A 69,420-nucleotide genomic window follows, 5' to 3' on the forward strand; every position below is an offset into this window, starting at 1 on the left:
ACCCCAGCAAGCTACCCAGGGGTCCACCTCTCTCCCTGGACTTGCAGTAGAGGCCCCAGGGTGCCCCCTGGCCCTCCACCCAGGGGCCTTTAACTCCAGAAAGCTACCCAGGGGTCCACCTCTCTCCCTGGACTTGCAGTATAGGCCCCAGGGTCCCCCCTGGCCCTCCACCTAGGGGCCTCAGACCCCAGCAAGCTACCCAGGGGTCCACCTCTCTCCCTGGACTTGCACTAGACGCCCCAGGCTTCCCCCTCGCCCTCCACTTAGGGGCCTCTGACCCCAGCAAGCTACCCAGGGGTCCACCTCTCTGCTTGGACTTGCAAGCTAGGCCCCAGCATGCCCTCTGGCCCTCCACCTAGTGGCCTCTGACCCCAGCAAGCTACCCAGGGGTCCACCTCTTTCCCTGGACTTGCAGGATAGGCCCCAGGGTGCCCCCTGGCCCTCCACCTATGGGCTTCTGACCCGAGCAAGCTACCCTGGGGTCCACCTCTCTCCCTGGAGTTTCAGTAGAGGCCCCAGGGTGCCCCCTGGCCCTCCACCTAGGGGCCTCAGACCCCAGCAATCTACCCAGGGGTCCACCTCTTTCCCTGGACTTGCACTAGACCCCCAGGCTGCCCCCTCGCACTCCACTTAGGGGCCTCTGACCCCAGCAAGCTACTCAGGGGTACACCTCTCTGCCTGGACTTGCAGCAGATGCCCCAAGGTGCCCCCCGACCCTCCACCTAGGGGCCTCTGACCCCAGCAAGCTACCCAGGGGTCCACCTCTCTTCCTGGACTTGCAGGATACGCCCCAGGGTGTCCCCTGGCCCTCCACCTATGAGACTCTGACCACAGCAAGCTACCCAGGGGTCTACGTCTCTCGCTGGACTTGCAGTAAAGGCCCCAGGGTGCCACTTAGCCCTCCACCTAGGGGCCTCTGACCCAGCAAGCTACCCATGGGTCCACCTCTCTCCCTGGACTTGCAGTAGAGGCCCCAGGGTGTCCCCTGGCCCTCCACCTATGGGCCTCTGACCCCAGCAAGCTACCCAGGGGTCCACCTTTTTCCCTATACTGGCAGTATAGGCCCCAGGGTGCCCCCTGGCCCTCCACCTAGGGGCTTCTGACCCCAGCAAGCTACCCAGGGGTCCACCTCTCTCCCTGGACTTGCAGTAGAGGCCCCAGGGTGCCCCCTGGCCCTCCACCCAGGGGTCTCTGACTCCAGAAAGCTACCCAGGGGTCCACCTCTCTCCCTGGACTTGCAGTATAGGCCCCAGGGTCCCCCCCTTGCCCTCCACCTAGGGGCCTCTGACTCCAGAAAGCTACCCAGGGGTCCACCTCTCTCCCTGGACTTGCAGTATAGGCCCCAGGGTCCCCCCTGGCCCTCCACCTAGGGGCCTCTGACCCCAGCAAGCTACCCAGGGGTCCACCTCTTTCACTGGACTTGCAGGATAGGCCCCAGGGTGCCCCTTGGCCCTCCACCTAGGGGCCTCATACCCCATCAAGCTACCCAGGGGTCCACCTCTCTCCCTGGACTTGCAAGATAGGCCCCAGGGGGCCCCCTGGCCCTCCACCTATGGGCCTCTGACCCCAGCAAGCTACCCTGGGGTCCACCTCTCTCCCTGGAGTTTCAGTGGAGGCCCAAGCACGCCCCCTGGCACTCCACCTAGGGGCATATGACCCCAGCAAGCTACCCAGCGGTCAAGCTCTCTCTCTCTGGACTTACAGTAGAGGCCCCAGGGTGCCCCATGGCCCTCCACCTAGGGGCCTCTGACCCCAGCAAGCTACCCAGGGGTCCAGCTCTCTCCCTGGACTTGCAAGATAGGCCCCAGGGTGCCCTTTGGCCCTCCACCTAGAGGCCTCTGACCCCAGCAAGCTACCCAGGGGTCCACCTCTCTCCTTGTACTTGCAGTATAGGCCCCAGGGTGCCCCCTGGCCCTCCACCTAGGGGCCTCTGACCCCAGCAAGCTACCAAGGGGTCCACCTCTCTCCCTGGAGTTTTAGTATTGGCCCCAGGGTGCCCCTGGCCCTCCACCTAGGGGCCTCAGACCCCAGCAAGCTACCCAGGGGTCCACCGCTCTCCCTGGACTTGCATTAGAGGCCCCAGGATGCCCCCTCGCCCTCCACTTAGGGGCCTCTGACCCCAGCAAGCTACCCAGGGGTCCACCTCTATGCCTGGACTTGCAGGATAGGCCCAAGCATGCCCACTGGCCCTCCACCTAGGGGCCTCTGACCCCAGCAAGCTACCCAGGGGTCCACCTCTCTCCCTGGTCTTGCAGTATAGGCCCCAGCATGCCCCCGTGGCCCTCCACCTAGGGGCGTCTGACCCCAGCAAGCTACCCAGGGGTCCACTTCTCTCCCTGGACTTGCAGTATAGGCCCCAGGGTGCCCCCTGGCCCTCCACCTAGGGGCCTCTGACCCTAGTAAGCTACCCAGGGGTCCACTTCTCTCCCTGGAGTTTCAGTAGAGGTCCCAGGGTGCCCCCTGACCCTCCACCTAGGAGCCTCAGACCCAAGCAAGCTACCCAGGGGTCCACCTCTCTCCCTGGACTTGCCGTATAGACACAAAGGTGCCCATTGACCCTCCACCTAGGGGCTTCTGACCCCAGAAAGCTACCGAGGGGTCCACTTCTCTCCCTTGACTTGCAGTATAGGCCCCAGGGGACCCCTTGGCCCTCCACCTATGGGCCTCTGACCCCAGCAAGCTACCCTGGGGTCCACCTCTCTCCCTGGAGTTTCAGTAGAGGCCCCAGCACGCCCCCTGGCCCTCCACCTAGGGGCATATGACCCCAGCAAGCTACCCAGGGGTCCAGCTCTCTCTCTCTGGACCTACAGTACAGGCCCCAGGGTGCCCCATGGCCCTCCACCTAGGGGCCTCTGACCCCAGCAAGCTACCCAGGGGTCCACCTCTCTCCCTAAACTGGAGATATAGGCTCCAGGGTGCCCCCTATCCCTTCACCTAGGGGCCTCTGACCCCAGCAAGCTACCCAGGGGTCCACGTCTCTCCCTGGACTTGCAGTATAGGCCCCAGGGTGCCCCCTTGCCATTCACCTAGGATCCTCTGACCCCAACAAGCTACCCAGGGGTCCACCTCTCTCCCTGGACTTGCCGTATAGGCCCCAAGGTGCCCCTTGACCCTCCACCTAGGGGCCTCTGACCCCAGCAAGCTACCGAGGGGTCCACTACTCTCCCTGGACTTGCAGTATAGGCCCCAGGGTGCCCCCTGGCCCTCCACCTAGGGGCCTCTGACCCCAGCAAGCTACCCAGGTGTCCACCTCTCTCCCTGGAGTTTCAGTATTGGCCCCAGGGTGCCCCCTGGCCCTCCACCTAGGGGCCTCAGACCCCAGCAAGCTACCGAGGGGTATACTTCTCTCCCAGGACTTGCATTAGAGGCCCCAGGCTGCCCCCTCGCCCTCCACTTAGGGGCCTCTGACCCCAGCAAGCTACCCAGGGGTCCACCTCTTTGCCTGGACTTTCAGGATAGGCCCCAGCATGCCCCCTGGCCCTCCACCTAGGGGCCTCTGACCCCAGCAAGCTACCCAGGGGTCCACCTCTCTTCCTGGTCTTGCAGTATAGGCCCCAGCATGCACCCTGGCCCTCCACGTAGGGGCCTCTGACCCCAGCAAGCTACCGAGGGGTATACTTCTCTCCCTGGACTTGCAGTATAGGCCCCAGGGGGCCCCCTGGCCCTCTGTCCCCAGAAAGCTACCCAGGGGTCCAGCTCTCTCTCTCTGGACTTGCAGTAGAGGCACCAGGGTGCCCCATGGCCCACCACCTATGGGCCTATGACCCCAGCAAGCTACCCAGGGGTCCACCTCTCTGCCTGGACTTGCAAGCTAGGCCCCAGCATGCCCTCTGGCCCTCCACCTAGTGGCCTCTGACCCCAGCAAGCAACCCAGGGGTCCACCTCTTTCCCTGGACTTGCAGGATAGGCCCCAGGGTGCCCCCTGGCCCTCCACCTATGGGCCTCTGGCCCCAGCAAGCTACCCTGGGGTACACCTCTCTCCCTGGAGTTTCAGTAGAGGCCCCAGGGTGCCCCCTGGCCCTCCACCCAGGGGCCTCTGACCCCAGCAAGCTACCCAGGGGCCCACCTCTCTCCCTGGACTTGCAGGATAGGCCCCAGGGTGCCCCCTGGCCCCCCACCTAGGGGCTTCTGATCCCAGCAAGCTACCCAGGGGTCCAGCTCTCTCCCTGGACTTGCACTAGACGCCCCAGGCTGCCCCCTCGCACTCCACTTAGGGGCCTCTGACCCCAGCAAGCTACCTAGGGGTACACCTCTCTGCCTGGACTTGCAGCAGAGGCCCCAAGGTGCCCCCCGACCCTCCACCTAGCGGCCTCTGACCCCAGCAAGCTACCCAGGGGTCCACTTCTCTTCCTGGACTTGCAGGATAGGCCCCAGGGTGTCCCCTGGCCCTCCACCTAGGAGACTCTGACCCCAGAAAGCTACCCAGGGGTCCACGTCTCTCCCTGGACTTGCAGTATAGGCCCCAGGGTGCCCCCTTGCCATTCACCTAGGATCCTCTGACCCCAACAAGCTACCCAGGGGTCCACCTCTCTCCCTGGACTTGCCGTATAGGCCCCAAGGTGCCCCTTGACCCTCCACCTAGGGGCCTCTGACCCCAGCAAGCTACCGAGGGGTCCACTACTCTCCCTGGACTTGCAGTATAGGCCCCAGGGTGCCCCCTGGCCCTCCACCTAGGGGCCTCTGACCCCAGCAAGCTACCCAGGTGTCCACCTCTCTCCCTGGAGTTTCAGTATTTGCCCCAGGGTGCCCCCTGGCCCTCCACCTAGGGGCCTCAGACCCCAGCAAGCTACCGAGGGGTATACTTCTCTCCCAGGACTTGCATTAGAGGCCCCAGGCTGCCCCCTCGCCCTCCACTTAGGGGCCTCTGACCCCAGCAAGCTACCCAGGGGTCCACCTCTTTGCCTGGACTTTCAGGATAGGCCCCAGCATGCCCCCTGGCCCTCCACCTAGGGGCCTCTGACCCCAGCAAGCTACCCATGGGTCCACCTCTCTCCCTGGACTTGCAGTAGAGGCCCCAGGGTGTCCCCTGGCCCTCCACCTATGGGCCTCTGACCCCAGCAAGCTACCCAGGGGTCTACCTTTTTCCCTATACTGGCAGTATAGGCCCCAGGGTGCCCCCTGGCCCTCCACCTAGGGGCTTCTGACCCCAGCAAGCTACCCAGGGGTCCACCTCTCTCCCTGGACTTGCAGTAGAGGCCCCAGGGTGCCCCCTGGCCCTCCACCCAGGGGCCTCTGACTCCAGAAAGCTACCCAGGGGTCCACCTCTCTCCCTGGACTTGCAGTATAGGCCCCAGGGTCCCCCCCTTGCCCTCCACCTGGGGCCTCTGAAGCCAGCAAGCTACCCAGGGGTCCACCTCTCTTCCTGGACTTGCCGTATAGGCCCCAAGGTGCCCCTTGACCCTCCACCTAGGGGCCTCTGACCCCAGCAAGCTACCGAGGGGTCCACTACTCTCCCTGGACTTGCAGTATAGGCCCCAGGGTGCCCCCTCGCCCTCCACCTAGGGGCCTCTGACCCCAGCAAGCTACCCAGGTGTCCACCTCTCTCCCTGGAGTTTCAGTATTGGCCCCAGGGTGCCCCCTGGCCCTCCACCTAGGGGCCTCAGACCCCAGCAAGCTACCGAAGGGTATACTTCTCTCCCTGGACTTGCATTAGAGGCCCCAGGCTGCCCCCTCGCCCTCCACTTAGGGGCCTCTGACCCCAGCAAGCTACCCAGGGGTCCACCTCTTTGCCTGGACTTTCAGGATAGGCCCCAGCATGCCCCCTGGCCCTCCACCTAGGGGCCTCTGACCCCAGCAAGCTACCCAGGGGTCCACCTCTCTTCCTGGTCTTGCAGTATAGGCCCCAGCATGCCCCCTGGCCCTCCACGTAGGGGCCTCTGACCCCAGCAAGCTACCGAGGGGTATACTTCTCTCCCTGGACTTGCAGTATAGGCCCCAGGGGGCCCCCTGGCCCTCTGTCCCCAGAAAGCTACCCAGGGGTCCAGCTCTCTCTCTCTGGACTTGCACTAGACGCCCCAGGCTGCCCCCTCGCACTCCACTTAGGGGCCTCTGACCCCAGCAAGCTACCCAGGGGTACACCTCTCTGCCTGGACTTGCAGCAGAGGCCCCAAGGTGCCCCCCGACCCTCCACCTAGGGGCCTCTGACCCCAGCAAGCTACCCAGGGGACCACTTCTCTTCCTGGACTTGCAGGATAGGCCCCAGGGTGTCCCCTGGCCCTCCACCTAGGAGACTCTGACCCCAGAAAGCTACCCAGGGGTCTATGTCTCTCCCTGGACTTGCAGTAAAGGCCCCAGGGTGCCACTTGGCCCTCCACCTAGGGGCCTCTGACCCAGCAAACTACCCAGGGGTCCACCTTTTTCCCTATACTGGCAGTAGAGGCCTCAGGGTGCCCCCTGGCCCTCCACCTAGGGGCTTCTGACCCCAGCAAGCTACCCAGGGGTCCACCTCTCTCCCTGGACTTGCAGTAGAGGCCCCAGGGTCCCCCCTGGCCCTCCACCCAGGGGCCTCTGACCCCAGCAAGCTACCCAGGGGTCCACCTCTCTTCCTGGACTTGCAGGATAGGCCCCAGGGTGCCCCCTGGCCCTCCACCTAGGGGCCTCAGACCCCAGCAAGCTACCCAGGGGTCCACCTCTCTCCCTGGACTTGCATTAGACGGCCCAGGCTGCAACCTCGCGCTCCACTTAGGGGCCTCTGACCCCAGCAAGCTACCCAGGGGTCCACTTCTCTTCTTGGACTTGCAAGCTAGGCCCCAGCATGCCCTCTGGCCCTCCACCTAGTGGCCTCTGACCCCAGCAAGCTACCCAGGGGTCCACCTCTCTCCCTGGACTTGCAGGATAGGCCCCAGGGTGCCCCCTGGCCCTCCACCTATGGGCTTCTGACCCGAGCAAGCTACCCTGGGGTCCACCTCTCTCCCTGGAGTATCAGTAGAGGCCCCAGGGTGCCCCCTGGCCCTCCACCTAGGGGCCTCAGACACCAGCAAGCTACCCAGGGGTCCACCTCTTTCCCTGGACTTGCACTAGACGCCCCAGGCTGCCCCCTCGCACTCCACTTAGGGGCCTCTGACCCCAGCAAGCTACCCAGGGGTACACCTCTCTGCCTGGACTTGCAGCAGATGCCCCAAGGTGCCCCCCGACCCTCCACCTAGGGGCCTCTGACCCCAGCAAGCTACCCAGGGGTCCACCTCTCTTCCTGGACTTGCAGGATAGGCCCCAGGGTGTCCCCTGGCCCTCCACCTAGGAGACTCTGACCCCAGCAAGCTACCCAGGGGTCTACGTCTCTCGCTGGACTTGCAGTAAAGGCCCCAGGGTGCCACTTGGCCCTCCACCTAAGGGCCTCTGACCCAGCAAGCTACCCATGGGTCCACCTCTCTCCCTGGACTTGCAGTAGAGGCCCCAGGGTGTCCCCTGGCCCTCCACCTATGGGCCTCTGACCCCAGCAAGCTACCCAGGGGTCCACCTTTTTCCCTATACTGGCAGTATAGGCCCCAGGGTGCCCCCTGGCCCTCCACCTAGGGGCTTCTGACCCCAGCAAGCTACCCAGGGGTCCACCTCTCTCCCTGGACTTGCAGTAGAGGCCCCAGGGTGCCCCCTGGCCCTCCACCCAGGGGCCTCTGACTCCAGAAAGCTACCCAGGGGTCCACCTCTCTCCCTGGACTTGCAGTATAGGCCCCAGGGTCCCCCCCTTGCCCTCCACCTAGGGGCCTCTGAAGCCAGCAAGCTACCCAGGGGTCCACCTCTCTTCCTGGACTTGCCGTATAGGCCCCAAGGTGCCCCTTGACCCTCCACCTAGGGGCCTCTGACCCCAGCAAGCTAGCGAGGGGTCCACTACTCTCCCTGGACTTGCAGTATAGGCCCCAGGGTGCCCCCTGGCCCTCCACCTAGGGGCCTCTGACCCCAGCAAGCTACCCAGGTGTCCACCTCTCTCCCTGGAGTTTCAGTATTGGCCCCAGGGTGCCCCCTGGCCCTCCACCTAGGGGCCTCAGACCCCAGCAAGCTACCGAGGGGTATACTTCTCTCCCTGGACTTGCATTAGAGGCCCCAGGTTGCCCCCTCGCCCTCCACTTAGGGGCCTCTTACCCCAGCAAGCTACCCAGGGGTCCACCTCTTTGCCTGGACTTTCAGGATAGGCCCCAGCATGCCCCCTGGCCCTCCACCTAGGGGCCTCTGACCCCAGCAAGCTACCCAGGGGTCCACCTCTCTTCCTGGTCTTGCAGTATAGGCCCCAGCATGCCCCCTGGCCCTCCACGTAAGGGCCTCTGACCCCAGCAAGCTACCGAGGGGTATACTTCTCTCCCTGGACTTGCAGTATAGAACCCAGGGGGCCCCCTGGCCCTCTGTCCCCAGAAAGCTAACCAGGGGTCCAGCTCTCTCTCTCTGGACTTGCAGTAGAGGCACCAGGGTGCCCCATGGCCCACCACCTATGGGCTTCTGACCCGAGCAAGCTACCCTGGGGTCCACCTCTCTCCCTGGAGTTTCAGTAGAGGCCCTAGGGTGCCCCCTGGCCCTCCACCTAGGGGCCTCAGACCCCAGCAATCTACCCAGGGGTCCACCTCTTTCCCTGGACTTGCACTAGACCCCCAGGCTGCCCCCTCGCACTCCACTTAGGGGCCTCTGACCCCAGCAAGCTACTCAGGGGTACACCTCTCTGCCTGGACTTGCAGCAGATGCCCCAAGGTGCCCCCCGACCCTCCACCTAGGGGCCTCTGACCCCAGCAAGCTACCCAGGGGTCCACCTCTCTTCCTGGACTTGCAGGATACGCCCCAGGGTGTCCCCTGGCCCTCCACCTATGAGACTCTGACCCCAGCAAGCTACCCAGGGGTCTACGTCTCTCGCTGGACTTGCAGTAAAGGCCCCAGGGTGCCACTTAGCCCTCCACCTAGGGGCCTCTGACCCAGCAAGCTACCCATGGGTCCACCTCTCTCCCTGGACTTGCAGTAGAGGCCCCAGGGTGTCCCCTGGCCCTCCACCTATGGGCCTCTGACCCCAGCAAGCTACCCAGGGGTCCACCTTTTTCCCTATACTGGCAGTATAGGCCCCAGGTTGCCCCCTGGCCCTCCACCTAGGGGCTTCTGACCCCAGCAAGCTACCCAGGGGTCCACCTCTCTCCCTGGACTTGCAGTAGAGGCCCCAGGGTGCCCCCTGGCCCTCCACCCAGGGGTCTCTGACTCCAGAAAGCTACCCAGGGGTCCACCTCTCTCCCTGGACTTGCAGTATAGGCCCCAGGGTCCCCCCCTTGCCCTCCACCTAGGGGCCTCTGACTCCAGAAAGCTACCCAGGGGTCCACCTCTCTCCCTGAACTTGCAGTTTAGGCCCCAGGGTCCCCCCTGGCCCTCCACCTAGGGGCCTCTGACCCCAGCAAGCTACCCAGGGGTCCACCTCTTTCACTGGACTTGCAGGATAGGCCCCAGGGTGCCCCTTGGCCCTCCACCTAGGGGCTTCATACCCCATCAAGCTACCCAGGGGTCCACCTCTCTCCCTGGACTTGCAAGATAGGCCCCAGGGGGCCCCCTGGCCTTCCACCTATGGGCCTCTGACCCCAGCAAGCTACCCTGGGGTCCACCTCTCTCCCTGGAGTTTCAGTAGAGGCCCCAGCACGCCCCCTGGCACTCCACCTAGGGGCATATGACCCCAGCAAGCTACCCAGCGGTCAAGCTCTCTCTCTCTGGACTTAAAGTAGAGGCCCCAGGGTGCCCCATGGCCCTCCACCTAGGGGCCTCTGACCCCAGCAAGCTACCCAGGGGTCCACCTCTCTCCCTGGACTTGCAAGATAGGCCCCAGGGTGCCCTTTGGCCCTCCACCTAGAGGCCTCTGACCCCAGCAAGCTACCCAGGGGTCCACCTCTCTCCTTGTACTTGCAGTATAGGCCCCAGGGTGCCCCCTGGCCCTCCACCTAGGGGCCTCTGACCCCAGCAAGCTACCAAGGGGTCCACCTCTCTCCCTGGAGTTTTAGTATTGGCCCCAGGGTGCCCCTGGCCCTCCACCTAGGGGCCTCAGACCCCAGCAAGCTACCCAGGGGTCCACCGCTCTCCCTGGACTTGCATTAGAGGCCCCAGGATGCCCCCTCGCCCTCCACTTAGGGGCCTCTGACCCCAGCAAGCTACCCAGGGGTCCACCTCTATGCCTGGACTTGCAGGATAGGCCCCAGCATGCCCACTGGCCCTCCACCTAGGGGCCTCTGACCCCAGCAAGCTACCCAGGGGTCCACCTCTCTCCCTGGTCTTGCAGTATAGGCCCCAGCATGCCCCCTGGCCCTCCACCTAGGGGCCTCTGACCCCAGCAAGCTACCCAGGGGTCCACTTCTCTCCCTGGACTTGCAGTATAGGCCCCAGGGTGCCCCCTGGCCCTCCACCTAGGGGCCTCAGACCCTAGTAAGCTACCCAGGGGTCCACTTCTCTCCCTGGAGTTTCAGTAGAGGCCCCAGGGTGCCCCCTGACCCTCCACCTAGGAGCCTCAGACCCAAGCAAGCTACCCAGGGGTCCACCTCTCTCCCTGGACTTGCCGTATAGACACAAAGGTGCCCATTGACCCTCCACCTAGGGGCTTCTGACCCCAGAAAGCTACCGAGGGGTCCACTTCTCTCCCTTGACTTGCAGTATAGGCCCCAGGGGGCCCCCTGGCCCTCCACCTATGGGCCTCTGACCCCAGCAAGCTACCCTGGGGTCCACCTCTCTCCCTGGAGTTTCAGTAGAGGCCCCAGCACGCCCCCTGGCCCTCCACCTAGGGGCATATGACCCCAGCAAGCTACCCAGGGGTCCAGCTCTCTCTCTCTGGACTTACAGTACAGGCCCCAGGGTGCCCCATGGCCCTCCACCTAGGGGCCTCTGACCCCAGCAAGCTACCCAGGGGTCCACCTCTCTCCCTAAACTGGAGATATAGGCTCCAGGGTGCCCCCTATCCCTTCACCTAGGGGCCTCTGACCCCAGCAAGCAACCCAGGGGTCCACGTCTCTCCCTGGACTTGCAGTATAGGCCCCAGGGTGCCCCCTTGCCATTCACCTAGGATCCTCTGACCCCAACAAGCTACCCAGGGGTCCACCTCTCTCCCTGGACTTGCCGTATAGGCCCCAAGGTGCCCCTTGACCCTCCACCTAGGGGCCTCTTACCCCAGCAAGCTACCGAGGGGTCCACTACTCTCCCTGGACTTGCAGTATAGGCCCCAGGGTGCCCCCTGGCCCTCCACCTAGGGGCCTCTGACCCCAGCAAGCTACCCAGGTGTCCACCTCTCTCCCTGGAGTTTCAGTATTGGCCCCAGGGTGCCCCCTGGCCCTCCACCTAGGGGCCTCAGACCCCAGCAAGCTACCGAGGGGTATACTTCTCTCCCAGGACTTGCATTAGAGGCCCCAGGCTGCCCCCTCGCCCTCCACTTAGGGGCCTCTGACCCCAGCAAGCTACCCAGGGGTCCACCTCTCTCCTTGTACTTGCAGTATAGGCCCCAGGGTGCCCCCTGGCCCTCCACGTAGGGGCCTCTGACCCCAGCAAGCTACCAAGGGGTCCACCTCTCTCCCTGGAGTTTTAGTATTGGCCCCAGGGTGCCCCTGGCCCTCCACCTAGGGGCCTCAGACCCCAGCAAGCTACCCAGGGGTCCACCGCTCTCCCTGGACTTGCATTAGAGGCCCCAGGATGCCCCCTCGCCCTCCACTTAGGGGCCTCTGACCCCAGCAAGCTACCCAGGGGTCCACCTCTATGCCTGGACTTGCAGGATAGGCCCCAGCATGCCCACTGGCCCTCCACCTAGGGGCCTCTGACCCCAGCAAGCTACCCAGGGGTCCACCTCTCTCCCTGGTCTTGCAGTATAGGCCCCAGCATGCCCCCTGGCCCTCCACCTAGGGGCCTCTGACCCCAGCAAGCTACCCAGGGGTCCACTTCTCTCCCTGGACTTGCAGTATAGGCCCCAGGGTGCCCCCTGGCCCTCCACCTAGGGGCCTCTGACCCTAGTAAGCTACCCAGGGGTCCACTTCTCTCCCTGGAGTTTCAGTAGAGGCCCCAGGGTGCCCCCTGACCCTCCACCTAGGAGCCTCAGACCCAAGCAAGCTACCCAGGGGTCCACCTCTCTCCCTGGACTTGCCGTATAGACACAAACTTGCCCATTGACCCTCCACCTAGGGGCTTCTGACCCCAGAAAGCTCCCGAGGGGTCCACTTCTCTCCCTTGACTTGCAGTATAAGCCCCAGGGGGCCCCCTGGCCCTCCACCTATGGGCCTCTGACCCCAGCAAGCTACCCTGGGGTCCACCTCTCTCCCTGGAGTTTCAGTAGAGGCCCCAGCACGCCCCCTGGCCCTCCACCTAGGGGCATATGACCCCAGCAAGCTACCCAGGGGTCCAGCTCTCTCTCTCTGGACTTACAGTACAGGCCCCAGGGTGCCCCATGGCCCTCCACCTAGGGGCCTCTGACCCCAGCAAGCTACCCAGGGGTCCACCTCTCTCCCTAAACTGGAGATATAGGCTCCAGGGTGCCCCCTATCCCTTCACCTAGGGGCCTCTGACCCCAGCAAGCTACCCAGGGGTCCACGTCTCTCCCTGGACTTGCAGTATAGGCCCCAGGGTGCCCCCTTGCCATTCACCTAGGATCCTCTGACCCCAACAAGCTACCCAGGGGTCCACCTCTCTCCCTGGACTTGCCGTATAGGCCCCAAGGTGCCCCTTGACCCTCCACCTAGGGGCCTCTGACCCCAGCAAGCTACCGAGGGGTCCACTACTCTCCCTGGACTTGCAGTATAGGCCCCAGGGTGCCCCCTGGCCCTCCACCTAGGGGCCTCTGACCCCAGCAAGCTACCCAGGTGTCCACCTCTCTCCCTGGAGTTTCAGTATTGGCCCCAGGGTGCCCCCTGGCCCTCCACCTAGGGGCCTCAGACCCCAGCAAGCTACCGAGGGGTATACTTCTCTCCCAGGACTTGCATTAGAGGCCCCAGGCTGCCCCCTCGCCCTCCACTTAGGGGCCTCTGACCCCAGCAAGCTACCCAGGGGTCCACCTCTTTGCCTGGACTTTCAGGATAGGCCCCAGCATGCCCCCTGGCCCTCCACCTAGGGGCCTCTGACCCCAGCAAGCTACCCAGGGGTCCACCTCTCTTCCTGGTCTTGCAGTATAGGCCCCAGCATGCCCCCTGGCCCTCCACGTAGGGGCCTCTGACCCCAGCAAGCTACCGAGGGGTATACTTCTCTCCCTGGACTTGCAGTATAGGCCCCAAGGGGCCCCCTGGCCCTCTGTCCCGAGAAAGCTACCCAGGGGTCCAGCTCTCTCTCTCTGGACTTGCAGTAGAGGCACCAGGGTGCCCCATGGCCCACCACCTATGGGCCTATGACCCCAGCAAGCTACCCAGGGGTCCACCTCTCTCCCTGGACTTGCAGTAGAGGCCACAGGGTGTCCCCTGGCCCTCCACCTAGGGGCCTCAGACCCCAGCAAGCTACCCAGGGGTCCACCTCTCTCCCTGGTCTTGCAGTATAGGCCCCAGCATGCCCTCTGTCCCTCCACCTAGTGGCCTCTGACCCCAGCAAGCAACCCAGGGGTCCACCTCTTTCCCTGGACTTGAAGGATAGGCCCCAGGGTGCCCCCAGGCCCTCCACCTATGGGCCTCTGGCCCCAGCAAGCTACCCTGGGGTCCACCTCTCTCACTGGAGTTTCAGTAGAGGCCCCAGGGTGCCCCCTGGCCCTCCACCCAGGGGCCTCTGACCCCAGCAAGCTACCCAGGGGCCCACCTCTCTCCCTGGACTTGCAGGATAGGCCCCAGGGTGCCCCCTGGCCCCCCACCTAGGGGCTTCTGATCCCAGCAAGCTACCCAGGGGTCCAGCTCTCTCCCTGGACTTGCACTAGACGCCCCAGGCTGCCCCCTCGCACTCCACTTAGGGGCCTCTGACCCCAGCAAGCTACCCAGGGGTACACCTCTCTGCCTGGACTTGCAGCAGAGGCCCCAAGGTGCCCCCCGACCCTCCACCTAGGGGCCTCTGACCCCAGCAAGCTACCCAGGGGTCCACTTCTCTTCCTGGACTTGCAGGATAGGCCCCAGGGTGTCCCCTGGCCCTCCACCTAGGAGACTCTGACCCCAGAAAGCTACCCAGGGGTCTATGTCTCTCCCTGGACTTGCAGTAAAGGCCCCAGGGTGCCACTTGGCCCTCCACCTAGGGGCCTCTGACCCAGCAAACTACCCAGGGGTCCACCTTTTTCCCTATACTGGCAGTAGAGGCCTCAGGGTGCCCCCTGGCCCTCCACCTAGTGGCTTCCTACCCCAGCAAGCTACCCAGGGGTCCACCTCTCTCCCTGGACTTGCAGTAGAGGCCCCAGGGTCCCCCCTGGCCCTCCACCCAGGGGCCTCTGACTCCAGCAAGCTACCCAGGGGTCCACCTCTCTTCCTGAACTTGCAGGATAGGCACCAGGGTGCCCCCTGGCCCTCCACCTAGGGGCCTCAGACCCCAGCAAGCTACCCAGGGGTCCACCTCTCTCCCTGGACTTGCATTAGACGCCCCAGGCTGCAACCTCGCCCTCCACTTAGGGGCCTCTGACCCCAGCAAGCTACCCAGGGGTCCACCTCTCTTCTTGGACTTGCAAGCTAGGCCCCAGCATACCCTCTGGCCCTCCACCTAGTGGCCTCTGACCCCAGCAAGCTACCCAGGGGTCCACCTCTCTCCCTGGACTTGCAGGATAGGCCCCAGGGTGCCCCCTGGCCCTCCACCTATGGGCTTCTGACCCGAGCAAGCTACCCTGGGGTCCACCTCTCTCCCTGGAGTATCAGTAGAGGCCCCAGGGTGCCCCCTGGCCCTCCACCTAGGGGCCTCTGACCCCAGCAAGCTACCCAGGGGTCCACCTCTCTTCCTGGACTTGCAGGATAGGCCCCAGGGTGTCCCCTGGCCCTCCACCTAGGAGACTCTGACCCCAGCAAGCTACCCAGGGGTCTACGTCTCTCGCTGGACTTGCAGTAAAGGCCCCAGGGTGCCACTTGGCCCTCAAACTAAGGGCCTCTGACCCAGCAAGCTACCCATGGGTCCACCTCTCTCCCTGGACTTGCAGTAGAGGCCCCAGGGTGTCCCCTGGCCCTCCACCTATGGGCCTCTGACCCCAGCAAGCTACCCAGGGGTCCACCTTTTTCCCTATACTGGCAGTATAGGCCCCAGGGTGCCCCCTGGCCCTCCACCTAGGGGCTTCTGACCCCAGCAAGCTACCCAGGGGTCCACCTCTCTCCCTGGACTTGCAGTAGAGGCCACAGGGTGCCCCCTGGCCCTCCACCCAGGGGCCTCTGACTCCAGAAAGCTACCCAGGGGTCCACCTCTCTCCCTGGACTTGCAGTATAGGCCCCAGGGTCCCCCCCTTGCCCTCCACCTGGGGCCTCTGAAGCCAGCAAACTACCCAGGGGTCCACCTCTCTTCCTGGACTTGCCGTATAGGCCCCAAGGTGCCCCTTGACCCTCCACCTAGGGGCCTCTGACCCCAGCAAGCTACCGAGGGGTCCACTACTCTCCCTGGACTTGCAGTATAGGCCCCAGGGTGCCCCCTGGCCCTCCACCTAGGGGCCTCTGACCCCAGCAAGCTACCCAGGTGTCCACCTCTCTCCCTGGAGTTTCAGTATTGGCCCCAGGGTGCCCCCTGGCCCTCCACCTAGGGGCCTCAGACCCCAGCAAGCTACCGAGGGGTATACTTCTCTTCCTGGACTTGCATTAGAGGCCCCAGGCTGCCCCCTCGCCCTCCACTTAGGGGCCTCTTACCCCAGCAAGCTACCCAGGGGTCCACCTCTTTGCCTGGACTTTCAGGATAGGCCCCAGCATGCCCCCTGGCCCTCCACCTAGGGGCCTCTGACCCCAGCAAGCTACCCAGGGGTCCACCTCTCTTCCTGGTCTTGCAGTATAGGCCCCAGCATGCCCCCTGGCCCTCCACGTAGGGGCCTCTGACCCCAGCAAGCTACCGAGGGGTATACTTCTCTCCCTGGACTTGCAGTATAGGCCCCAGGGGGCCCCCTGGCCCTCTGTCCCCAGAAAGCTACCCAGGGGTCCAGCTCTCTCTCTCTGGACTTGCACTAGACGCCCCAGGCTGCCCCCTCGCACTCCACTTAGGGGCCTCTGACCCCAGCAAGCTACCCAGGGGTACACCTCTCTGCCTGGACTTGCAGCAGAGGCCCCAAGGTGCCCCCCGACCCTCCACCTAGGGGCCTCTGACCCCAGCAAGCTACCCAGGGGTCCACTTCTCTTCCTGGACTTGCAGGATAGGCCCCAGGGTGTCCCCTGGCCCTCCACCTAGGAGACTCTGACCCCAGAAAGCTACCCAGGGGTCTATGTCTCTCCCTGGACTTGCAGTAAAGGCCCCAGGGTGCCACTTGGCCCTCCACCTAGGGGCCTCTGACCCAGCAAACTACCCAGGGGTCCACCTTTTTCCCTATACTGGCAGTAGAGGCCTCAGGGTGCCCCCTGGCCCTCCACCTAGGGGCTTCTGACCCCAGCAAGCTACCCAGGGGTCCACCTCTCTCCCTGGACTTGCAGTAGAGGCCCCAGGGTCCCCCCTGGCCCTCCACCCAGGGGCCTCTGACCCCAGCAAGCTACCCAGGGGTCCACCTCTCTTCCTGGACTTGCAGGATAGGCCCCAGGGTGCCCCCTGGCCCTCCACCTAGGGGCCTCAGACCCCAGCAAGCTACCCAGGGGTCCACCTCTCTCCCTGGACTTGCATTAGACGCCCCAGGCTGCCCCCTCGCCCTCCACTTAGGGGCCTCTGACCCCAGCAAGCTACCCAGGGGTCCACCTCTCTTCTTGGACTTGCAAGCTAGGCCCCAGCATGCCCTCTGGCCCTCCACCTAGTGGCCTCTGACCCCAGCAAGCTACCCAGGGGTCCACCTCTCTCCCTGGACTTGCAGGATAGGCCCCAGGGTGCCCCCTGGCCCTCCACCTATGGGCTTCTGACCCGAGCAAGCTACCCTGGGGTCCACCTCTCTCCCTGGAGTTTCAGTAGAGGCCCCAGGGTGCCCCCTGGCCCTCCACCCAGGGGCCTCTGACCCCAGCAAGCTACCCAGGGGCCCACCTCTCTCCCTGGACTTGCACTAGACGCCCCAGGCTGCCCCCTCGCACTCCACTTAGGGGCCTCTGACCCCAGCAAGCTACCCAGGGGTACACCTCTCTGCCTGGACTTGCAGCAGATGCCCCAAGGAGCCCCCCGACCCTCCACCTAGGGGCCTCTGACCCCAGCAAGCTACCCAGGGGTCCACCTCTCTTCCTGGGCTTGCAGGATAGGCCCCAGGGTGTCCCCTGGCCCTCCACCTAGGAGACTCTGACCCCAGCAAGCTACCCAGGGGTCTACGTCTCTCGCTGGACTTGCAGTAAAGGCCCCAGGGTGCCACTTGGCCCTCCACCTAAGGGCCTCTGACCCAGCAAGCTACCCATGGGTCCACCTCTCTCCCTGGACTTGCAGTAGAGGCCCCAGGGTGTCCCCTGGCCCTCCACCTATGGGCCTCTGACCCCAGCAAGCTACCCAGGGGTCCACCTTTTTCCCTATACTGGCAGTATAGGCCCCAGGGTGCCCCCTGGCCCTCCACCTAGGGGCTTCTGACCCCAGCAAGCTACCCAGGGGTCCACCTCTCTCCCTGGACTTGCAGTAGAGGCCCCAGGGTGCCCCCTGGCCCTCCACCCAGGGGCCTCTGACTCCAGAAAGCTACCCAGGGGTCCACCTCTCTCCCTGGACTTGCAGTATAGGGCCCAGGGTCCCCCCCTTGCCCTCCACCTAGGGGCCTCTGAAGCCAGCAAGCTACCCAGGGGTCCACCTCTCTTCCTGGACTTGCAGGATAGGCCCCAGGGTGCCCCCTGGCCCTCCACCTAGGGGCCTCTGACCCCAGCAAGCTACCCAGGGGTCCAGCTCTCACCCTGGACTTGCAGTAGAGGCCCCAGGGTGTCTCCTGGCCCTCCACCTAGGGGCCTCTGACCCCAGCAAGCTACCCAGGGGTCCTTCTATCTCTCTGGACTCACAGGATCGGCCACAGGGTGACACTTGGCCCTCCACCAAGGGGCCTTTGACCCCAGCAAGTTACCAGGGGTCCAGCTCTCTCCCTGGACTTGCAGTAGAGGCCCCAGGGTGCCCCCTGGCCCTCCACCTAGGGGCCTCTTACCCCAGCAAGCTACCCAGGGGTCCACCTCTCTTCCTGGACTTGCAGGATAGGCCCCAGGGTGCCCCCTGGCCCTCCACCTAGGGGCCTCTGACCCCAGAAAGCTATCAAGGGGTCCACCTCTCTCCTTGGACTTGAAGTATAGGCCCCAGGGTGCCCCCCTTGCCCTCCACCTAGGGGCCTCTGACCCCAGCAAGCTACCCAGGGGTCCACCTCTCTTCTTTTACTTGCAGTATAGGCCCCAGGGTGCCCCTTGGCCCTCCACCTAGGGGCCTCTGACCCCAGCAAGCTACCCAGGGGTCCACCTCTCTCCTTGGATTTGCAGTATAGGCCCCAGGGTGCCCCTTGGCCCTCCACCTAGGGTCCTCTTACCCCAGCAAGCTACTCAGGGGTCCACCTCTCTTCCTGGACTTGCAGGATAGGCCCCAGGGTGCTCTTTGGCCCTCCACCTAGGGACCTTTGACCCCAGCAAGCTACCGAGGGGTATACTTCTCTCCCTGGACTTGCATTAGAGGCCCCAGGCTGCCCCCTCGCCCTCCACTTAGGGGCCTCTGACCCCAGCAAGCTACCCAGGGGTCCACCTCTTTGCCTGGACTTTCAGGATAGGCCCCAGCATGCCCCCTGGCCCTCCACCTAGGGGCCTCTGACCCCAGCAAGCTACCCAGGGGTCCACCTCTCTTCCTGGTCTTGCAGTATAGGCCCCAGCATGCCCCCTGGCCCTCCACGTAGGGGCCTCTGACCCCAGCAAGCTACCGAGGGGTATACTTCTCTCCCTGGACTTGCAGTATAGGCCCCAGGGGGCCCCCTGGCCCTCTGTCCCCAGAAAGCTACCCAGGGGTCCAGCTCTCTCTCTCTGGACTTGCAGTAGAGGCACCAGGGTGCCCCATGGCCCACCACCTATGGGCCTATGATCCCAGCAAGCTACCCAGGGGTCCACCTCTCTCCCTGGACTTGCAGTAGAGGCCACAGGGTGTCCCTTGGCCCTCCACCTAGGGGCCTCAGACTCCAGCAAGCTACCCAGGGGTCCACCTCTCTCCCTGGACTTGCACTAGACGCCCCAGGCTGCCCCCTCGCCCTCCACTTAGGGGCCTCTGACCCCAGCAAGCTACACAGGGGTCCACCTCTCTGCCTGGACTTGCAAGCTAGGCCCCAGCATGCCCTCTGGCCCTCCACCTAGTGGCCTCTGACCCCAGCAAGCAACCCAGGGGTCCACCTCTCTCCCTGGACTTGCAGGATAGGCCCCAGGGTGCCCCCTGGCCCTCCACCTATGGGCCGCTGGCCCTAGCAAGCTACCCTGGGGTCCACCTCTCTCCCTGGAGTTTCAGTAGAGGCCCCAGGGTGCCCCCTGGCCCTCCACCCAGGGGCCTCTGACCCCAGCAAGCTACCCAGGGGCCCACCTCTCTCCCTGGACTTGCAGGATAGGCCCCAGGGTGCCCCCTTGCCCCCCACCTAGGGGCTTCTGATCCCAGCAAGCTACCCAGGGGTCCAGCTCTCTCCCTGGACTTGCACTAGACGCCCCAGGCTGCCCCCTCGCACTCCACTTAGGGGCCTCTGACCCCAGCAAGCTACCCAGGGGTCCACCTCTCTCCCTGGACTTGCAGGATAGGCCCCAGGGTGCCCCCTGGCCCTCCACCTATGGGCTTCTGACCCGAGCAAGCTACCCTGGGGTCCACCTCTCTCCCTGGAGTATCAGTAGAGGCCCCAGGGTGCCCCCTGGCCCTCCACCTAGGGGCCTCGGACACCAGCAAGCTACCCAGGGGTCCACCTCTTTCCCTGGACTTGCACTAGACGCCCCAGGCTGCCCCCTTGCACTCCACTTAGGGGCCTCTGACCCCACCAAGCTACCCAGGGTTACACCTCTCTGCCTGGACTTGCAGCAGATGCCCCAGCACGCCCCCTGGCACTCCACCTAGGGGCATATGACCCCAGCAAGCTACCCAGCGGTCAAGCTCTCTCTCTCTGGACTTACAGTAGGGGCCCCAGGGTGCCCCAGGGCCCTCCACCTAGGGGCCTCTGACCCCAGCAAGCTACCCAGGGGTCCACCTCTCTCCCTGGACTTGCAAGATAGGCCCCAGGGTGCCCTTTGGCCCTCCACCTAGGGGCCTCTGACCCCAGCAAGCTACCCAGGGGTCCACCTCTCTCCTTGGACTTGCAGTATAGGCCCCAGGGTGCCCCCTGGCCCTCCACCTAGGGGCCTCTGACCCCAGCAAGCTACCAAGGGGTCCACCTCTCTCCCTGGAGTTTTAGTATTGGCCCCAGGGTGCCCCCTGGCCCTCCACCTAGGGGCCTCAGACCCCAGCAAGCTACCCAGGGGTCCACCTCTCTCCCTTGACTTGCATTAGACGCCCCAGGCTGCAACCTCGCCCTCCACTTAGGGGCCTCTGACCCCAGCAAGCTACCCAGGGGTCCACCTCTCTTCTTGGACTTGCAAGCTAGGCCCCAGCAAGCCCTCTGGCCCTCCACCTAGTGGCCTCTGACCCCAGCAAGCTACCCAGGGGTCCACCTCTCTCCCTGGACTTGCAGGATAGGCCCCAGGGTGCCCCCTGGCCCTCCACCTATGGGCTTCTGACCCGAGCAAGCTACCCTGGGGTCCACCTCTCTCCCTGGAGTATCAGTAGAGGCCCCAGGGTGCCCCCTGGCCCTCCACCTAGGGGCCTCAGACACCAGCAAGCTACCCAGGGGTCCACCTCTTTCCCTGGACTTGCACTAGACGCCCCAGGCTGCCAACTCGCACTCCACTTAGGGGCCTCTGACCCCAGCAAGCTACCCAGGGGTACACCTCTCTGCCTGGACTTGCAGCAGATGCCCCAAGGTGCCCCCCGACCCTCCACCTAGGGGCCTCTGACCCCAGCAAGCTACCCAGGGGTCCACCTCTCTTCCTGGACTTGCATGATAGGCCCCAGGGTGTCCCCTGGCCCTCCACCTAGGAGACTCTGACCCCAGCAAGCTACCCAGGGGTCTACGTCTCTCGCTGGACTTGCAGTAAAGGCCCCAGGGTGCCACTTGGCCCTCAAACTAAGGGCCTCTGACCCAGCAAGCTACCCATGGGTCCACCTCTCTCCCTGGACTTGCAGTAGAGGCCCCAGGGTGTCCCCTGGCCCTCCACCTATGGGCCTCTGACCCCAGCAAGCTACCCAGGGGTCCACCTTTTTCCCTATACTGGCAGTATAGGCCCCAGGGTGCCCCCTGGCCCTCCACCTAGGGGCTTCTGACCCCAGCAAGCTACCCAGGGGTCCACCTCTCTCCCTGGACTTGCAGTAGAGGCCCCAGGGTGCCCCCTGGCCCTCCACCCAGGGGCCTCTGACTCCAGAAAGCTACCCAGGGGTCCACCTCTCTCCCTGGACTTGCAGTATAGGCCCCAGGGTCCCCCCCTTGCCCTCCACCTGGGGCCTCTGAAGCCAGCAAGCTACCCAGGGGTCCACCTCTCTTCCTGGACTAGCCGTATAGGCCCCAAGGTGCCCCTTGACCCTCCACCTAGGGGCCTCTGCCCCCAGCAAGCTACCGAGGGGTCCACTACTCTCCCTGGACTTGCAGTATAGGCCCCAGGGTGCCCCCTGGCCCTCCACCTAGGGGCCTCTGACCCCAGCAAGCTACCCAGGTGTCCACCTCTCTCCCTGGAGTTTCAGTATTGGCCCCAGGGTGCCCCCTGGCCCTCCACCTAGGGGCCTCAGACCCCAGCAAGCTACCGAGGGGTATACTTCTCTCCCTGGACTTGCAGTATAGGCCCCAGGGGGCTCCCTGGCCCTCTGTCCCCAGAAAGCTACCCAGGGGTCCAGCTCTCTCTCTCTGGACTTGCAGTAGAGGCACCAGGGTGCCCCATGGCCCACCACCTATGGGCCTATGACCCCAGCAAGCTACCCAGGGGTCCACCTCTCTCCCTGGACTTGCAATAGAGGCCACAGGGTGTCCCCTGGCCCTCCACCTAGGGGCCTCAGACCCCAGCAAGCTACCCAGGGGTCCACCTCTCTCCCTGGACTTGCACTAGACGCCCCAGGCTGCCCCCTCGTCCTCCACTTAGGGGCCTCTGACCCCAGCAAGCTACCCAGGGGTCCACCTCTCTGCCTGGACTTGCAAGCTAGGCCCCAGCATGCCCTCTGGCCCTCCACCTAGTGGCCTCTGACCCCAGCAAGCAACCCAGGGGTCCACCTCTCTCCCTGGACTTGCAGGATAGGCCCCAGGGTGCCCCCTGGCCATCCACCTATGGGCCTCTGGCCCCAGCAAGCTACCCTGGGGTCCACCTCTCTCCCTGGAGTTTCAGTAGAGGCCCCAGGGTGCCCCCTTGCCCTCCACCCAGGGGCCTCTGACCCCAGCAAGCTACCCAGGAGCCCACCTCTCTCCCTGGACTTGCAGGATGGGCCCCAGGGTGCCCCCTGGCCCCCCACCTAGGGGCTTCTGATCCCAGCAAGCTACCCAGTGGTCCAGCTCTCTCCCTGGACTTGCACTAGACGCCCCAGGCTGCCCCCTCGAACTCCACTTAGGGGCCTCTGACCCCAGCAAGCTACCCAGGGGTACACCTCTCTGCCTGGACTTGCAGCAGAGGCCCCAAGGTGCCCCCCGACCCTCCACCTAGGGGCCTCTGACCCCAGCAAGCTACCCAGGGGTCCACTTCTCTTCCTGGACTTGCAGGATAGGCCCCAGGGTGTCCCCTGGCCCTCCACCTAGGAGTCTCTGACCCCAGAAAGCTACCCAGGGGTCTATGTCTCTCCCTGGACTTGCAGTAAAGGCCCCAGGGTGCCACTTGGCCCTCCACCTAGGGGCCTCTGACCCAGCAAACTACCCAGGGGTCCACCTTTTTCCCTATACTGGCAGTAGAGGCCTCAGGGTGTCCCCTGGCCCTCCACCTAGGGGCTTCTGACCCCAGCAAGCTACCCAGGGGTCCACCTCTCTCCCTGGACTTGCAGTAGAGGCCCCAGGGTCCCCCCTGGCCCTCCACCCAGGGGCCTCTGACCCCAGCAAGCTACCCAGGGGTCCACCTCTCTTCCTGGACTTGCAGGATAGGCCCCAGGGTGCCCCCTGGCCCTCCACCTAGGGGCTTCAGACCCCAGCAAGCTACCCAGGGGTCCACCTCTCTCCCTGGACTTGCATTAGACGCCCCAGGCTGCCCCCTCGCCCTCCACTTAGGGGCCTCTGACCCCAGGAAGCTACCCAGGGGTCCACCTCTCTTCTTGGACTTGCAAGCTAGGCCCCAGCATGCCCTCTGGCCCTCCACCTAGTGGCCTCTGACCCCAGCAAGCTACCCAGGGGTCCACCTCTCTCCCTGGACTTGCAGGATAGGCCCCAGGGTGCCCCCTTGCCCTCCACCTATGGGCTTCTGACCCGAGCAAGCTACCCTGGGGTCCACCTCTCTCCCTGGAGTATCAGTAGAGGCCCCAGGGTGCCCCCTGGCCCTCCACCTAGGGGCCTCAGACACCAGCAAGCTACCCAGGGGTCCACCTCTTTCCCTGGACTTGCACTAGAAGCCCCAGGCTGCTCCCTCGCACTCCACTTAGGGGCCTCTGACCCCAGCAAGCTACCCAGGGGTACACCTCTCTGCCTGGACTTGCAGCAGATGCCCCAAGGAGCCCCCCGACCCTCCACCTAGGGGCCTCTGACCCCAGCAAGCTACCCAGGGGTCCACCTCTCTTCCTGGGCTTGCAGGATAGGCCCCAGGGTGTCCCCTGGCCCTCCACCTAGGAGACTCTGACCCCAGCAAGCTACCCAGGGGTCTACGTCTCTCGCTGGACTTGCAGTAAAGGCCCCAGGGTGCCACTTGGCCCTCCACCTAAGGGCCTCTGACCCAGCAAGCTACCCATGGGTCCACCTCTCTCCCTGGACTTGCAGTATAGGCCCCAGGGTGCCCCCTGGCCCTCCACCTAGGGGCTTCTGACCCCAGCAAGCTACCCAGGGGTCCACCTCTCTCCCTGGACTTGCAGTAGAGGCCCCAGGGTGCCCCCTGGCCCTCCACCCAGGGGCCTCTGACTCCAGAAAGCTACCCAGGGGTCCACCTCTCTCCCTGGACTTGCAGTATAGGCCCCAGGGTCCCCCCCTTGCCCTCCACCTAGGGGCCTCTGAAGCCAGCAAGCTACCCAGGGGTCCACCTCTCTTCCTGGACTTGCAGGATAGGCCCCAGGGTGCCCCCTGGCCCTCCACATAGGGGCCTCTGACCCCAGCAAGCTACCCAGGGGTCCACCTCTCTCCTTGGATTTGCAGTATAGGCCCCAGGGTGCCCCTTGGCCCTCCACCTAGGGTCCTCTTACCCCAGCAAGCTACCCAGGGGTCCACCTCTCTTCCTGGACTTGCAGGATAGGCCCCAGGGTGCTCTTTGGCCCTCCACCTAGGGGCCTTTGACGCCAGCAAGCTACCGAGGGGTATACTTCTCTCCCTGGACTTGCATTAGAGGCCCCAGGCTGCCCCCTCGCCCTCCACTTAGGGGCCTCTGACCCCAGCAAGCTACCCAGTGGTCCACCTCTTTGCCTGGACTTTCAGGATAGGCCCCAGCATGCCCCCTGGCCCTCCACATAGGGGCCTCTGACCCCAGCAAGCTACCCAGGGGTCCACCTCTCTTCCTGGTCTTGCAGTATAGGCCCCAGCATGCCCCCTGGCCCTCCACCTAGGGGCCTCTGACCCCAGCAAGCTACCGAGGGGTATACTTCTCTCCCTGGACTTGCAGTATAGGCCCCAGGGGGCCCCCTGGCCCTCTGTCCCCAGAAAGCTACCCAGGGGTCCAGCTCTCTCTCTCTGGACTTGCAGTAGATTCACCAGGGTGCCCCATGGCCCACCACCTATGGGCCTATGACCCCAGCAAGCTACCCAGGGGTCCACCTCTCTCCCTGGTCTTGCAGTAGAGGCCACAGGGTGTCCCCTGGCCCTCCACCTAGGGGCCTCAGACCCCAGCAAGCTACCCAGGGGTCCACCTCTCTCCCTGGACTTGCACTAGACGCCCCAGGCTGCCCCCTCGCCCTCCACTTAGGGGCCTCTGACCCCAGCAAGCTACCCAGGGGTCCACCTCTCTGCCTGGACTTGCAAGCTAGGCCCCAGCATGCCCTCTGGCCCTCCACCTAGTGGCCTCTGACCCCAGCAAGCAACCCAGGGGTCCACCTCTCTCCCTGGACTTGCAGGATAGGCCCCAGGGTGCCCCCTGGCCCTCCACCTATGGGCCTCTGGCCCCAGCAAGCTACTCTGGGGTCCACCTCTCTCCCTGGAGTTTCAGTAGAGGCCCCAGGGTGCCCCCTGGCCCTCCACCCAGGGGCCTCTGACCCCAGCAAGCTACCCAGGGGCCCACCTCTCTCCCTGGACTTGCAGGATAGGCCCCAGGGTGCCCCCTGGCCCCCCACCTAGGGGCTTCTGATCCCAGCAAGCTACCCAGGGGTCCAGCTCTCTCCCTGGACTTGCACTAGACGCCCCAGGCTGCCCCCTCGCACTCCACTTAGGGGCCTCTGACCCCAGCAAGCTACCCAGGTGTACACCTCTCTGCCTGGACTTGCAGCAGAGGCCCCAAGGTGCCCCCCGACCCTCCACCTAGGGGCCTCTGACCCCAGCAAGCTACCCAGGGGTCCACTTCTCTTCCTGGACTTGCAGGATAGGCCCCAGGGTGTCCCCTGGCCCTCCACCAAGGAGACTCTGACCCCAGAAAGCTACCCAGGGGTCTATGTCTCTCCCTGGACTTGCAGTAAAGGCCCCAGGGTGCCACTTGGCCCTCCACCTAGGGGCCTCTGACCCAGCAAACTACCCAGGGGTCCACCTTTTTCCCTATACTGGCAGTAGAGGCCTCAGGGTGCCCCCTGGCCCTCCACCTAGGGGCTTCTGACCCCAGCAAGCTACCCAGGGGTCCACCTCTCTCCCTGGACTTGCAGTAGAGGCCCCAGGGTCCCCCCTGGCCCTCCACCCAGGGGCCTCTGACCCCAGCAAGCTACCCAGGGGTCCACCTCTCTTCCTGGACTTGCAGGATAGGCCCCAGGGTGCCCCCTGGCCCTCCACCTAGGGGCCTCAGACACCAGCAAGCTACCCAGGGGTCCACCTCTCTCCCTGGACTTGCATTAGACGCCCCAGGCTGCCCCCTCGCCCTCCACTTAGGGGCCTCTGACCCCAGCAAGCTACCCAGGGGTCCACCTCTCTTCTTGGACTTGCAAGCTAGGCCCCAGCATGCCCTCTGGCCCTCCACCTAGTGGCCTCTGACCCCAGCAAGCTACCCAGGGGTCACCCTCTCTCCCTGGACTTGCAGGATAGGCCCCAGGGTGCCCCCTGGCCCTCCACCTAGGGGCCTCAGACACCAGCAAGCTACCCAGGGGTCCACCTCTTTCCCTGGACTTGCACTAGACGCCCCAGGCTGCCCCCTCGCACTCCACTTAGGGGCCTCTGACCCCAGCAAGCTACCCAGGGGTCCACCTTTTTCCCTATACTGGCAGTATAGGCCGCAGGGTGCCCCCTGGCCCTCCACCTAGGGGTTTCTGACCCCAGCAAGCTACCGAGGGGTCCAACTCTCTCCCTGGACTTGCAGTAGAGGCCCCAGGGTGCCCCCTGGCCCTCCACCCAGGGGCCTCTGACTCCAGAAAGCTACCCAGGGGTCCACCTCTCTCCCTGGACTTGCAGTATAGGCCCCAGGGTCTCCCCCTTGCCCTCCACCTAGGGGCCTCTGAAGCCAGCAAGCTACCCAGGGGTCCACCTCTCTTCCTGGACTTGCAGGATAGGCCCCAGGGTGCTCCTGGCCCTCCACCTAGGGGCCTCTGACCCCAGCAAGCTACCCAGGGGTCCAGCTCTCACCCTGGACTTGCAATAGAGGCCCCAGGGTGTCTCCTGGCCCTCCACCTAGGGGCCTCTGACCCCAGCAAGCTACCCAGGGGTCCTTCTATCTCTCTGGACTCACAGGATAGGCCCCAGGGTGATACTTGGCCCTCCACCTAGGGGCCTTTGACCCCAGCAATCTACCCAGGGGTCCAGCTCTCTCCCTGGACTTGCAGTAGAGGCCCCAGGGTGCCCCCTGGCCCTCCACCTAGGGGCCTCTTACCCCGGCAAGCTACCCAAGGGTCCACCTCTATTCCTGGACTTGCAGGATAGGCCCCAGGGTGCCCCCTGGCCCTCCACCTAGGGGCCTCTGACCCCAGAAAGCTACCAAGGGGTCCACCTCTCTCCTTGGACTTGCAGTATAGGCCCCAGGGTGCCCCCCTTGCCCTCCACCCAGGGCCCTCTGACCCCAGCAAGCTACCCAGGGGTCCACCTCTCTCCTTTTACTTGCAGTATAGGCCCCAGGGTGCCCCTTGGCCCTCCACCTAGGGGTCTCTGACCCCAGCAAGCTACCCAGGGGTCCACCTCTCTCCCTGGACTTGCAGTATAGGCCCCAGGGTCCCCCCCTTGCCCTCCACCTAGGGGCCTCTGAAGCCAGCAAGCTACCCAGGGGTCCACCTCTCTTCCTGGACTTGCAGGATAGGCCCCAGGGTGCCCCCTGGCCCTCCACCTAGGGGCCTCTGAACCCAGCAAGCTACCCAGGGGTCCAGCTCTCACCCTGGACTTGCACTAGAGGCCCCAGGGTGTCTCCTGGCCCTCCACCTAGGGGCCTCTGACCCCAGCAAGCTACCCAGGGGTCCACCTCTCTCCCTGGACTTGCAGGATAGGCCCCAGGGTGTCCCCTGGCCCTCCACCTAGGAGACTCTGACCCAGCAAGCTACCCATGGGTCAATCTCTCTTCCTGGACTTGCAGTAGAGGCCCCAGGGTGTCCCCTGGCCCTCCACCTATGGGCCTCTGACCCCAGCAAGCTACCCAGGGGTGCACCTTTTCCACTATACTGGCAGTATAGGCCCCAGGGTGCCCCCTGGCCCTCCACCTAGGGGCTTCTGACCCCAGCAAGCTACCCAGAGGTCCACATCTTTCCCTGGACTTGCAGTAGAGGCCCCAGGGTGCCCTCTGGCCCTCCACCCAGGGGCCTCTGACTTCAGAAAGCTACCCAGGGGTCCACCTCTCTCCCTGGACTTGCAGTATAGGCCCCAGGGTCCCCCCCTTGCCCTCCACCTAGGGGCTTCTGAAGCCAGCAAGCTACCCAGGGGTCCACCTCTATTCCTGGACTTGCAGTATAGGCCCCAGGGTGCCCCCTGGCCCTCCACCTAGGGGCCTCTGACCCCAGCAAGCTACCCAGGGGTCCAGCTCTCACCCTGGACTTGCAGTAGAGGCCCAAGGGTGTCTCCTGGCCCTCCACCTAGGGGCCTCTGACCCCAGCAAGCTACCCAGGGGTCCACCTCTTTCACTGGACTTGCAGTAGAGGCCCCAGGGTGCCCCTTGGCCCTCCACCTAGGGGCCTCTGACCCCATCAAGCTACCCAGGGGTCCACCTCTCTCCCTGGACTTGCAAGATAGGCCCCAGGGGGCCCCCTGGCCCTCCACCTATGGGCCTCTGACCCCAGCAAGCTACCCTGGGGTCCACCTCTCTCCCTGGAGTTTCAGTAGAGGCCCCAGCACGCCCCCTGGCACTCCACCTAGGGGCATATGACCCCAGCAAGCTACCCAGCGGTCAAGCTCTCTCTCTCTGGACTTACAGTAGAGGCCCCAGGGTGCCCCATGGCCCTCCACCTAGGGGCCTCTGACCCAAGCAAGCTACCCAGGGGTCCACCTCTCTCCCTGGACTTGCAAGATAGGCCCCAGGGTGCCCTTTGGCCCTCCACCTAGGGGCCTCTGACCCCAGCAAGCTACCCAGGGGTCCACCTCTCTCCTTGGACTTGCAGTATAGGCCCCAGGGTGCCCCCTGGCCCTCCACCTAGGGGCCTCTGACCCCAGCAAGCTACCAAGGGGTCCACCTCTCTCCCTGGAGTTTTAGTATTGGCCCCAGGGTGCCCCCTGGCCCTCCACCTAGGGGCCTCAGACCCCAGCAAGCTACCCAGGGGTCCACCGCTCTCCCTGGACTTGCATTAGAGGCCCCAGGATGCCCCCTCGCCCTCCACTTAGGGGCCTCTGACACCAGCAAGCTACCCAGGGGTCCACCTCTATGCCTGGACTTGCAGGATAGGCCCCAGCATGCCCCCTGGCCCTCCACCTAGGGGCCTCTGACCCCAGCAAGCTACCCAGGGGTCCACCTCTCTCCCTGGTCTTGCAGTATAGGCCCCAGCATGCCCCCTGGCCCTCCACCTAGGGGCCTCTGACCCCAGCAAGCTACTCAGGGGTCCACTTCTCTCCCTGGACTTGCAGTATAGGCCCCAGGGTGCCCCCTGGCCCTCCACCTAGGGGCCTCTGACCCTAGTAAGCTACCCAGGGGTCCACTTCTCTCCCTGGAGTTTCAGTAGAGGCCCCAGGGTGCCCCCTGACCCTCCACCTAGGAGCCTCAGACCCAAGCAAGCTACCCAGGGGTCCACCTCTCTCCCTGGACTTGCCGTATAGGCACAAAGGTGCCCATTGACCCTCCACCTAGGGGCTTCTGACCCCAGAAAGCTACCGAGGGGTCCACTTCTCTCACTTGACTTGCAGTATAGGCCCCAGGGGGCCCCCTGGCCCTCCACCTATGGGCCTCTGACCCCAGCAAGCTACCCTGGGGTCCACCTCTCTCCCTGGAGTTTCAGTAGAGGCCCCAGCACGCCCCCTGGCCCTCCACCTAGGGGCATATGACCCCAGCAAGCTACCCAGGGGTCCACCTCTCTCCCTAAACTGGAGGTATAGGCTCCAGGGTGCCCCCTATCCCTTCACCTATGGGCCTCTGACCCCAGCAAGCTACCCAGGGGTCCACCTCTCTCCCTGGACTTGCAGTAGAGGCCCCAGGGTCCCCCCTGGCCCTCCACCCAGGGGCCTCTGACCCCAGCAAGCTACCCAGGGGTCCACCTCTCTTCCTGGACTTGCAGGATAGGCCCCAGGGTGCCCCCTGGCCCTCCACCTAGGGGCCTCAGACCCCAGGAGGCTACCCAGGGGTCCACCTCTCTCCCTGGACTTGCATTAGACGCCCCAGGCTGCCCCCTCGCCCTCCACTTAGGGGCCTTTGACCCCAGCAAGCTACCCAGGGGTCCACCTCTCTTCTTGGACTTGCAAGCTAGGCCCCAGCATGCCCTCTGGCCCTCCACCTAGTGGCCTCTGACCCCAGCAAGCTACCCAGGGGTCCACTTCTCTCCCTGGACTTGCAGGGTAGGCCCCAGGGTTTCCCCTGGCCCTCCACCTATGGGCTTCTGACCCGAGCAAGCTACCCTGGGGTCCACCTCTCTCCCTGGAGTATCAGTAGAGGCCCCAGGGTGCCCCCTGGCCCTCCACCTAGGGGCCTCAGACACCAGCAAGCTACCCAGGGGTCCAACTCTTTCCCTGGACTTGCACTAGACGCCCCAAGCTGCCCCCTCGCACTCCACTTAGGGGCCTCTGACCCCAGCAAGCTACCCAGGGGTACACCTCTCTGCCTGGACTTGCAGCAGATGCCCCAAGGTGCCCCCCGACCCTCCACCTAGGGGCCTCTGACCCCAGCAAGCTACCCAAGGGTCCACCTCTCTTCCTGGACTAGCAGGATAGGCCCCAGGGTGTCCCCTGGCCCTCCACCTAGGAGACTCTGACCCCAGCAAGCTACCCAGGGGTCTACGTCTCTCGCTGGACTTGCAGTAAAGGCCCCAGGGTGCCACTTGGCACCCAACCTAAGGGCCTCTGACCCAGCAAGCTACCCATGGGTCCACCTCTCTCCCTGGACTTGCAGTAGAGGCCCCAGGGTGTCCCCTGGCCCTCCACCTATGGGCCTCTGACCCCAGCAAGCTACCCAGGGGTCAACCTTTTTCCCTATACTGGCAGTATAGGCCCCAGGGTGCCCCCTGGCCCTCCACCTAGGGGCATATGACCCCAGAAAGCTACCCAGGGGTCCACCTCTCTCCCTGGACTTGCAGTAGAGGCCCCAGGGTGCCCCCTGGCCCTCCACCCAGGGGCCTCTGACTCCAGAAAGCTACCCAGGGGTCCACCTCTCTCCCTGGACTTGCAGTATAGGCCCCAGGGTCCCCCCCTTGCCCTCCACCTAGGGGCCTCTGAAGCCAGCAAGCTACCCAGGGGTCCACCTCTCTTCCTGGACTTGCAGGATAGGCCCCAGGGTGCCCCCTGGCCCTCCACCTAGGGGCCTCTGACCCCAGCAAGCTACCCAGGGGTCCAGCTTTCACCCTGGACTTGCAGTAGAGGCCACAGGGTGTCTCCTGGCCCTCCACCTAGGGGCCTCTGACCCCAGCAAGCTACCCAGGGGTCCTTCTATCTCTCTGGACTCACAGGATAGGCCCCAGGGTGATACTTGGCCCTCCACCTAGGGGCCGTTGACCCCAGCAAGCTACCCAGGGGTCCAGCTCTCTCCCTGGACTTGCAGTAGAGGCCCCAGTGTGCCCCCTGGCCCTCCACCTATGGGCCTCTTACCCCAGCAAGCTACCCAGGGGTCCACCTCTCTTCCTGGACTTGCAGGATAGGCCCCAGGGTGCCCCCTGGCCCTCCACCTAGGGGCCTCTGACCCCAGAAAGCTATCAAGGGGTCCACCTCTCTCCTTGGACTTGCAGTATAGGCCCCAGGGTGCCCCCTTGCCCTCCACCTAGGGGCCTCTTACCCCAGCAAGCTACCCAGGGGTCCACCTCTCTTCCTGGACTTGCAGGATAGGCCCCAGGGTGCTCTTTGGCCCTCCACCTAGGGGCCTTTGACCCCAGCAAGCTACCGAGGGGTATACTTCTCTCCCTGGACTTGCATTAGAGGCCCCACGCTGCCCCCTCGCCCTCCACTTAGGGGCCTCTGACCCCAGCAAGCTACCCAGGGGTCCACCTCTTTGCCTGGACTTTCAGGATAGGCCCCAGCATGCCCCCTGGCCCTCCACCTAGGGGCCTCTGACCCCAGCAAGCTACCCAGGGGTCCACCTCTCTTCCTGGTCTTGCAGTATAGGCCCCAGCATGCCCCCTGGCCCTCCACTTAGGGGCCTCTGACCCCAGCAAGCTACCGAGGGGTATACTTCTCTCCCTGGACTTGCAGTATAGGACCCAGGGGGCCCCCTGGCCCTCTGTCCCCAGAAAGCTACCCAGGGGTCCAGCTCTCTCTCTCTGGACTTGCAGTAGAGGCACCAGGGAGCCCCATGTCCCACCACCTATGGGCCTATGACCCCAGCAAGCTACCCAGGGGTCCACCTTTCTCCCTGGACTTGCAGTAGAGGCCACAGGGTGTCCCCTGGCCCTCCACCTAGGGGCCTCAGACCCCAGCAAGCTACCCAGGGGTCCACCTCTCTCCCTGGACTTGTACTAAACGCCCCAGGCTGCCCCCTCGCCCTCCACTTAGGGGCCTCTGACCCCAGCAAGCTACCCAGGGGCCAACCTCTCTGCCTGGACTTGCAAGCTAGGCCCCAGCATGCCCTCTGGCCCTCCACCTAGTGGCCTCTGACCCCAGCAAGCAACCCAGGGGTCCACCTCTCTCCCTGGACTTGCAGGATAGGCCCCAGGGTGCCCCCTGGCCCTCCACCTATGGGCCCGCTGGCCCTAGCAAGCTACCCTGGGGTCCACCTCTCTCCCTGGAGTTTCAGTATTGGCCCCAGGGTGCCCCCTGGCCCTCCACCTAGGGGCCTCAGACCCCAGCAAGCTACCGAGGGGTATACTTCTCTCCCTGGACTTGCAGTATAGGCCCCAGGGGGCCCCCTGGCCCTCTGTCCCCAGAAAGCTACCCAGGGGTCCAGCTCTCTCTCTCTGGACTTGCAGTAGAGGCACCAGGGTGCCCCATGGCCCACCACCTATGGGCCTATGACCCCAGCAAGCTACCCAGGGGTCCACCTCTCTCCCTGGACTTGCAATAGAGGCCACAGGGTGTCCCCTGGCCCTCCACCTAGGGGCCTCAGACCCCAGCAAGCTACCCAGGGGTCCACCTCTCTCCCTGGACTTGCACTAGACGCCCCAGGCTGCCCCCTCGCACTCCACTTAGGGGCCTCTGACCCCAGCAAGCTACCCAGGGGTACACCTCTCTGCCTGGACTTGCAGCAGATGCCCCAAGGTGCCCCCCGACCCTCCACCTAGGGGCCTCTGACCCCAGCAAGCTACCCAAGGGTCCACCTCTCTTCCTGGACTAGCAGGATAGGCCCCAGGGTGTCCCCTGGCCCTCCACCTAGGAGACTCTGACCCCAGCAAGCTACCCAGGGGTCTACGTCTCTCGCTGGACTTGCAGTAAAGCCCCCAGGGTGCCACTTGGCACCCAACCTAAGGGCCTCTGACCCAGCAAGCTACCCATGGGTCCACCTCTCTCCCTGGACTTGCAGTAGAGGCCCCAGGGTGTCCCCTGGCCCTCCACCTATGGGCCTCTGACCCCAGCAAGCTACCCAGGGGTCAACCTTTTACCCTATACTGGCAGTATAGGCCCCAGGGTGCCCCCTGGCCCTCCACTTAGGGGCTTCTGACCCCAGAAAGCTACCCAGGGGTCCACCTCTCTCCCTGGACTTGCAGTAGAGGCCCCAGGGTGCCCCCTGGCCCTCCACCCAGGGGCCTCTGACTCCAGAAAGCTACCCAGGGGTCCACCTCTCTCCCTGGACTTGCAGTATAGGCCCCAGGGTCCCCCCCTTGCCCTCCACCTAGGGGCCTCTGAAGCCAGCAAGCTACCCAGGGGTCCACCTCTCTTCCTGGACTTGCAGGATAGGCCCCAGGGTGCCCCCTGGCCCTCCACCTAGGGGCCTCTGACCCCAGCAAGCTACCCAGGGGTCCAGCTTTCACCCTGGACTTGCAGTAGAGGCCACAGGGTGTCTCCTGGCCCTCCACCTAGGGGCCTCTGACCCCAGCAAGCTACCCAGGGGTCCTTCTATCTCTCTGGACTCACAGGATAGGCCCCAGGGTGATACTTGGCCCTCCACCTAGGGGCCGTTGACCCCAGCAAGCTACCCAGGGGTCCAGCTCTCTCCCTGGACTTGCAGTAGAGGCCCCAGGGTGCCCCCTGGCCCTCCACCTATGGGCCTCTTACCCCAGCAAGCTACCCAGGGGTCCACCTCTCTTCCTGGACTTGCAGGATAGGCCCCAGGGTGCCCCCTGGCCCTCCACCTAGGGGCCTCTGACCCCAGAAAGCTATCAAGGGGTCCACCTCTCTCCTTGGACTTGCAGTATAGGCCCCAGGGTGCCCCCTTGCCCTCCACCTAGGGGCCTCTTACCCCAGCAAGCTACCCAGGGGTCCACCTCTCTTCCTGGACTTGCAGGATAGGCCCCAGGGTGCTCTTTGGCCCTCCACCTAGGGGCCTTTGACCCCAGCAAGCTACCGAGGGGTATACTTCTCTCCCTGGACTTGCATTAGAGGCCCCACGCTGCCCCCTCGCCCTCCACTTAGGGGCCTCTGACCCCAGCAAGCTACCCAGGGGTCCACCTCTTTGCCTGGACTTTCAGGATAGGCCCCAGCATGCCCCCTGGCCCTCCACCTAGGGGCCTCTGACCCCAGCAAGCTACCCAGGGGTCCACCTCTCTTCCTGGTCTTGCAGTATAGGCCCCAGCATGCCCCCTGGCCCTCCACTTAGGGGCCTCTGACCCCAGCAAGCTACCGAGGGGTATACTTCTCTCCCTGGACTTGCAGTATAGGACCCAGGGGGCCCCCTGGCCCTCTGTCCCCAGAAAGCTACCCAGGGGTCCAGCTCTCTCTCTCTGGACTTGCAGTAGAGGCACCAGGGAGCCCCATGGCCCACCACCTATGGGCCTATGACCCCAGCAAGCTACCCAGGGGTCCACCTTTCTCCCTGGACTTGCAGTAGAGGCCACAGGGTGTCCCCTGGCCCTCCACCTAGGGGCCTCAGACCCCAGCAAGCTACCCAGGGGTCCACCTCTCTCCCTGGACTTGTACTAAACGCCCCAGGCTGCCCCCTCGCCCTCCACTTAGGGGCCTCTGACCCCAGCAAGCTACCCAGGGGCCAACCTCTCTGCCTGGACTTGCAAGCTAGGCCCCAGCATGCCCTCTGGCCCTCCACCTAGTGGCCTCTGACCCCAGCAAGCAACCCAGGGGTCCACCTCTCTCCCTGGACTTGCAGGATAGGCCCCAGGGTGCCCCCTGGCCCTCCACCTATGGGCCCGCTGGCCCTAGCAAGCTACCCTGGGGTCCACCTCTCTCCCTGGAGTTTCAGTATTGGCCCCAGGGTGCCCCCTGGCCCTCCACCTAGGGGCCTCAGACCCCAGCAAGCTACCGAGGGGTATACTTCTCTCCCTGGACTTGCAGTATAGGCCCCAGGGGGCCCCCTGGCCCTCTGTCCCCAGAAAGCTACCCAGGGGTCCAGCTCTCTCTCTCTGGACTTGCAGTAGAGGCACCAGGGTGCCCCATGGCCCACCACCTATGGGCCTATGACCCCAGCAAGCTACCCAGGGGTCCACCTCTCTCCCTGGACTTGCAATAGAGGCCACAGGGTGTCCCCTGGCCCTCCACCTAGGGGCCTCAGACCCCAGCAAGCTACCCAGGGGTCCACCTCTCTCCCTGGACTTGCACTAGACGCCCCAGGCTGCCCCCTCGTCCTCCACTTAGGGTCTCTGACCCCAGCAAGCTACCCAGGGGTCCACCTCTCTGCCTGGACTTGCAAGCTAGGCCCCAGCATGCCCTCTGGCCCTCCACCTAGTGGCCTCTGACCCCAGCAAGCAACCCAGGGGTCCACCTCTCTCCCTGGACTTGCAGGATAGGCCCCAGGGTGCCCCCTGGCCCTCCACCTATGGGCCTCTGGCCCCAGCAAGCTACCCTGGGGTCCACCTCTCTCCCTGGAGTTTCAGTAGAGGCCCCAGGGTGCCCCCTTGCCCTCCACCCAGGGGCCTCTGACCCCAGCAAGCTACCCAGGAGCCCACCTCTCTCCCTGGACTTGCAGGATGGGCCCCAGGGTGCCCCCTGGCCCCCCACCTAGGGGCTTCTGATCCCAGCAAGCTACCCAGTGGTCCAGCTCTCTCCCTGGACTTGCACTAGACGCCCCAGGCTGCCCCCTCGCACTCCACTTAGGGGCCTCTGACCCCAGCAAGCTACCCAGGGGTACACCTCTCTGCCTGGACTTGCAGCAGAGGCCCCAAGGTGCCCCCTGGCCCTCCACCTAGGGGCCTCTGACCCCAGAAAGCTACCAAGGGGTCCACCTCTCTCCTTGGACTTGCAGTATAGGCCCCAGGGTGCCCCCCTTGCCCTCCACCCAGGGCCCTCTGACCCCAGCAAGCTACCCAGGGGTCCACCTCTCTCCTTTTACTTGCAGTATAGGCCCCAGGGTGCCCCTTGGCCCTCCACCTAGGGGTCTCTGACCCCAGCAAGCTACCCAGGGGTCCACCTCTCTCCCTGGACTTGCAGTATAGGCCCCAGGGTCCCCCCCTTGCCCTCCACCTAGGGGCCTCTGAAGCCAGCAAGCTACCCAGGGGTCCACCTCTCTTCCTGGACTTGCAGGATAGGCCCCAGGGTGCCCCCTGGCCCTCCACCTAGGGGCCTCTGAACCCAGCAAGCTACCCAGGGGTCCAGCTCTCACCCTGGACTTGCACTAGAGGCCCCAGGGTGTCTCCTGGCCCTCCACCTAGGGGCCTCTGACCCCAGCAAGCTACCCAGGGGTCCACCTCTCTCCCTGGACTTGCAGGATAGGCCCCAGGGTGTCCCCTGGCCCTCCACCTAGGAGACTCTGACCCCAGCAAGCTACCCAGGGGTCTACGTCTCTCGCTGGACTTGCAGGAAAGGCCCCAGGGTGCCACTTGGCCCTCCACCTATGGGCCTCTGACCCCAGCAAGCTACCCAGGGGTGCACCTTTTCCACTATACTGGCAGTATAGGCCCCAGGGTGCCCCCTGGCCCTCCACCTAGGGGCTTCTGACCCCAGCAAGCTACCCAGAGGTCCACATCTTTCCCTGGACTTGCAGTAGAGGCCCCAGGGTGCCCTCTGGCCCTCCACCCAGGGGCCTCTGACTCCAGAAAGCTACCCAGGGGTCCACCTCTCTCCCTGGACTTGCAGTATAGGCCCCAGGGTCCCCCCCTTGCCCTCCACCTAGGGGCTTCTGAAGCCAGCAAGCTACCCAGGGGTCCACCTCTATTCCTGGACTTGCAGGATAGGCCCCAGGGTGCCCCCTGGCCCTCCACCTAGGGGCCTCTGACCCCAGCAAGCTACCCAGGGGTCCAGCTCTCACCCTGGACTTGCAGTAGAGGGCCAAGGGTGTCTCCTGGCCCTCCACCTAGGGGCCTCTGACCCCAGCAAGCTACCCAGGGGTCCACCTCTTTCACTGGACTTGCAGTAGAGGCCCCAGGGTGCCCCTTGGCCCTCCACCTAGGGGCCTCTGACCCCAGCAAGCTACCCAGGGGTCCACCTCTCTCCTTGGACTTGCAGTATAGGCCCCAGGGTGCCCCCTGGCCCTCCACCTAGGGGCCTCTGACCCCAGCAAGCTACCAAGGGGTCCACCTCTCTCCCTGGAGTTTTAGTATTGGCCCCAGGGTGCCCCCTGGCCCTCCACCTAGGGGCCTCAGACCCCAGCAAGCTACCCAGGGGTCCACCGCTCTCCCTGGACTTGCATTAGAGGCCCCAGGATGCCCCCTCGCCCTCCACTTAGGGGCCTCTGACCCCAGCAAGCTACCCAGGGGTCCACCTCTATGCCTGGACGTGCAGGATAGGCCCCAGCATGCCCCCTGGCCCTCCACCTAGGGGCCTCTGACCCCAGCAAGCTACCCAGGGGTCCACCTCTCTCCCTGGTCTTGCAGTATAGGCCCCAGCATGCCCCCTGGCCCTCCACATAGGGGCCTCTGACCCCAGCAAGCTACTCAGGGGTCCACTTCTCTCCCTGGACTTGCAGTATAGGCCCCAGGGTGCCCCCTGGCCCTCCACCTAGGGGCCTCTGACCCTAGTAAGCTACCCAGGGGTCCACTTCTCTCCCTGGAGTTTCAGTAGAGGCCCCAGGGTGCCCCCTGACCCTCCACCTAGGAGCCTCAGACCCAAGCAAGCTACCCAGGGGTCCACCTCTCTCCCTGGACTTGCCGTATAGGCACAAAGGTGCCCATTGACCCTCCACCTAGGGGCTTCTGACCCCAGAAAGCTACCGAGGGGTCCACTTCTCTCACTTGACTTGCAGTATAGGCCCCAGGGGGCCCCCTGGCCCTCCACCTATGGGCCTCTGACCCCAGCAAGCTACCCTGGGGTCCACCTCTCTCCCTGGAGTTTCAGTAGAGGCCCCAGCACGCCCCCTGGCCCTCCACCTAGGGGCATATGACCCCAGCAAGCTACCCAGGGGTCCACCTCTCTCCCTAAACTGGAGGTATAGGCTCCAGGGTGCCCCCTATCCCTTCACCTATGGGCCTCTGACCCCAGCAAGCTACCCAGGGGTCCACCTCTCTCCCTGGACTTGCAGTAGAGGCCCCAGGGTCCCCCCTGGCCCTCCACCCAGGGGCCTCTGACCCCAGCAAGCTACCCAGGGGTCCACCTCTCTTCCTGGACTTGCAGGATAGGCCCCAGGGTGCCCCCTGGCCCTCCACCTAGGGGCCTCAGACCCCAGCAAGCTACCCAGGGGTCCACCTCTCTCCCTGGACTTGCATTAGACGCCCCAGGCTGCCCCCTCGCCCTCCACTTAGGGGCCTTTGACCCCAGCAAGCTACCCAGGGGTCCACCTCTCTTCTTGGACTTGCAAGCTAGGCCCCAGCATGCCCTCTGGCCCTCCACCTAGTGGCCTCTGACCCCAGCAAGCTACCCAGGGGTCCACTTCTCTCCCTGGACTTGCAGGATAGGCCCCAGGGTTTCCCCTGGCCCTCCACCTATGGGCTTCTGACCCGAGCAAGCTACCCTGGGGTCCACCTCTCTCCCTGGAGTATCAGTAGAGGCCCCAGGGTGCCCCCTGGCCCTCCACCTAGGGGCCTCAGACACCAGCAAGCTACCCAGGGGTCCAACTCTTTCCCTGGACTTGCACTAGACGCCCCAAGCTGCCCCCTCGCACTCCACTTAGGGGCCTCTGACCCCAGCAAGCTACCCAGGGGTACACCTCTCTGCCTGGACTTGCAGCAGATGCCCCAAGGTGCCCCCCGACCCTCCACCTAGGGGCCTCTGACCCCAGCAAGCTACCCAAGGGTCCACCTCTCTTCCTGGACTAGCAGGATAGGCCCCAGGGTGTCCCCTGGCCCTCCACCTAGGAGACTCTGACCCCAGCAAGCTACCCAGGGGTCTACGTCTCTCGCTGGACTTGCAGTAAAGGCCCCAGGGTGCCACTTGGCACCCAACCTAAGGGCCTCTGACCCAGCAAGCTACCCATGGGTCCACCTCTCTCCCTGGACTTGCAGTATAGGCCCCAGGGTCCCCCCCTTGCCCTCCACCTAGGGGCCTCTGAAGCCAGCAAGCTACCCAGGGGTCCACCTCTCTTCCTGGACTTGCAGGATAGGCCCCAGGGTGCCCCCTGGCCCTCCACCTAGGGGCCTCTGAACCCAGCAAGCTACCCAGGGGTCCAGCTCTCACCCTGGACTTGCACTAGAGGCCCCAGGGTGTCTCCTGGCCCTCCACCTAGGGGCCTCTGACCCCAGCAAGCTACCCAGGGGTCCACCTCTCTCCCTGGACTTGCAGGATAGGCCCCAGGGTGTCCCCTGGCCCTCCACCTAGGAGACTCTGACCCCAGCAAGCTACCCAGGGGTCTACGTCTCTCGCTGGACTTGCAGGAAAGGCCCCAGGGTGCCACTTGGCCCTCCACCTAAGGGCCTCTGACCCAGCAAGCTACCCATGGGTCAATCTCTCTTCCTGGACTTGCAGTAGAGGCCCCAGGGTGTCCCCTGGCCCTCCACCTATGGGCCTCTGACCCCAGCAAGCTACCCAGGGGTGCACCTTTTCCACTATACTGGCAGTATAGGCCCCAGGGTGCCCCCTGGCCCTCCACCTAGGGGCTTCTGACCCCAGCAAGCTACCCTGAGGTCCACATCTTTCCCTGGACTTGCAGTAGAGGCCCCAGGGTGCCCTCTGGCCCTCCACCCAGGGGCCTCTGACTCCAGAAAGCTACCCAGGGGTCCACCTCTCTCCCTGGACTTGCAGTATAGGCCCCAGGGTCCCCCCCTTGCCCTCCACCTAGGGGCTTCTGAAGCCAGCAAGCTACCCAGGGGTCCACCTCTATTCCTGGACTTGCAGGATAGGCCCCAGGGTGCCCCCTGGCCCTCCACCTAGGGGCCTCTGACCCCAGCAAGCTACCCAGGGGTCCAGCTCTCACCCTGGACTTGCAGTAGAGGGCCAAGGGTGTCTCCTGGCCCTCCACCTAGGGGCCTCTGACCCCAGCAAGCTACCCAGGGGTCCACCTCTTTCACTGGACTTGCAGTAGAGGCCCCAGGGTGCCCCTTGGCCCTCCACCTAGGGGCCTCTGACCCCATCAAGCTACCCAGGGGTCCACCTCTCTCCCTGGACTTGCAAGATAGGCCCCAGGGGGCCCCCTGGCCCTCCACCTATGGGCCTCTGACCCCAGCAAGCTACCCTGGGGTCCACCTCTCTCCCTGGAGTTTCAGTAGAGGCCCCAGCACGCCCCCTGGCACTCCACCTAGGGGCATATGACCCCAGCAAGCTACCCAGCGGTCAAGCTCTCTCTCTCTGGACTTACAGTAGAATCCCCAGGGTGCCCCATGGCCCTCCACCTAGGGGCCTCTGACCCAAGCAAGCTACCCAGGGGTCCACCTCTCTCCCTGGACTTGCAAGATAGGCCCCAGGGTGCCCTTTGGCCCTCCACCTAGGGGCCTCTGACCCCAGCAAGCTACCCAGGGGTCCACCTCTCTCCTTGGACTTGCAGTATAGGCCCCAGGGTGCCCCCTGGCCCTCCACCTAGGGGCCTCTGACCCCAGCAAGCTACCAAGGGGTCCACCTCTCTCCCTGGAGTTTTAGTATTGGCCCCAGGGTGCCCCCTGGCCCTCCACCTAGGGGCCTCAGACCCCAGCAAGCTACCCAGGGGTCCACCGCTCTCCCTGGACTTGCATTAGAGGCCCCAGGATGCCCCCTCGCCCTCCACTTAGGGGCCTCTGACCCCAGCAAGCTACCCAGGGGTCCACCTCTATGCCTGGACTTGCAGGATAGGCCCCAGCATGCCCCCTGGCCCTCCACCTAGGGGCCTCTGACCCCAGCAAGCTACCCAGGGGTCCACCTCTCTCCCTGGTCTTGCAGTATAGGCCCCAGCATGCCCCCTGGCCCTCCACCTAGGGGCCTCTGACCCCAGCAAGCTACTCAGGGGTCCACTTCTCTCCCTGGACTTGCAGTATAGGCCCCAGGGTGCCCCCTGGCCCTCCACCTAGGGGCCTCTGACCCTAGTAAGCTACCCAGGGGTCCACTTCTCTCCCTGGAGTTTCAGTAGAGGCCCCAGGGTGCCCCCTGACCCTCCACCTAGGAGCCTCAGACCCAAGCAAGCTACCCAGGGGTCCACCTCTCTCCCTGGACTTGCCGTATAGGCACAAAGGTGCCCATTGACCCTCCACCTAGGGGCTTCTGACCCCAGAAAGCTACCGAGGGGTCCACTTCTCTCACTTGACTTGCAGTATAGGCCCCAGGGGGCCCCCTGGCCCTCCACCTATGGGCCTCTGACCCCAGCAAGCTACCCTGGGGTCCACCTCTCTCCCTGGAGTTTCAGTAGAGGCCCCAGCACGCCCCCTGGCCCTCCACCTAGGGGCATATGACCCCAGCAAGCTACCCAGGGGTCCACCTCTCTCCCTAAACTGGAGGTATAGGCTCCAGGGTGCCCCCTATCCCTTCACCTATGGGCCTCTGACCCCAGCAAGCTACCCAGGGGTCCACCTCTCTCCCTGGACTTGCAGTAGAGGCCCCAGGGTCCCCCCTGGCCCTCCACCCAGGGGCCTCTGACCCCAGCAAGCTACCCAGGGGTCCACCTCTCTTCCTGGACTTGCAGGATAGGCCCCAGGGTGCCCCCTGGCCCTCCACCTAGGGGCCTCAGACCCCAGCAAGCTACCCAGGGGTCCACCTCTCTCCCTGGACTTGCATTAGACGCCCCAGGCTGCCCCCTCGCCCTCCACTTAGGGGCCTTTGACCCCAGCAAGCTACCCAGGGGTCCACCTCTCTTCTTGGACTTGCAAGCTAGGCCCCAGCATGCCCTCTGGCCCTCCACCTAGTGGCCTCTGACCCCAGCAAGCTACCCAGGGGTCCACTTCTCTCCCTGGACTTGCAGGATAGGCCCCAGGGTTTCCCCTGGCCCTCCACCTATGGGCTTCTGACCCGAGCAAGCTACCCTGGGGTCCACCTCTCTCCCTGGAGTATCAGTAGAGGCCCCAGGGTGCCCCCTGGCCCTCCACCTAGGGGCCTCAGACACCAGCAAGCTACCCAGGGGTCCAACTCTTTCCCTGGACTTGCACTAGACGCCCCAAGCTGCCCCCTCGCACTCCACTTAGGGGCCTCTGACCCCAGCAAGCTACCCAGGGGTACACCTCTCTGCCTGGACTTGCAGCAGATGCCCCAAGGTGCCCCCCGACCCTCCACCTAGGGGCCTCTGACCCCAGCAAGCTACCCAAGGGTCCACCTCTCTTCCTGGACTAGCAGGATAGGCCCCAGGGTGTCCCCTGGCCCTCCACCTAGGAGACTCTGACCCCAGCAAGCTACCCAGGGGTCTACGTCTCTCGCTGGACTTGCAGTAAAGGCCCCAGGGTGCCACTTGGCACCCAACCTAAGGGCCTCTGACCCAGCAAGCTACCCATGGGTCCACCTCTCTCCCTGGACTTGCAGTAGAGGCCCCAGGGTGTCCCCTGGCCCTCCACCTATGGGCCTCTGACCCCAGCAAGCTACCCAGGGGTCAACCTTTTTCCCTATACTGGCAGTATAGGCCCCAGGGTGCCCCCTGGCCCTCCACCTAGGGGCTTCTGACCCCAGAAAGCTACCCAGGGGTCCACCTCTCTCCCTGGACTTGCAGTAGAGGCCCCAGGGTGCCCCCTGGCCCTCCACCCAGGGGCCTCTGACTCCAGAAAGCTACCCAGGGGTCCACCTCTCTCCCTGGACTTGCAGTATAGGCCCCAGGGTCCCCCCCTTGCCCTCCACCTAGGGGCCTCTGAAGCCAGCAAGCTACCCAGGGGTCCACCTCTCTTCCTGGACTTGCAGGATAGGCCCCAGGGTGCCCCCTGGCCCTCCACCTAGGGGCCTCTGACCCCAGCAAGCTACCCAGGGGTCCAGCTTTCACCCTGGACTTGCAGTAGAGGCCACAGGGTGTCTCCTGGCCCTCCACCTAGGGGCCTCTGACCCCAGCAAGCTACCCAGGGGTCCTTCTATCTCTCTGGACTCACAGGATAGGCCCCAGGGTGATACTTGGCCCTCCACCTAGGGGCCGTTGACCCCAGCAAGCTACCCAGGGGTCCAGCTCTCTCCCTGGACTTGCAGTAGAGTCCCCAGGGTGCCCCCTGGCCCTCCACCTATGGGCCTCTTACCCCAGCAAGCTACCCAGGGGTCCACCTCTCTTCCTGGACTTGCAGGATAGGCCCCAGGGTGCCCCCTGGCCCTCCACCTAGGGGCCTCTGACCCCAGAAAGCTATCAAGGGGTCCACCTCTCTCCTTGGACTTGCAGTATAGGCCCCAGGGTGCCCCCTTGCCCTCCACCTAGGGGCCTCTTACCCCAGCAAGCTACCCAGGGGTCCACCTCTCTTCCTGGACTTGCAGGATAGGCCCCAGGGTGCTCTTTGGCCCTCCACCTAGGGGCCTTTGACCCCAGCAAGCTACCGAGGGGTATACTTCTCTCCCTGGACTTGCATTAGAGGCCCCACGCTGCCCCCTCGCCCTCCACTTAGGGGCCTCTGACCCCAGCAAGCTACCCAGGGGTCCACCTCTTTGCCTGGACTTTCAGGATAGGCCCCAGCATGCCCCCTGGCCCTCCACCTAGGGGCCTCTGACCCCAGCAAGCTACCCAGGGGTCCACCTCTCTTCCTGGTCTTGCAGTATAGGCCCCAGCATGCCCCCTGGCCCTCCACTTAGGGGCCTCTGACCCCAGCAAGCTACCGAGGGGTATACTTCTCTCCCTGGACTTGCAGTATAGGACCCAGGGGGCCCCCTGGCCCTCTGTCCCCAGAAAGCTACCCAGGGGTCCAGCTCTCTCTCTCTGGACTTGCAGTAGAGGCACCAGGGAGCCCCATGGCCCACCACCTATGGGCCTATGACCCCAGCAAGCTACCCAGGGGTCCACCTTTCTCCCTGGACTTGCAGTAGAGGCCACAGGGTGTCCCCTGGCCCTCCACCTAGGGGCCTCAGACCCCAGCAAGCTACCCAGGGGTCCACCTCTCTCCCTGGACTTGTACTAAACGCCCCAGGCTGCCCCCTCGCCCTCCACTTAGGGGCCTCTGACCCCAGCAAGCTACCCAGGGGCCAACCTCTCTGCCTGGACTTGCAAGCTAGGCCCCAGCATGCCCTCTGGCCCTCCACCTAGTGGCCTCTGACCCCAGCAAGCAACCCAGGGGTCCACCTCTCTCCCTGGACTTGCAGGATAGGCCCCAGGGTGCCCCCTGGCCCTCCACCTATGGGCCCGCTGGCCCTAGCAAGCTACCCTGGGGTCCACCTCTCTCCCTGGAGTTTCAGTATTGGCCCCAGGGTGCCCCCTGGCCCTCCACCTAGGGGCCTCAGACCCCAGCAAGCTACCGAGGGGTATACTTCTCTCCCTGGACTTGCAGTATAGGCCCCAGGGGGCCCCCTGGCCCTCTGTCCCCAGAAAGCTACCCAGGGGTCCAGCTCTCTCTCTCTGGACTTGCAGTAGAGGCACCAGGGTGCCCCATGGCCCACCACCTATGGGCCTATGACCCCAGCAAGCTACCCAGGGGTCCACCTCTCTCCCTGGACTTGCAATAGAGGCCACAGGGTGTCCCCTGGCCCTCCACCTAGGGGCCTCAGACCCCAGCAAGCTACCCAGGGGTCCACCTCTCTCCCTGGACTTGCACTAGACGCCCCAGGCTGCCCCCTCGTCCTCCACTTAGGGTCTCTGACCCCAGCAAGCTACCCAGGGGTCCACCTCTCTGCCTGGACTTGCAAGCTAGGCCCCAGCATGCCCTCTGGCCCTCCACCTAGTGGCCTCTGACCCCAGCAAGCAACCCAGGGGTCCACCTCTCTCCCTGGACTTGCAGGATAGGCCCCAGGGTGCCCCCTGGCCCTCCACCTATGGGCCTCTGGCCCCAGCAAGCTACCCTGGGGTCCACCTCTCTCCCTGGAGTTTCAGTAGAGGCCCCAGGGTGCCCCCTTGCCCTCCACCCAGGGGCCTCTGACCCCAGCAAGCTACCCAGGAGCCCACCTCTCTCCCTGGACTTGCAGGATGGGCCCCAGGGTGCCCCCTGGCCCCCCACCTAGGGGCTTCTGATCTCAGCAAGCTACACAGTGGTCCAGCTCTCTCCCTGGACTTGCACTAGACGCCCCAGGCTGCCCCCTCGCACTCCACTTAGGGGCCTCTGACCCCAGCAAGCTACCCAGGGGTACACCTCTCTGCCTGGACTTGCAGCAGAGGCCCCAAGGTGCCCCCCGACCCTCCACCTAGGGGCCTCTGACCCCAGCAAGCTACCCAGGGGTCCACTTCTCTTCCTGGACTTGCAGGATAGGCCCCAGGGTGTCCCCTGGCCCTCCACCTAGGAGTCTCTGACCCCAGAAAGCTACCCAGGGGTCTATGTCTCTCCCTGGACTTGCAGTAAAGGCCCCAGGGTGCCACTTGGCCCTCCACCTAGGGGCCTCTGACCCAGCAAACTACCCAGGGGTCCACCTTTTTCCCTATACTGGCAGTAGAGGCCTCAGGGTGCCCCCTGGCCCTCCACCTAGGGGCTTCTGACCCCAGCAAGCTACCCAGGGGTCCACCTCTCTCCCTGGACTTGCAGTAGAGGCCCCAGGGTCCCCCCTGGCCCTCCACCCAGGGGCTTCTGACCCCAGCAAGCTACCCAGGGGTCCACCTCTCTTCCTGGACTTGCAGGATAGGCCCCAGGGTGCCCCTGGCCCTCCACCTAGGGGCCTCAGACCCCAGCAAGCTACCCAGGGGTCCACCTCTCTCCCTGGACTTGCATTAGACGCCCCAGGCTGCCCCCTCGCCCTCCACTTAGGGGCCTCTGACCCCAGCAAGCTACCCAGGGGTCCACCTCTCTTCTTGGACTTGCAAGCTAGGCCCCAGCATGCCCTCTGGCCCTCCACCTAGTGGCCTCTGACCCCAGCAAGCTACCCAGGGGTCCACCTCTCTCCCTGGACTTGCAGGATAGGCTCCAGGGTGCCCCCTGGCCCTCCACCTATGGGCTTCTGACCCGAGCAAGCTACCCTGGGGTCCACCTCTCTCCCTGGAGTATCAGTAGAGGCCCCAGGGTGCCCCCTGGCCCTCCACCTAGGGGCCTCAGACACCAGCAAGCTACCCAGGGGTCCACCTCTTTCCCTGGACTTGCACTAGACGCCCCAGGCTGCCCCCTCGCACTCCACTTAGGGGCCTCTGACCCCAGCAAGCTACCCAGGGGTACACCTCTCTGCCTGGACTTGCAGCAGATGCCCCAAGGAGCCCCCCGACCCTCCACCTAGGGGCCTCTGACCCCAGCAAGCTACCCAGGGGTCCACCTCTCTTCCTGGGCTTGCAGGATAGGCCCCAGGGTGTCCCCTGGCCCTCCACCTAGTAGACTCTGACCCCAGCAAGCTACCCAGGGGTCTACGTCTCTCGCTGGACTTGCAGTAAAGGCCCCAGGGTGCCACTTGGCCCTCCACCTAAGGGCCTCTGACCCAGCAAGCTACCCATGGGTCCACCTCTCTCCCTGGACTTGCAGTAGAGGCCCCAGGGTGTCCCCTGGCCCGCCACCTATGGGCCTTTGACCCCAGCAAGCTACCCAGGGGTCCACCTTTTTCCCTATACTGGCAGTATAGGCCCCAGGGTGCCCCCTGGCCCTCCACCTAGGGGCTTCTGACCCCAGCAAGCTACCCAGGGGTCCACCTCTCTCCCTGGACTTGCAGTAGAGGCCCCAGGGTGCCCCCTGGCCCTCCACCCAGGGGCCTCTGACTCCAGAAAGCTACCCAGGGGTCCACCTCTCTCCCTGGACTTGCAGTATAGGCCCCAGGGTCCCCCCCTTGCCCTCCACCTAGGGGCCTCTGAAGCCAGCAAGCTACCCAGGGGTCCACCTCTCTTCCTGGACTTGCAGGATAGGCCCCAGGGTGCCCCCTGGCCCTCCACCTAGGGGCCTCTGACCCCAGCAAGCTACCCAGGGGTCCAGCTCTCACCCTGGACTTGCAGTAGAGGCCCCAGGGTGTCTCCTGGCCCTCCACCTAGGGGCCTCTGACCCCAGCAAGCTACCCAGGGGTCCTTCTATCTCTCTGGACTCACAGGATCGGCCCCAGGGTGACACTTGGCCCTCCACCAAGGGGCCTTTGACCCCAGCAAGCTACCCAGGTGTCCACCTCTCTCCCTGGAGTTTCAGTATTGGCCCCAGGGTGCCCCCTGGCCCTCCACCTAGGGGCCTCAGACCCCAGCAAGCTACCGAGGGGTATACTTCTCTCCCTGGACTTGCAGTATAGGCCCCAGGGGGCTCCCTGGCCCTCTGTCCCCAGAAAGCTACCCAGGGGTCCAGCTCTCTCTCTCTGGACTTGCAGTAGAGGCACCAGGGTGCCCCATGGCCCACCACCTATGGGCCTATGACCCCAGCAAGCTACCCAGGGGTCCACCTCTCTCCCTGGACTTGCAATAGAGGCCACAGGGTGTCCCCTGGCCCTCCACCTAGGGGCCTCAGACCCCAGCAAGCTACCCAGGGGTCCACCTCTCTCCCTGGACTTGCACTAGACGCCCCAGGCTGCCCCCTCGTCCTCCACTTAGGGGCCTCTGACCCCAGCAAGCTACCCAGGGGTCCACCTCTCTGCCTGGACTTGCAAGCTAGGCCCCAGCATGCCCTCTGGCCCTCCACCTAGTGGCCTCTGACCCCAGCAAGCAACCCAGGGGTCCACCTCTCTCCCTGGACTTGCAGGATAGGCCCCAGGGTGCCCCCTGGCCATCCACCTATGGGCCTCTGGCCCCAGCAAGCTACCCTGGGGTCCACCTCTCTCCCTGGAGTTTCAGTAGAGGCCCCAGGGTGCCCCCTTGCCCTCCACCCAGGGGCCTCTGACCCCAGCAAGCTACCCAGGAGCCCACCTCTCTCCCTGGACTTGCAGGATGGGCCCCAGGGTGCCCCCTGGCCCCCCACCTAGGGGCTTCTGATCCCAGCAAGCTACCCAGTGGTCCAGCTCTCTCCCTGGACTTGCACTAGACGCCCCAGGCTGCCCCCTCGAACTCCACTTAGGGGCCTCTGACCCCAGCAAGCTACCCAGGGGTACACCTCTCTGCCTGGACTTGCAGCAGAGGCCCCAAGGTGCCCCCCGACCCTCCACCTAGGGGCCTCTGACCCCAGCAAGCTACCCAGGGGTCCACTTCTCTTCCTGGACTTGCAGGATAGGCCCCAGGGTGTCCCCTGGCCCTCCACCTAGGAGTCTCTGACCCCAGAAAGCTACCCAGGGGTCTATGTCTCTCCCTGGACTTGCAGTAAAGGCCCCAGGGTGCCACTTGGCCCTCCACCTAGGGGCCTCTGACCCAGCAAACTACCCAGGGGTCCACCTTTTTCCCTATACTGGCAGTAGAGGCCTCAGGGTGTCCCCTGGCCCTCCACCTAGGGGCTTCTGACCCCAGCAAGCTACCCAGGGGTCCACCTCTCTCCCTGGACTTGCAGTAGAGGCCCCAGGGTCCCCCCTGGCCCTCCACCCAGGGGCCTCTGACCCCAGCAAGCTACCCAGGGGTCCACCTCTCTTCCTGGACTTGCAGGATAGGCCCCAGGGTGCCCCCTGGCCCTCCACCTAGGGGCTTCAGACCCCAGCAAGCTACCCAGGGGTCCACCTCTCTCCCTGGACTTGCATTAGACGCCCCAGGCTGCCCCCTCGCCCTCCACTTAGGGGCCTCTGACCCCAGGAAGCTACCCAGGGGTCCACCTCTCTTCTTGGACTTGCAAGCTAGGCCCCAGCATGCCCTCTGGCCCTCCACCTAGTGGCCTCTGACCCCAGCAAGCTACCCAGGGGTCCACCTCTCTCCCTGGACTTGCAGGATAGGCCCCAGGGTGCCCCCTTGCCCTCCACCTATGGGCTTCTGACCCGAGCAAGCTACCCTGGGGTCCACCTCTCTCCCTGGAGTATCAGTAGAGGCCCCAGGGTGCCCCCTGGCCCTCCACCTAGGGGCCTCAGACACCAGCAAGCTACCCAGGGGTCCACCTCTTTCCCTGGACTTGCACTAGAAGCCCCAGGCTGCTCCCTCGCACTCCACTTAGGGGCCTCTGACCCCAGCAAGCTACCCAGGGGTACACCTCTCTGCCTGGACTTGCAGCAGATGCCCCAAGGAGCCCCCCGACCCTCCACCTAGGGGCCTCTGACCCCAGCAAGCTACCCAGGGGTCCACCTCTCTTCCTGGGCTTGCAGGATAGGCCCCAGGGTGTCCCCTGGCCCTCCACCTAGGAGACTCTGACCCCAGCAAGCTACCCAGGGGTCTACGTCTCTCGCTGGACTTGCAGTAAAGGCCCCAGGGTGCCACTTGGCCCTCCACCTAAGGGCCTCTGACCCAGCAAGCTACCCATGGGTCCACCTCTCTCCCTGGACTTGCAGTAGAGGCCCCAGGGTGTCCCCTGGCCCTCCACCTATGGGCCTCTGACCCCAGCAAGCTACCCAGGGGTCCACCTTTTTCCCTATACTGGCAGTATAGGCCCCAGGGTGCCCCCTGGCCCTCCACCTAGGGGCTTCTGACCCCAGCAAGCTACCCAGGGGTCCACCTCTCTCCCTGGACTTGCAGTAGAGGCCCCAGGGTGCCCCCTGGCCCTCCACCCAGGGGCCTCTGACTCCAGAAAGCTACCCAGGGGTCCACCTCTCTCCCTGGACTTGCAGTATAGGCCCCAGGGTCCCCCCCTTGCCCTCCACCTAGGGGCCTCTGAAGCCAGCAAGCTACCCAGGGGTCCACCTCTCTTCCTGGACTTGCAGGATAGGCCCCAGGGTGCCCCCTGGCCCTCCACATAGGGGCCTCTGACCCCAGCAAGCTACCCAGGGGTCCACCTCTCTCCTTGGATTTGCAGTATAGGCCCCAGGGTGCCCCTTGGCCCTCCACCTAGGGTCCTCTTACCCCAGCAAGCTACCCAGGGGTCCACCTCTCTTCCTGGACTTGCAGGATAGGCCCCAGGGTGCTCTTTGGCCCTCCACCTAGGGGCCTTTGACGCCAGCAAGCTACCGAGGGGTATACTTCTCTCCCTGGACTTGCATTAGAGGCCCCAGGCTGCCCCCTCGCCCTCCACTTAGGGGCCTCTGACCCCAGCAAGCTACCCAGTGGTCCACCTCTTTGCCTGGACTTTCAGGATAGGCCCCAGCATGCCCCCTGGCCCTCCACATAGGGGCCTCTGACCCCAGCAAGCTACCCAGGGGTCCACCTCTCTTCCTGGTCTTGCAGTATAGGCCCCAGCATGCCCCCTGGCCCTCCACCTAGGGGCCTCTGACCCCAGCAAGCTACCGAGGGGTATACTTCTCTCCCTGGACTTGCAGTATAGGCCCCAGGGGGCCCCCTGGCCCTCTGTCCCCAGAAAGCTACCCAGGGGTCCAGCTCTCTCTCTCTGGACTTGCAGTAGATTCACCAGGGTGCCCCATGGCCCACCACCTATGGGCCTATGACCCCAGCAAGCTACCCAGGGGTCCACCTCTCTCCCTGGTCTTGCAGTAGAGGCCACAGGGTGTCCCCTGGCCCTCCACCTAGGGGCCTCAGACCCCAGCAAGCTACCCAGGGGTCCACCTCTCTCCCTGGACTTGCACTAGACGCCCCAGGCTGCCCCCTCGCCCTCCACTTAGGGGCCTCTGACCCCAGCAAGCTACCCAGGGGTCCACCTCTCTGCCTGGACTTGCAAGCTAGGCCCCAGCATGCCCTCTGGCCCTCCACCTAGTGGCCTCTGACCCCAGCAAGCAACCCAGGGGTCCACCTCTCTCCCTGGACTTGCAGGATAGGCCCCAGGGTGCCCCCTGGCCCTCCACCTATGGGCCTCTGGCCCCAGCAAGCTACTCTGGGGTCCACCTCTCTCCCTGGAGTTTCAGTAGAGGCCCCAGGGTGCCCCCTGGCCCTCCACCCAGGGGCCTCTGACCCCAGCAAGCTACCCAGGGGCCCACCTCTCTCCCTGGACTTGCAGGATAGGCCCCAGGGTGCCCCCTGGCCCCCCACCTAGGGGCTTCTGATCCCAGCAAGCTACCCAGGGGTCCAGCTCTCTCCCTGGACTTGCACTAGACGCCCCAGGCTGCCCCCTCGCACTCCACTTAGGGGCCTCTGACCCCAGCAAGCTACCCAGGTGTACACCTCTCTGCCTGGACTTGCAGCAGAGGCCCCAAGGTGCCCCCCGACCCTCCACCTAGGGGCCTCTGACCCCAGCAAGCTACCCAGGGGTCCACTTCTCTTCCTGGACTTGCAGGATAGGCCCCAGGGTGTCCCCTGGCCCTCCACCAAGGAGACTCTGACCCCAGAAAGCTACCCAGGGGTCTATGTCTCTCCCTGGACTTGCAGTAAAGGCCCCAGGGTGCCACTTGGCCCTCCACCTAGGGGCCTCTGACCCAGCAAACTACCCAGGGGTCCACCTTTTTCCCTATACTGGCAGTAGAGGCCTCAGGGTGCCCCCTGGCCCTCCACCTAGGGGCTTCTGACCCCAGCAAGCTACCCAGGGGTCCACCTCTCTCCCTGGACTTGCAGTAGAGGCCCCAGGGTCCCCCCTGGCCCTCCACCCAGGGGCCTCTGACCCCAGCAAGCTACCCAGGGGTCCACCTCTCTTCCTGGACTTGCAGGATAGGCCCCAGGGTGCCCCCTGGCCCTCCACCTAGGGGCCTCAGACACCAGCAAGCTACCCAGGGGTCCACCTCTCTCCCTGGACTTGCATTAGACGCCCCAGGCTGCCCCCTCGCCCTCCACTTAGGGGCCTCTGACCCCAGCAAGCTACCCAGGGGTCCACCTCTCTTCTTGGACTTGCAAGCTAGGCCCCAGCATGCCCTCTGGCCCTCCACCTAGTGGCCTCTGACCCCAGCAAGCTACCCAGGGGTCACCCTCTCTCCCTGGACTTGCAGGATAGGCCCCAGGGTGCCCCCTGGCCCTCCACCTAGGGGCCTCAGACACCAGCAAGCTACCCAGGGGTCCACCTCTTTCCCTGGACTTGCACTAGACGCCCCAGGCTGCCCCCTCGCACTCCACTTAGGGGCCTCTGACCCCAGCAAGCTACCCAGGGGTCCACCTTTTTCCCTATACTGGCAGTATAGGCCGCAGGGTGCCCCCTGGCCCTCCACCTAGGGGTTTCTGACCCCAGCAAGCTACCGAGGGGTCCAACTCTCTCCCTGGACTTGCAGTAGAGGCCCCAGGGTGCCCCCTGGCCCTCCACCCAGGGGCCTCTGACTCCAGAAAGCTACCCAGGGGTCCACCTCTCTCCCTGGACTTGCAGTATAGGCCCCAGGGTCTCCCCCTTGCCCTCCACCTAGGGGCCTCTGAAGCCAGCAAGCTACCCAGGGGTCCACCTCTCTTCCTGGACTTGCAGGATAGGCCCCAGGGTGCTCCTGGCCCTCCACCTAGGGGCCTCTGACCCCAGCAAGCTACCCAGGGGTCCAGCTCTCACCCTGGACTTGCAATAGAGGCCCCAGGGTGTCTCCTGGCCCTCCACCTAGGGGCCTCTGACCCCAGCAAGCTACCCAGGGGTCCTTCTATCTCTCTGGACTCACAGGATAGGCCCCAGGGTGATACTTGGCCCTCCACCTAGGGGCCTTTGACCCCAGCAATCTACCCAGGGGTCCAGCTCTCTCCCTGGACTTGCAGTAGAGGCCCCAGGGTGCCCCCTGGCCCTCCACCTAGGGGCCTCTTACCCCGGCAAGCTACCCAAGGGTCCACCTCTATTCCTGGACTTGCAGGATAGGCCCCAGGGTGCCCCCTGGCCCTCCACCTAGGGGCCTCTGACCCCAGAAAGCTACCAAGGGGTCCACCTCTCTCCTTGGACTTGCAGTATAGGCCCCAGGGTGCCCCCCTTGCCCTCCACCCAGGGCCCTCTGACCCCAGCAAGCTACCCAGGGGTCCACCTCTCTCCTTTTACTTGCAGTATAGGCCCCAGGGTGCCCCTTGGCCCTCCACCTAGGGGTCTCTGACCCCAGCAAGCTACCCAGGGGTCCACCTCTCTCCCTGGACTTGCAGTATAGGCCCCAGGGTCCCCCCCTTGCCCTCCACCTAGGGGCCTCTGAAGCCAGCAAGCTACCCAGGGGTCCACCTCTCTTCCTGGACTTGCAGGATAGGCCCCAGGGTGCCCCCTGGCCCTCCACCTAGGGGCCTCTGAACCCAGCAAGCTACCCAGGGGTCCAGCTCTCACCCTGGACTTGCACTAGAGGCCCCAGGGTGTCTCCTGGCCCTCCACCTAGGGGCCTCTGACCCCAGCAAGCTACCCAGGGGTCCACCTCTCTCCCTGGACTTGCAGGATAGGCCCCAGGGTGTCCCCTGGCCCTCCACCTAGGAGACTCTGACCCAGCAAGCTACCCATGGGTCAATCTCTCTTCCTGGACTTGCAGTAGAGGCCCCAGGGTGTCCCCTGGCCCTCCACCTATGGGCCTCTGACCCCAGCAAGCTACCCAGGGGTGCACCTTTTCCACTATACTGGCAGTATAGGCCCCAGGGTGCCCCCTGGCCCTCCACCTAGGGGCTTCTGACCCCAGCAAGCTACCCAGAGGTCCACATCTTTCCCTGGACTTGCAGTAGAGGCCCCAGGGTGCCCTCTGGCCCTCCACCCAGGGGCCTCTGACTTCAGAAAGCTACCCAGGGGTCCACCTCTCTCCCTGGACTTGCAGTATAGGCCCCAGGGTCCCCCCCTTGCCCTCCACCTAGGGGCTTCTGAAGCCAGCAAGCTACCCAGGGGTCCACCTCTATTCCTGGACTTGCAGGATAGGCCCCAGGGTGCCCCCTGGCCTTCCACCTAGGGGCCTCTGACCCCAGCAAGCTACCCAGGGGTCCAGCTCTCACCCTGGACTTGCAGTAGAGGCCCAAGGGTGTCTCCTGGCCCTCCACCTAGGGGCCTCTGACCCCAGCAAGCTACCCAGGGGTCAACCTCTTTCACTGGACTTGCAGTAGAGGCCCCAGGGTGCCCCTTGGCCCTCCACCTAGGGGCCTCTGACCCCATCAAGCTACCCAGGGGTCCACCTCTCTCCCTGGACTTGCAAGATAGGCCCCAGGGGGCCCCCTGGCCCTCCACCTATGGGCCTCTGACCCCAGCAAGCTACCCTGGGGTCCACCTCTCTCCCTGGAGTTTCAGTAGAGGCCCCAGCACGCCCCCTGGCACTCCACCTAGGGGCATATGACCCCAGCAAGCTACCCAGCGGTCAAGCTCTCTCTCTCTGGACTTACAGTAGAGGCCCCAGGGTGCCCCATGGCCCTCCACCTAGGGGCCTCTGACCCAAGCAAGCTACCCAGGGGTCCACCTCTCTCCCTGGACTTGCAAGATAGGCCCCAGGGTGCCCTTTGGCCCTCCACCTAGGGGCCTCTGACCCCAGCAAGCTACCCAGGGGTCCACCTCTCTCCTTGGACTTGCAGTATAGGCCCCAGGGTGCCCCCTGGCCCTCCACCTAGGGGCCTCTGACCCCAGCAAGCTACCAAGGGGTCCACCTCTCTCCCTGGAGTTTTAGTATTGGCCCCAGGGTGCCCCCTGGCCCTCCACCTAGGGGCCTCAGACCCCAGCAAGCTACCCAGGGGTCCACCGCTCTCCCTGGACTTGCATTAGAGGCCCCAGGATGCCCCCTCGCCCTCCACTTAGGGGCCTCTGACACCAGCAAGCTACCCAGGGGTCCACCTCTATGCCTGGACTTGCAGGATAGGCCCCAGCATGCCCCCTGGCCCTCCACCTAGGGGCCTCTGACCCCAGCAAGCTACCCAGGGGTCCACCTCTCTCCCTGGTCTTGCAGTATAGGCCCCAGCATGCCCCCTGGCCCTCCACCTAGGGGCCTCTGACCCCAGCAAGCTACTCAGGGGTCCACTTCTCTCCCTGGACTTGCAGTATAGGCCCCAGGGTGCCCCCTGGCCCTCCACCTAGGGGCCTCTGACCCTAGTAAGCTACCCAGGGGTCCACTTCTCTCCCTGGAGTTTCAGTAGAGGCCCCAGGGTGCCCCCTGACCCTCCACCTAGGAGCCTCAGACCCAAGCAAGCTACCCAGGGGTCCACCTCTCTCCCTGGACTTGCCGTATAGGCACAAAGGTGCCCATTGACCCTCCACCTAGGGGCTTCTGACCCCAGAAAGCTACCGAGGGGTCCACTTCTCTCACTTGACTTGCAGTATAGGCCCCAGGGGGCCCCCTGGCCCTCCACCTATGGGCCTCTGACCCCAGCAAGCTACCCTGGGGTCCACCTCTCTCCCTGGAGTTTCAGTAGAGGCCCCAGCACGCCCCCTGGCCCTCCACCTAGGGGCATATGACCCCAGCAAGCTACCCAGGGGTCCACCTCTCTCCCTAAACTGGAGGTATAGGCTCCAGGGTGCCCCCTATCCCTTCACCTATGGGCCTCTGACCCCAGCAAGCTACCCAGGGGTCCACCTCTCTCCCTGGACTTGCAGTAGAGGCCCCAGGGTCCCCCCTGGCCCTCCACCCAGGGGCCTCTGACCCCAGCAAGCTACCCAGGGGTCCACCTCTCTTCCTGGACTTGCAGGATAGGCCCCAGGGTGCCCCCTGGCCCTCCACCTAGGGGCCTCAGACCCCAGGAGGCTACCCAGGGGTCCACCTCTCTCCCTGGACTTGCATTAGACGCCCCAGGCTGCCCCCTCGCCCTCCACTTAGGGGCCTTTGACCCCAGCAAGCTACCCAGGGGTCCACCTCTCTTCTTGGACTTGCAAGCTAGGCCCCAGCATGCCCTCTGGCCCTCCACCTAGTGGCCTCTGACCCCAGCAAGCTACCCAGGGGTCCACTTCTCTCCCTGGACTTGCAGGGTAGGCCCCAGGGTTTCCCCTGGCCCTCCACCTATGGGCTTCTGACCCGAGCAAGCTACCCTGGGGTCCACCTCTCTCCCTGGAGTATCAGTAGAGGCCCCAGGGTGCCCCCTGGCCCTCCACCTAGGGGCCTCAGACACCAGCAAGCTACCCAGGGGTCCAACTCTTTCCCTGGACTTGCACTAGACGCCCCAAGCTGCCCCCTCGCACTCCACTTAGGGGCCTCTGACCCCAGCAAGCTACCCAGGGGTACACCTCTCTGCCTGGACTTGCAGCAGATGCCCCAAGGTGCCCCCCGACCCTCCACCTAGGGGCCTCTGACCCCAGCAAGCTACCCAAGGGTCCACCTCTCTTCCTGGACTAGCAGGATAGGCCCCAGGGTGTCCCCTGGCCCTCCACCTAGGAGACTCTGACCCCAGCAAGCTACCCAGGGGTCTACGTCTCTCGCTGGACTTGCAGTAAAGGCCCCAGGGTGCCACTTGGCACCCAACCTAAGGGCCTCTGACCCAGCAAGCTACCCATGGGTCCACCTCTCTCCCTGGACTTGCAGTAGAGGCCCCAGGGTGTCCCCTGGCCCTCCACCTATGGGCCTCTGACCCCAGCAAGCTACCCAGGGGTCAACCTTTTTCCCTATACTGGCAGTATAGGCCCCAGGGTGCCCCCTGGCCCTCCACCTAGGGGCATATGACCCCAGAAAGCTACCCAGGGGTCCACCTCTCTCCCTGGACTTGCAGTAGAGGCCCCAGGGTGCCCCCTGGCCCTCCACCCAGGGGCCTCTGACTCCAGAAAGCTACCCAGGGGTCCACCTCTCTCCCTGGACTTGCAGTATAGGCCCCAGGGTCCCCCCCTTGCCCTCCACCTAGGGGCCTCTGAAGCCAGCAAGCTACCCAGGGGTCCACCTCTCTTCCTGGACTTGCAGGATAGGCCCCAGGGTGCCCCCTGGCCCTCCACCTAGGGGCCTCTGACCCCAGCAAGCTACCCAGGGGTCCAGCTTTCACCCTGGACTTGCAGTAGAGGCCACAGGGTGTCTCCTGGCCCTCCACCTAGGGGCCTCTGACCCCAGCAAGCTACCCAGGGGTCCTTCTATCTCTCTGGACTCACAGGATAGGCCCCAGGGTGATACTTGGCCCTCCACCTAGGGGCCGTTGACCCCAGCAAGCTACCCAGGGGTCCAGCTCTCTCCCTGGACTTGCAGTAGAGGCCCCAGTGTGCCCCCTGGCCCTCCACCTATGGGCCTCTTACCCCAGCAAGCTACCCAGGGGTCCACCTCTCTTCCTGGACTTGCAGGATAGGCCCCAGGGTGCCCCCTGGCCCTCCACCTAGGGGCCTCTGACCCCAGAAAGCTATCAAGGGGTCCACCTCTCTCCTTGGACTTGCAGTATAGGCCCCAGGGTGCCCCCTTGCCCTCCACCTAGGGGCCTCTTACCCCAGCAAGCTACCCAGGGGTCCACCTCTCTTCCTGGACTTGCAGGATAGGCCCCAGGGTGCTCTTTGGCCCTCCACCTAGGGGCCTTTGACCCCAGCAAGCTACCGAGGGGTATACTTCTCTCCCTGGACTTGCATTAGAGGCCCCACGCTGCCCCCTCGCCCTCCACTTAGGGGCCTCTGACCCCAGCAAGCTACCCAGGGGTCCACCTCTTTGCCTGGACTTTCAGGATAGGCCCCAGCATGCCCCCTGGCCCTCCACCTAGGGGCCTCTGACCCCAGCAAGCTACCCAGGGGTCCACCTCTCTTCCTGGTCTTGCAGTATAGGCCCCAGCATGCCCCCTGGCCCTCCACTTAGGGGCCTCTGACCCCAGCAAGCTACCGAGGGGTATACTTCTCTCCCTGGACTTGCAGTATAGGACCCAGGGGGCCCCCTGGCCCTCTGTCCCCAGAAAGCTACCCAGGGGTCCAGCTCTCTCTCTCTGGACTTGCAGTAGAGGCACCAGGGAGCCCCATGTCCCACCACCTATGGGCCTATGACCCCAGCAAGCTACCCAGGGGTCCACCTTTCTCCCTGGACTTGCAGTAGAGGCCACAGGGTGTCCCCTGGCCCTCCACCTAGGGGCCTCAGACCCCAGCAAGCTACCCAGGGGTCCACCTCTCTCCCTGGACTTGTACTAAACGCCCCAGGCTGCCCCCTCGCCCTCCACTTAGGGGCCTCTGACCCCAGCAAGCTACCCAGGGGCCAACCTCTCTGCCTGGACTTGCAAGCTAGGCCCCAGCATGCCCTCTGGCCCTCCACCTAGTGGCCTCTGACCCCAGCAAGCAACCCAGGGGTCCACCTCTCTCCCTGGACTTGCAGGATAGGCCCCAGGGTGCCCCCTGGCCCTCCACCTATGGGCCCGCTGGCCCTAGCAAGCTACCCTGGGGTCCACCTCTCTCCCTGGAGTTTCAGTATTGGCCCCAGGGTGCCCCCTGGCCCTCCACCTAGGGGCCTCAGACCCCAGCAAGCTACCGAGGGGTATACTTCTCTCCCTGGACTTGCAGTATAGGCCCCAGGGGGCCCCCTGGCCCTCTGTCCCCAGAAAGCTACCCAGGGGTCCAGCTCTCTCTCTCTGGACTTGCAGTAGAGGCACCAGGGTGCCCCATGGCCCACCACCTATGGGCCTATGACCCCAGCAAGCTACCCAGGGGTCCACCTCTCTCCCTGGACTTGCAATAGAGGCCACAGGGTGTCCCCTGGCCCTCCACCTAGGGGCCTCAGACCCCAGCAAGCTACCCAGGGGTCCACCTCTCTCCCTGGACTTGCACTAGACGCCCCAGGCTGCCCCCTCGCACTCCACTTAGGGGCCTCTGACCCCAGCAAGCTACCCAGGGGTACACCTCTCTGCCTGGACTTGCAGCAGATGCCCCAAGGTGCCCCCCGACCCTCCACCTAGGGGCCTCTGACCCCAGCAAGCTACCCAAGGGTCCACCTCTCTTCCTGGACTAGCAGGATAGGCCCCAGGGTGTCCCCTGGCCCTCCACCTAGGAGACTCTGACCCCAGCAAGCTACCCAGGGGTCTACGTCTCTCGCTGGACTTGCAGTAAAGGCCCCAGGGTGCCACTTGGCACCCAACCTAAGGGCCTCTGACCCAGCAAGCTACCCATGGGTCCACCTCTCTCCCTGGACTTGCAGTAGAGGCCCCAGGGTGTCCCCTGGCCCTCCACCTATGGGCCTCTGACCCCAGCAAGCTACCCAGGGGTCAACCTTTTACCCTATACTGGCAGTATAGGCCCCAGGGTGCCCCCTGGCCCTCCACTTAGGGGCTTCTGACCCCAGAAAGCTACCCAGGGGTCCACCTCTCTCCCTGGACTTGCAGTAGAGGCCCCAGGGTGCCCCCTGGCCCTCCACCCAGGGGCCTCTGACTCCAGAAAGCTACCCAGGGGTCCACCTATCTCCCTGGACTTGCAGTATAGGCCCCAGGGTCCCCCCCTTGCCCTCCACCTAGGGGCCTCTGAAGCCAGCAAGCTACCCAGGGGTCCACCTCTCTTCCTGGACTTGCAGGATAGGCCCCAGGGTGCCCCCTGGCCCTCCACCTAGGGGCCTCTGACCCCAGCAAGCTACCCAGGGGTCCAGCTTTCACCCTGGACTTGCAGTAGAGGCCACAGGGTGTCTCCTGGCCCTCCACCTAGGGGCCTCTGACCCCAGCAAGCTACCCAGGGGTCCTTCTATCTCTCTGGACTCACAGGATAGGCCCCAGGGTGATACTTGGCCCTCCACCTAGGGGCCGTTGACCCCAGCAAGCTACCCAGGGGTCCAGCTCTCTCCCTGGACTTGCAGTAGAGGCCCCAGGGTGCCCCCTGGCCCTCCACCTATGGGCCTCTTACCCCAGCAAGCTACCCAGGGGTCCACCTCTCTTCCTGGACTTGCAGGATAGGCCCCAGGGTGCCCCCTGGCCCTCCACCTAGGGGCCTCTGACCCCAGAAAGCTATCAAGGGGTCCACCTCTCTCCTTGGACTTGCAGTATAGGCCCCAGGGTGCCCCCTTGCCCTCCACCTAGGGGCCTCTTACCCCAGCAAGCTACCCAGGGGTCCACCTCTCTTCCTGGACTTGCAGGATAGGCCCCAGGGTGCTCTTTGGCCCTCCACCTAGGGGCCTTTGACCCCAGCAAGCTACCGAGGGGTATACTTCTCTCCCTGGACTTGCATTAGAGGCCCCACGCTGCCCCCTCGCCCTCCACTTAGGGGCCTCTGACCCCAGCAAGCTACCCAGGGGTCCACCTCTTTGCCTGGACTTTCAGGATAGGCCCCAGCATGCCCCCTGGCCCTCCACCTAGGGGCCTCTGACCCCAGCAAGCTACCCAGGGGTCCACCTCTCTTCCTGGTCTTGCAGTATAGGCCCCAGCATGCCCCCTGGCCCTCCACTTAGGGGCCTCTGACCCCAGCAAGCTACCGAGGGGTATACTTCTCTCCCTGGACTTGCAGTATAGGACCCAGGGGGCCCCCTGGCCCTCTGTCCCCAGAAAGCTACCCAGGGGTCCAGCTCTCTCTCTCTGGACTTGCAGTAGAGGCACCAGGGAGCCCCATGGCCCACCACCTATGGGCCTATGACCCCAGCAAGCTACCCAGGGGTCCACCTTTCTCCCTGGACTTGCAGTAGAGGCCACAGGGTGTCCCCTGGCCCTCCACCTAGGGGCCTCAGACCCCAGCAAGCTACCCAGGGGTCCACCTCTCTCCCTGGACTTGTACTAAACGCCCCAGGCTGCCCCCTCGCCCTCCACTTAGGGGCCTCTGACCCCAGCAAGCTACCCAGGGGCCAACCTCTCTGCCTGGACTTGCAAGCTAGGCCCCAGCATGCCCTCTGGCCCTCCACCTAGTGGCCTCTGACCCCAGCAAGCAACCCAGGGGTCCACCTCTCTCCCTGGACTTGCAGGATAGGCCCCAGGGTGCCCCCTGGCCCTCCACCTATGGGCCCGCTGGCCCTAGCAAGCTACCCTGGGGTCCACCTCTCTCCCTGGAGTTTCAGTATTGGCCCCAGGGTGCCCCCTGGCCCTCCACCTAGGGGCCTCAGACCCCAGCAAGCTACCGAGGGGTATACTTCTCTCCCTGGACTTGCAGTATAGGCCCCAGGGGGCCCCCTGGCCCTCTGTCCCCAGAAAGCTACCCAGGGGTCCAGCTCTCTCTCTCTGGACTTGCAGTAGAGGCACCAGGGTGCCCCATGGCCCACCACCTATGGGCCTATGACCCCAGCAAGCTACCCAGGGGTCCACCTCTCTCCCTGGACTTGCAATAGAGGCCACAGGGTGTCCCCTGGCCCTCCACCTAGGGGCCTCAGACCCCAGCAAGCTACCCAGGGGTCCACCTCTCTCCCTGGACTTGCACTAGACGCCCCAGGCTGCCCCCTCGTCCTCCACTTAGGGTCTCTGACCCCAGCAAGCTACCCAGGGGTCCACCTCTCTGCCTGGACTTGCAAGCTAGGCCCCAGCATGCCCTCTGGCCCTCCACCTAGTGGCCTCTGACCCCAGCAAGCAACCCAGGGGTCCACCTCTCTCCCTGGACTTGCAGGATAGGCCCCAGGGTGCCCCCTGGCCCTCCACCTATGGGCCTCTGGCCCCAGCAAGCTACCCTGGGGTCCACCTCTCTCCCTGGAGTTTCAGTAGAGGCCCCAGGGTGCCCCCTTGCCCTCCACCCAGGGGCCTCTGACCCCAGCAAGCTACCCAGGAGCCCACCTCTCTCCCTGGACTTGCAGGATGGGCCCCAGGGTGCCCCCTGGCCCCCCACCTAGGGGCTTCTGATCCCAGCAAGCTACCCAGTGGTCCAGCTCTCTCCCTGGACTTGCACTAGACGCCCCAGGCTGCCCCCTCGCACTCCACTTAGGGGCCTCTGACCCCAGCAAGCTACCCAGGGGTACACCTCTCTGCCTGGACTTGCAGCAGAGGCCCCAAGGTGCCCCCTGGCCCTCCACCTAGGGGCCTCTGACCCCAGAAAGCTACCAAGGGGTCCACCTCTCTCCTTGGACTTGCAGTATAGGCCCCAGGGTGCCCCCCTTGCCCTCCACCCAGGGCCCTCTGACCCCAGCAAGCTACCCAGGGGTCCACCTCTCTCCTTTTACTTGCAGTATAGGCCCCAGGGTGCCCCTTGGCCCTCCACCTAGGGGTCTCTGACCCCAGCAAGCTACCCAGGGGTCCACCTCTCTCCCTGGACTTGCAGTATAGGCCCCAGGGTCCCCCCCTTGCCCTCCACCTAGGGGCCTCTGAAGCCAGCAAGCTACCCAGGGGTCCACCTCTCTTCCTGGACTTGCAGGATAGGCCCCAGGGTGCCCCCTGGCCCTCCACCTAGGGGCCTCTGAACCCAGCAAGCTACCCAGGGGTCCAGCTCTCACCCTGGACTTGCACTAGAGGCCCCAGGGTGTCTCCTGGCCCTCCACCTAGGGGCCTCTGACCCCAGCAAGCTACCCAGGGGTCCACCTCTCTCCCTGGACTTGCAGGATAGGCCCCAGGGTGTCCCCTGGCCCTCCACCTAGGAGACTCTGACCCCAGCAAGCTACCCAGGGGTCTACGTCTCTCGCTGGACTTGCAGGAAAGGCCCCAGGGTGCCACTTGGCCCTCCACCTATGGGCCTCTGACCCCAGCAAGCTACCCAGGGGTGCACCTTTTCCACTATACTGGCAGTATAGGCCCCAGGGTGCCCCCTGGCCCTCCACCTAGGGGCTTCTGACCCCAGCAAGCTACCCAGAGGTCCACATCTTTCCCTGGACTTGCAGTAGAGGCCCCAGGGTGCCCTCTGGCCCTCCACCCAGGGGCCTCTGACTCCAGAAAGCTACCCAGGGGTCCACCTCTCTCCCTGGACTTGCAGTATAGGCCCCAGGGTCCCCCCCTTGCCCTCCACCTAGGGGCTTCTGAAGCCAGCAAGCTACCCAGGGGTCCACCTCTATTCCTGGACTTGCAGGATAGGCCCCAGGGTGCCCCCTGGCCCTCCACCTAGGGGCCTCTGACCCCAGCAAGCTACCCAGGGGTCCAGCTCTCACCCTGGACTTGCAGTAGAGGGCCAAGGGTGTCTCCTGGCCCTCCACCTAGGGGCCTCTGACCCCAGCAAGCTACCCAGGGGTCCACCTCTTTCACTGGACTTGCAGTAGAGGCCCCAGGGTGCCCCTTGGCCCTCCACCTAGGGGCCTCTGACCCCATCAAGCTACCCAGGGGTCCACCTCTCTCCCTGGACTTGCAAGATAGGCCCCAGGGGGCCCCCTGGCCCTCCACCTATGGGCCTCTGACCCCAGCAAGCTACCCTGGGGTCCACCTCTCTCCCTGGAGTTTCAGTAGAGGCCCCAGCACGCCCCCTGGCACTCCACCTAGGGGCATATGACCCCAGCAAGCTACCCAGCGGTCAAGCTCTCTCTCTCTGGACTTACAGTAGAATCCCCAGGGTGCCCCATGGCCCTCCACCTAGGGGCCTCTGACCCAAGCAAGCTACCCAGGGGTCCACCTCTCTCCCTGGACTTGCAAGATAGGCCCCAGGGTGCCCTTTGGCCCTCCACCTAGGGACCTCTGACCCCAGCAAGCTACCCAGGGGTCCACCTCTCTCCTTGGACTTGCAGTATAGGCCCCAGGGTGCCCCCTGGCCCTCCACCTAGGGGCCTCTGACCCCAGCAAGCTACCAAGGGGTCCACCTCTCTCCCTGGAGTTTTAGTATTGGCCCCAGGGTGCCCCCTGGCCCTCCACCTAGGGGCCTCAGACCCCAGCAAGCTACCCAGGGGTCCACCGCTCTCCCTGGACTTGCATTAGAGGCCCCAGGATGCCCCCTCGCCCTCCACTTAGGGGCCTCTGACCCCAGCAAGCTACCCAGGGGTCCACCTCTATGCCTGGACTTGCAGGATAGGCCCCAGCATGCCCCCTGGCCCTCCACCTAGGGGCCTCTGACCCCAGCAAGCTACCCAGGGGTCCACCTCTCTCCCTGGTCTTGCAGTATAGGCCCCAGCATGCCCCCTGGCCCTCCACCTAGGGGCCTCTGACCCCAGCAAGCTACTCAGGGGTCCACTTCTCTCCCTGGACTTGCAGTATAGGCCCCAGGGTGCCCCCTGGCCCTCCACCTAGGGGCCTCTGACCCTAGTAAGCTACCCAGGGGTCCACTTCTCTCCCTGGAGTTTCAGTAGAGGCCCCAGGGTGCCCCCTGACCCTCCACCTAGGAGCCTCAGACCCAAGCAAGCTACCCAGGGGTCCACCTCTCTCCCTGGACTTGCCGTATAGGCACAAAGGTGCCCATTGACCCTCCACCTAGGGGCTTCTGACCCCAGAAAGCTACCGAGGGGTCCACTTCTCTCACTTGACTTGCAGTATAGGCCCCAGGGGGCCCCCTGGCCCTCCACCTATGGGCCTCTGACCCCAGCAAGCTACCCTGGGGTCCACCTCTCTCCCTGGAGTTTCAGTAGAGGCCCCAGCACGCCCCCTGGCCCTCCACCTAGGGGCATATGACCCCAGCAAGCTACCCAGGGGTCCACCTCTCTCCCTAAACTGGAGGTATAGGCTCCAGGGTGCCCCCTATCCCTTCACCTATGGGCCTCTGACCCCAGCAAGCTACCCAGGGGTCCACCTCTCTCCCTGGACTTGCAGTAGAGGCCCCAGGGTCCCCCCTGGCCCTCCACCCAGGGGCCTCTGACCCCAGCAAGCTACCCAGGGGTCCACCTCTCTTCCTGGACTTGCAGGATAGGCCCCAGGGTGCCCCCTGGCCCTCCACCTAGGGGCCTCAGACCCCAGCAAGCTACCCAGGGGTCCACCTCTCTCCCTGGACTTGCATTAGACGCCCCAGGCTGCCCCCTCGCCCTCCACTTAGGGGCCTTTGACCCCAGCAAGCTACCCAGGGGTCCACCTCTCTTCTTGGACTTGCAAGCTAGGCCCCAGCATGCCCTCTGGCCCTCCACCTAGTGGCCTCTGACCCCAGCAAGCTACCCAGGGGTCCACTTCTCTCCCTGGACTTGCAGGATAGGCCCCAGGGTTTCCCCTGGCCCTCCACCTATGGGCTTCTGACCCGAGCAAGCTACCCTGGGGTCCACCTCTCTCCCTGGAGTATCAGTAGAGGCCCCAGGGTGCCCCCTGGCCCTCCACCTAGGGGCCTCAGACACCAGCAAGCTACCCAGGGGTCCAACTCTTTCCCTGGACTTGCACTAGACGCCCCAAGCTGCCCCCTCGCACTCCACTTAGGGGCCTCTGACCCCAGCAAGCTACCCAGGGGTACACCTCTCTGCCTGGACTTGCAGCAGATGCCCCAAGGTGCCCCCCGACCCTCCACCTAGGGGCCTCTGACCCCAGCAAGCTACCCAAGGGTCCACCTCTCTTCCTGGACTAGCAGGATAGGCCCCAGGGTGTCCCCTGGCCCTCCACCTAGGAGACTCTGACCCCAGCAAGCTACCCAGGGGTCTACGTCTCTCGCTGGACTTGCAGTAAAGGCCCCAGGGTGCCACTTGGCACCCAACCTAAGGGCCTCTGACCCAGCAAGCTACCCATGGGTCCACCTCTCTCCCTGGACTTGCAGTATAGGCCCCAGGGTCCCCCCCTTGCCCTCCACCTAGGGGCCTCTGAAGCCAGCAAGCTACCCAGGGGTCCACCTCTCTTCCTGGACTTGCAGGATAGGCCCCAGGGTGCCCCCTGGCCCTCCACCTAGGGGCCTCTGAACCCAGCAAGCTACCCAGGGGTCCAGCTCTCACCCTGGACTTGCACTAGAGGCCCCAGGGTGTCTCCTGGCCCTCCACCTAGGGGCCTCTGACCCCAGCAAGCTACCCAGGGGTCCACCTCTCTCCCTGGACTTGCAGGATAGGCCCCAGGGTGTCCCCTGGCCCTCCACCTAGGAGACTCTGACCCCAGCAAGCTACCCAGGGGTCTACGTCTCTCGCTGGACTTGCAGGAAAGGCCCCAGGGTGCCACTTGGCCCTCCACCTAAGGGCCTCTGACCCAGCAAGCTACCCATGGGTCAATCTCTCTTCCTGGACTTGCAGTAGAGGCCCCAGGGTGTCCCCTGGCCCTCCACCTATGGGCCTCTGACCCCAGCAAGCTACCCAGGGGTGCACCTTTTCCACTATACTGGCAGTATAGGCCCCAGGGTGCCCCCTGGCCCTCCACCTAGGGGCTTCTGACCCCAGCAAGCTACCCTGAGGTCCACATCTTTCCCTGGACTTGCAGTAGAGGCCCCAGGGTGCCCTCTGGCCCTCCACCCAGGGGCCTCTGACTCCAGAAAGCTACCCAGGGGTCCACCTCTCTCCCTGGACTTGCAGTATAGGCCCCAGGGTCCCCCCCTTGCCCTCCACCTAGGGGCTTCTGAAGCCAGCAAGCAACCCAGGGGTCCACCTCTATTCCTGGACTTGCAGGATAGGCCCCAGGGTGCCCCCTGGCCCTCCACCTAGGGGCCTCTGACCCCAGCAAGCTACCCAGGGGTCCAGCTCTCACCCTGGACTTGCAGTAGAGGGCCAAGGGTGTCTCCTGGCCCTCCACCTAGGGGCCTCTGACCCCAGCAAGCTACCCAGGGGTCCACCTCTTTCACTGGACTTGCAGTAGAGGCCCCAGGGTGCCCCTTGGCCCTCCACCTAGGGGCCTCTGACCCCATCAAGCTACCCAGGGGTCCACCTCTCTCCCTGGACTTGCAAGATAGGCCCCAGGGGGCCCCCTGGCCCTCCACCTATGGGCCTCTGACCCCAGCAAGCTACCCTGGGGTCCACCTCTCTCCCTGGAGTTTCAGTAGAGGCCCCAGCACGCCCCCTGGCACTCCACCTAGGGGCATATGACCCCAGCAAGCTACCCAGCGGTCAAGCTCTCTCTCTCTGGACTTACAGTAGAATCCCCAGGGTGCCCCATGGCCCTCCACCTAGGGGCCTCTGACCCAAGCAAGCTACCCAGGGGTCCACCTCTCTCCCTGGACTTGCAAGATAGGCCCCAGGGTGCCCTTTGGCCCTCCACCTAGGGGCCTCTGACCCCAGCAAGCTACCCAGGGGTCCACCTCTCTCCTTGGACTTGCAGTATAGGCCCCAGGGTGCCCCCTGGCCCTCCACCTAGGGGCCTCTGACCCCAGCAAGCTACCAAGGGGTCCACCTCTCTCCCTGGAGTTTTAGTATTGGCCCCAGGGTGCCCCCTGGCCCTCCACCTAGGGGCCTCAGACCCCAGCAAGCTACCCAGGGGTCCACCGCTCTCCCTGGACTTGCATTAGAGGCCCCAGGATGCCCCCTCGCCCTCCACTTAGGGGCCTCTGACCCCAGCAAGCTACCCAGGGGTCCACCTCTATGCCTGGACTTGCAGGATAGGCCCCAGCATGCCCCCTGGCCCTCCACCTAGGGGCCTCTGACCCCAGCAAGCTACCCAGGGGTCCACCTCTCTCCCTGGTCTTGCAGTATAGGCCCCAGCATGCCCCCTGGCCCTCCACCTAGGGGCCTCTGACCCCAGCAAGCTACTCAGGGGTCCACTTCTCTCCCTGGACTTGCAGTATAGGCCCCAGGGTGCCCCCTGGCCCTCCACCTAGGGGCCTCTGACCCTAGTAAGCTACCCAGGGGTCCACTTCTCTCCCTGGAGTTTCAGTAGAGGCCCCAGGGTGCCCCCTGACCCTCCACCTAGGAGCCTCAGACCCAAGCAAGCTACCCAGGGGTCCACCTCTCTCCCTGGACTTGCCGTATAGGCACAAAGGTGCCCATTGACCCTCCACCTAGGGGCTTCTGACCCCAGAAAGCTACCGAGGGGTCCACTTCTCTCACTTGACTTGCAGTATAGGCCCCAGGGGGCCCCCTGGCCCTCCACCTATGGGCCTCTGACCCCAGCAAGCTACCCTGGGGTCCACCTCTCTCCCTGGAGTTTCAGTAGAGGCCCCAGCACGCCCCCTGGCCCTCCACCTAGGGGCATATGACCCCAGCAAGCTACCCAGGGGTCCACCTCTCTCCCTAAACTGGAGGTATAGGCTCCAGGGTGCCCCCTATCCCTTCACCTATGGGCCTCTGACCCCAGCAAGCTACCCAGGGGTCCACCTCTCTCCCTGGACTTGCAGTAGAGGCCCCAGGGTCCCCCCTGGCCCTCCACCCAGGGGCCTCTGACCCCAGCAAGCTACCCAGGGGTCCACCTCTCTTCCTGGACTTGCAGGATAGGCCCCAGGGTGCCCCCTGGCCCTCCACCTAGGGGCCTCAGACCCCAGCAAGCTACCCAGGGGTCCACCTCTCTCCCTGGACTTGCATTAGACGCCCCAGGCTGCCCCCTCGCCCTCCACTTAGGGGCCTTTGACCCCAGCAAGCTACCCAGGGGTCCACCTCTCTTCTTGGACTTGCAAGCTAGGCCCCAGCATGCCCTCTGGCCCTCCACCTAGTGGCCTCTGACCCCAGCAAGCTACCCAGGGGTCCACTTCTCTCCCTGGACTTGCAGGATAGGCCCCAGGGTTTCCCCTGGCCCTCCACCTATGGGCTTCTGACCCGAGCAAGCTACCCTGGGGTCCACCTCTCTCCCTGGAGTATCAGTAGAGGCCCCAGGGTGCCCCCTGGCCCTCCACCTAGGGGCCTCAGACACCAGCAAGCTACCCAGGGGTCCAACTCTTTCCCTGGACTTGCACTAGACGCCCCAAGCTGCCCCCTCGCACTCCACTTAGGGGCCTCTGACCCCAGCAAGCTACCCAGGGGTACACCTCTCTGCCTGGACTTGCAGCAGATGCCCCAAGGTGCCCCCCGACCCTCCACCTAGGGGCCTCTGACCCCAGCAAGCTACCCAAGGGTCCACCTCTCTTCCTGGACTAGCAGGATAGGCCCCAGGGTGTCCCCTGGCCCTCCACCTAGGAGACTCTGACCCCAGCAAGCTACCCAGGGGTCTACGTCTCTCGCTGGACTTGCAGTAAAGGCCCCAGGGTGCCACTTGGCACCCAACCTAAGGGCCTCTGACCCAGCAAGCTACCCATGGGTCCACCTCTCTCCCTGGACTTGCAGTAGAGGCCCCAGGGTGTCCCCTGGCCCTCCACCTATGGGCCTCTGACCCCAGCAAGCTACCCAGGGGTCAACCTTTTTCCCTATACTGGCAGTATAGGCCCCAGGGTGCCCCCTGGCCCTCCACCTAGGGGCTTCTGACCCCAGAAAGCTACCCAGGGGTCCACCTCTCTCCCTGGACTTGCAGTAGAGGCCCCAGGGTGCCCCCTGGCCCTCCACCCAGGGGCCTCTGACTCCAGAAAGCTACCCAGGGGTCCACCTCTCTCCCTGGACTTGCAGTATAGGCCCCAGGGTCCCCCCCTTGCCCTCCACCTAGGGGCCTCTGAAGCCAGCAAGCTACCCAGGGGTCCACCTCTCTTCCTGGACTTGCAGGATAGGCCCCAGGGTGCCCCCTGGCCCTCCACCTAGGGGCCTCTGACCCCAGCAAGCTACCCAGGGGTCCAGCTTTCACCCTGGACTTGCAGTAGAGGCCACAGGGTGTCTCCTGGCCCTCCACCTAGGGGCCTCTGACCCCAGCAAGCTACCCAGGGGTCCTTCTATCTCTCTGGACTCACAGGATAGGCCCCAGGGTGATACTTGGCCCTCCACCTAGGGGCCGTTGACCCCAGCAAGCTACCCAGGGGTCCAGCTCTCTCCCTGGACTTGCAGTAGAGTCCCCAGGGTGCCCCCTGGCCCTCCACCTATGGGCCTCTTACCCCAGCAAGCTACCCAGGGGTCCACCTCTCTTCCTGGACTTGCAGGATAGGCCCCAGGGTGCCCCCTGGCCCTCCACCTAGGGGCCT

The sequence above is a fragment of the Danio rerio genome, chromosome 7 (genome assembly GCF_052040795.2).
Source record: "Danio rerio strain M-AB ecotype USA chromosome 7, GRCz13ab, whole genome shotgun sequence".
Lineage (NCBI taxonomy): Eukaryota > Metazoa > Chordata > Actinopteri > Cypriniformes > Danionidae > Danio > Danio rerio.